The sequence below is a fragment of the Cryptomeria japonica genome, chromosome 6 (genome assembly GCF_030272615.1).
Source record: "Cryptomeria japonica chromosome 6, Sugi_1.0, whole genome shotgun sequence".
NCBI classification, from domain to species: domain Eukaryota; kingdom Viridiplantae; phylum Streptophyta; class Pinopsida; order Cupressales; family Cupressaceae; genus Cryptomeria; species Cryptomeria japonica.
The window spans coordinates 675,616,177-675,688,265 of record NC_081410.1 but is presented as its reverse complement, the minus strand read 5'-3'; the positions used below and the strand labels follow the sequence as shown (position 1 = coordinate 675,688,265).

At 35.2% G+C, this 72,089-nt stretch overlaps 1 long non-coding RNA gene and 1 other non-coding gene across 6 annotated transcripts; one reads left to right on the top strand and one right to left on the bottom strand.

The window, feature by feature from the left end:
* Positions 1–18,120: 18,120 nt before the first annotated feature.
* Positions 18,121–63,521, top strand: LOC131856149 (uncharacterized). 5 transcript variants are annotated; one of them, XR_009358306.1, is made up of 6 exons: positions 18,121–18,233; positions 18,366–18,462; positions 19,042–19,094; positions 28,964–29,013; positions 57,910–58,003; positions 63,256–63,521. It is a non-coding gene; the product is annotated as an uncharacterized LOC131856149 (long non-coding RNA). The 5 variants fall into 5 exon arrangements; XR_009358307.1 differs by lacking the exon at positions 18,121–18,233 and adding an exon at positions 30,550–30,601 and having other exon boundaries at positions 18,306–18,462; XR_009358305.1 differs by lacking the exons at positions 18,121–18,233; positions 63,256–63,521 and adding exons at positions 58,565–58,650; positions 58,772–58,848 and having other exon boundaries at positions 18,306–18,462.
* Positions 31,892–31,963, bottom strand: TRNAV-UAC (transfer RNA valine (anticodon UAC)). The gene has a single exon. It is a non-coding gene; the product is annotated as a tRNA-Val (tRNA).
* Positions 63,522–72,089: the final 8,568 nt, after the last annotated feature.

Below are 72,089 nucleotides of genomic sequence, written 5' to 3'. Positions count from 1 at the left end.
AGTAAAAAACGGGCGTATTATCAAAGAAGTGGGAGAATGATATTCATTTATCCGAATGGCAGCGTGAAATTGGTCCAAGCTATCGAGAAGACAGCCAAATAAACAGTCGAAAAAGTCAGATACATTTGTAGTCACTGCATTTTAATTGGAAGTACTGTAAGCATCACTCGCTCACAATGACCTCACTCGAAACCCCCGATGAAGACTGGGGTGGTTGAGAGGGAGGCCCTTTTGTGAGGCGATTGTCGTGCGATTGTCGAGATTCACGGAGTCAAAATTTTTAAGGTGGCTTTCATTTAGACATCAAAATGTATATTTGATCATATTTATTAACTGGTATTTGTACTGAAAAGAAGTGCAATGGTTAATCAATAGAAAATTATAAGCTAATATGTTAGTTACCAATTTTGTATGTAAATTAATAAATAAGAAATTATTAGTTCCTGCCAAGCAATATTATTGCATTCATGGAGTTCTATTTTTCAATTAATTGAACCGATCGACATTCAGAATTAAATTTTTTGAACAAAAAACCTATAGTCCATATGTACACACACATATATTCACGAAAGAAAAAACAAATAAAAAAGTGCAAGACCAAAGACACCAATAAAAATGAGCAATAAATTAAAAACAACAAATACATGAATAAGGAAAACCTAAATAAATAATAAAAACACACACACACACACATACACATACACATACACACACACACACACATACACGTACACATACACACACACACACACACACACACACATATATATATATTCACGAAAGAAAAAACAAATAAAAAGTGCAAGACGAGAGACACCAATAAAACGAGCAATAAATTAAAAACAACAAATAAATAAATAAGGAAAGCATAAATAAATAATAAACAAGAGAATAATGAATACAAATAACACAAAATAAAACATGAGAGAAAATATAAAAATGCAACCACACACTCATATGTGTGTGTGTACGCGCACACACGCACATATATACACACCCACACATATATATACACATACACACATGTATATATGTATATATGTATATATGTGTCACAATATATATGTATGTATATGTGTATATATATGTATGTATATGTGTATATGTGTATATGTATGTATGTATGTATATATATATATATAAAACTAAATAAATATTCAAAAAGATAGAAAACAAGAATGAAAAAGGAATAACACAAGCCACATGTCCAAGAAAATAAAAATAAAAATAAAATGAGCGCTACATAGGGGCGAACAAGAGGAGGGAAAATGCAAGGACACCGAAATGTCAACCTACTCACAGCTGGGAAGAAACAAGCACCAACACACGATAGACATAGGGGAGCTAAAACCAACAAGGGATGATCCCTTAAGTGAAGGAAAGGACCAAGATTGGAAGGAGAACCAAAGGAGGGAGAACAAGGCAAATAAAGCAAAACTCATCTAGGGGTCTAGACTGCAGGAAGACCAGAAGGAAAGGAGGACAAGAAGCGTGCAAAGAGCTAAGAGCTAAGAAGGTTGATGGCAATTCTTAAGGATAGATAACAAGGGAGACCAATAACTGCTCAAGCTCCACCTATCATCTCGATTGAGGTTAAAGGGGTGATTATTGGTCTCGATAGCTTTTTTAATTTTTCTCTTAAAGAGGCTGTATTTCTTGAATAGGATTTGGGTGTTTTTTAAACAAATGTGATGCTTAATGGAAGAGGAGTGTTCGACAAGAGCTGACTGAAACACCTGCTCATGCTTGATGTTAGCATAATTTTGTTTGATTCTAGTACTGAAAAAGTGACCCGTTTCACCTATATAAGGCATGCCGCAACATAAACAAACAACTTTATAAACACCAGCTTCTTAAAAAAGGTCCTTGGCGTCTTTGAACGAGGGTATACGTTGATTTAACGTGGATAGGGGCTTGATGCAACTTTATGACTGCTAAAGTTTCAGCAAGTGGCAACTTCCAATGAGGAGTGAACATCCTGGAGGTAGTTTGGGGACAAAATTATCTCAACACCGCTTGGGCTGATAGCAACACGCCTAGCACCCAGAACTGCCGCCCAACAATTTATTACTCGAGCCACAAAAATAAAATCGAATATACCAGCGATCAATGAAAACCGCCGTAACCAGAGATAAGCAATGCCAATAATCGGGAGCCTCTATCCATTCAATGTAGTTGATCCGTCCGAACCCTCTCCACACGGTGAAAAGAAGGATCGAGCATTAATAATAACGTACATTAAACAAGTCAGAAAATATCAGTCAATTCAGAATGTCAAAATTTAGTATATGTGATTTAAACCGTCCGCTGATGAAATGCCTCAAAGATAATCACACACGAAGGGTTTGTATGCCAATCACATCAGAGACTATGAACACGACGATGAACACCCGCCAGCTATGATCTGATTCGCCACTAGAGATCAACCGCGGGTCTATAAAACCAGAGTCCAATACAATCTCCCACCATGCAAAGAGATATGCCGATCAATCCACCAAATAGACACCACAGATGGAAGATCGGGTCTATCTCATTTACTGGCTTTCCAAATAAAGTGAAGGCCGATGAATGGACAAATCGCCAGAAAAAACTCGGGTAAACAATTGGCCCGATCAGCACAGGAGGACCACCGGCCAATTCTGTAGAATGTGAATGCAACAAGAATGCCCAGCAAACTTAAAATACGCAGGTCTGCAAGGAAATGGGTGACGAATAGTAGTTGACCTATTCAGAAGCCAACGATAATAGGAATGTTGCGACCATAGTGGCTGGATAGAGTGATAGAGTGCCGATTACTAAGTACATGAAAATGATTCACCAAATCATACTTTATAACTCATCAAATCATACTTTATGACTCATCAACATTTCAAATCATATTTTATATATAGGAATAATTTTCTTTTCTCTAGTTTACTATTTTGATGATGAATCATAAAGTATGATTCAAAACATTGATAAAAAACATATATAGTTGAATCTAAAAGTTCTCAAATTCAATAAAATGGATCATAAAAATCTAATATCTTTAACTTTTATGAATAATTTTTTAATCCATGATTATGGAAAGACTAGAAAGTTAGATGGATCTCATTTGTTGGAGTTTTAGTTTTTCTAACTTCAAAATTTCAGGCTATTCCTATTTACTTCTCCCTTCTTCTAGCTCCTGAAATAGTTATAGATCAAATCAACTATATAGTGAGGGATTTTCTATTCTTTTAAAGGAAGCCTAAGTGTGGAATAATGCTTCCAAATACTAAATCTAATAGGAGAGGTGATGCATAAATTTATTACAAACTTGTAAACAATTGCAAATTAGATAAACACATATAAAATCAGATTTCACAAATAAAATCACAACACTAGATTTACGTGGGATAACCCTTTTGGGAAAAAACACACACTCCAAAAGCCAAAATCAATTGTATTATTAACAACAATAATAGTTACAATACAATGCATAGAGCCAATGCTCTTCAGGAGTAGCTACAACAAAGATTTCGAGAATAAATCCAGCAGCATCACAATGCCTTCAACTTGTCTCATACAAAACCACTAAGGCATCAACATATTTATAGAGCTCATCACAAAGTGGTATGTGCCCATGGTTTCCAAAATCAAATTCAAAAACTCATGAGGTAAGTTGTGTCACAAGCAACACCTTGCTAATCTAATGACACGTTGCACATAGCAACTTCTGAATCAACAACACTTATCTCTTTCATAATAGTCATCTTGCCAATTGTAATTTAAGTGCAACATACCAGTTACCATGACCAAATAGGTGCCTTCCTTACCTCACACCACTTGTAAAAAGTGAACTCAAATAATAAATGTAATTTGCCAAAATATAACTCTCCATAACTCTTTCACCAAACTAGAAATTGTCGTAATCATAATAGGAAATTTATCATAATCTCAACATAGCAACTTATGACACTAGTTCCCAAAAAATATTAGGACTTCCAAAGTGGAATGAAAAATAAAACAAATAATTAAATTGGCATGTTTGGACTCTAAGTTGAGATACCTTAATCCTAACATTCCCTTTCATAAGCTAGCATAAAATTTGCAATACTAATGAAGAAGAGGGTTTTAACATTAAATATGTTGGCTTTTACTGAAGCTCCTTTGGCCAATTTTTTGTGGAGATTTATCAAAGAATATTTTGACCTTTCCAATTTAATTTATGAAATTATATTTAATAAAGATGTAGGGAATAAACGTTATTTCAATCTTTCTAATTTGACCAATAATATTTAAATAAAAATAACCCAACAAATGAATAAAGAACACATTTCAAAATGACAACCAAATTTACAATTTTAATATTAGAGTGCTTGTGAATTGGAATTCAATACATTTCAATATTTCTTATTTGAAGAAGTTGGTTGTAGTCTTTCAAGTGTGGAAATGTTTATATGCAATTTTTAACTTAACATTTCTAAAGAGGTTGGGTTCCTCATGCTATAGTAAATGATATCTTTTCCCAACAAGATGTGATAGGAAGGACATGTAGATGGATCAATATAATTCAATAATTCAGCATTGAGATCCAAATCTCCAAGTTGGTAAGAGGATAGGGATTAGCAAAACTTATGGGAGAGTCCAATTTCGAGGCAACAAAGGTAAATATAGTTGACAATGAAGAAATAGTGGTAAGATCATTGAGTTATTCTTAGTTTTGATCAGGTATAGATTCCCCTAGTCTCATGGATGTCATTAAAAATATCATTTCATTCATTCAATCGTTAATAAAAAAAGCCTTCACAAGGAGAAGATAATTATTTCATTAAAAGATGATAATGTATTGACATGATTATAAATGTACAATATCTTTGCTAATATAGGCAAGACCAAGGATGTGAGCACCAATGAGGTGTGAGAGTAGGTAGGGAGTAGGTGTAACCAACAACCCAATACAAATAATAATGCAACCTAGGAAATATTAAATAACAACTAACCTAAGTTTGGGCTTAAGAATAATGAGTAAATAATCATTTACTCCAACAACCAACAACTCGACACAAATAATAAGGTAACTTATGAAATATTAAATAACAACTAACCTAAGTTTGGACTTAAGCATAAAGATTAAATACAAATTTTCTCCAATAATTTCTATGTTCATTAGGCCCTTGGCTTATCCTTCCCTTACCCATGGTCCCAAGGTCATACACATTGTGTTTTCTTTTGTCTAGATCATATTTTAAATGCATTACCATTAAATTTTCTAGTGTAACTTGGCCTTTTCAAGAGCTAAAATTATTTGCATACTAGCACAACACGTAGACACCTAAGTGATGTGTTAACATCAGATGATAAATTTTTATTCAGTGTTTATTTTTTTGTGTTTCACCACCTACTACTTGTCTTAGTTAGTGATAACTACTATGGAATGAATCTAAATAGCTCCTAGCCCTTGGAATCACTCAATTTTTCTGCCATTATCTTATCTTTAACTAATATTTCTCTTTATCATTCATTCTATCAATCTTCAACAATCTCAAGCTCTACTAGTAATTTTTATCTTCTACAAAGTTGTATGAAAACATGAACTTTATATGATCACTCTAACACTATTTTAGCAACTCCTTGAATCTTTCTAAAATATTTTATAGAACTCTTATCTATCTTTCCTTCCACAAGCTCTTGAGGTGATATTATTTTACTTGTATGATCTTATCTTCCTATTTATCTTCTTCATTATTGTTAAATCATTTGTTTTTTGCAATTGGAACCTTGGATCTCGGATCTTCATCACCTTGTTATTATCACCCACACATACATATATTAGTTTATTACTCCTTATTGAACTAGAAGGGGAATCTATAGACTTGTCACTAATTTACCTTCTTAAATATAATTAGGATAAAATTACTACTAGTTTCTATATTTTATTCCACCTATGGAGATCAAAAGACAAAAATAGTGGCTTGAACTTTTATAACAAGCTCTTATGAAACCCCAACAATTCTCTCTTTTTGGTAATAGGTTTTTATTTGGATCTCTTCATAAAATAGGGTTTCTACTTCCTTTTCCTTGTCATGCTTATCATTAATCCCTTAAACATATAAATTAGTTTTCCTTGTCATGCTTATCATTAATCTATTAAACATATAAATTAGAGTACTTTTATTCATATTTTGATATCATCTAGAATCTCATGGTTTATTGCTTAGACTATTATTTATGCTTTCTAAATTATGTAGACATATTTAAAATTTGATGAAGACTTTGATTTTACAACTTATTTTGACTATAACATGTACAAAGGACACAACACATCACATGAAATTATGTGGATTTTGATAACATCTTATGAAATGAACTCCATCCTTTGGTGCCAACTTCTTTATTCTCTAGTATTTCCATTTCTATATCTAATTGATCATTTTATCATTTCTATTTTCTATCATCTTGTTGCCCCCATATTTGGCATACCTAATATTTGAACTTCAAATCGGTCTCAGTGTCGAGTAAAGATCTAATAGGTGTTTATGTGTAAGAAGTGAGCACGTGGTCCAAGGTCGTTGCCAGTCAAAATATGAAAAATAGATGAATTTTGTAAATTACCAAAAATTAAGGGAAATAATTTGATAGACATTCCCTTAGCATCATTCTGTGTCATGTGGCCAATTTTCGCATGAACCCAATTCATAGTTTGTCATATTTTAAACTTTCAAATTTTGGTGTCTATCACCTAGAAATGATTAAAATCTCTCATTTTAGGATTCTTCATAAGGATTAAATGAAGGTGTTGTCTTTTTTCCCTACCATCAACGCGTGTTTCAAATTTTAGGATCTAACTCCCTATCGTTTGGAAGATATGGTCATTTTTCTCAAGCTTGAGCATTAAATTTAAAATATTTAAATTATTTTTCAAATAAATAATTTAATATTTTAGATTATTTTAATATTTTGGTCATTTGAGGGACATGTTTGTCTAAAAATGTCATTTCCATTTCTCCTTTATTCTCCTCCGTGGTCAATGGTTTTTGGAGGTCAAGGTCATAGTCTTTGAAAGAAATGGTTAAAGATGCTCCATTTTTGAGCATTTTTAACCCATAATCCTAACCTTTGAGAAAAAAATGGTTAGGAATGCTCCATTTTCGAGCATTCTTAACCCATATTTATAACCTCTCTCAAAAAAGTTAGGACTGCTCCAAAATGGAGCATCTCTAACCTTATTTCCTAACCTTGTGGGCTCGCTTTGTCAAAAAGGTTAGAAATGCTCCATTTTGGAGCATTCTTAACCTCATCCATAAGAGATAAAAAATTGCTTCAAACAGCAGTATGGACATTCATCAAGACAGCACTGGAAAACATAATTGCAGATGATGGAAGCATAGACATGTCATGAGTTGTGGATATGAATGCAAAAATGTGGAGTCGTGGACATCGCAATCGAATTGCTCAACAAAAGACCTTGAAAAGATGTATCTCATGTAATGTAATCAGCAGGTGTAAGGCCGAATTCTACAAACTATGCAAGAATCCTTTCAGCCTGTACAAAATGGAAGCATCGACATTGCACGTGAATGGTTTGACATAACGTACATGATGAGTGTTTGACAGAGTGCAAGTGCAGTTGACAGATGTAAAGCTGAATTCCAAAACCTTTAAATGGAGATTTATTAAAGAATTAAGGATAGAGGAATCGCATCAGATGTTGTAGTTGCAGCTGCTCTGGTAAACATGCATGCATCGTGGAACATAAAAAAAAAAAGTGAAATGCTTGACAAAATGCCTTAAAGAAATGTGGTCTCATTTAATGCAATGATCGCAGGATATGCACAAAACCAATCATGACATTTATCAAAGCATTAAAGATAGAGGAATTTCATTTGGTGTTATCGTTGCAACTGCATACACACATGATAAAGCCATTAATTTCTTTGTAACAGTGCAATTGCTATGGTGACATGACTGCAAATTGCGAGAGCATAGATAATACACATGCCATGTTTGCAGAATGAAGATTGTGGAAGCATCTCTAATACATATGCATGTGAACTGTTTGTAGAAATGCAGAATATGGAATTATAGACAATGCCCATGAAGTGTTTGACAAAATACGGTGCTGCAGAATGCAGAAGCATGGACAAGGCACGCTAACAATATGACAGAATGCGTCCAAGAGATGTCATCTCAATGAGTTGAATACAATGATTATGGGAGCACAAAATGATTTTTTGAAGTGGCTTTAGATGCTTTCAAACCAATGCAAGGAGCAGTTTAAACTATCATTTCCCTAGAAAGCCAAAATAAGCATGAGTATTCATCAAAGCACAAAGAATAGAGGAAATTTGTTGACTTTCACAGTTGCAATAGCCATAAGAGACATGTACACAAAATATGAGAGAATAACTAAGGCATATGACCAGCTTACATGCTAGTTCAAAGACCTGTGTCATCTTAGCAAATGCAATATTTGCAGAGAATATGCACAAAAATAGATTTAATGGCATCGTTGCCATTTTCATTGCACATGCAAAACGTGGAAGTAGTAATAAGGTTTCAGAAAAATTGACAAAAATGTCTCAAAGAAGTGTCCTCTCAAAGAATGAAATGAAAGGATTGAAGAACGTGCACATAATGGATTGCACAAGGAAACTCTCAAAATTTATTGGTGAATACATATCTCTTTGTCAAGATGGTGGGAATGCATACGAGATGGTTAAGCGTGTAGATCTTCCGAGTAATTAAAGTTTGACTTCATCTAGTTGAATTGAAAATCACTTTGTATTTATTCTAGAAGGCTTAGCAAGTTTGATGGACCACTACTCACTATTTAAGGGTGTGAGTGTGAGAAAATTTGGTTATGTCCAAAATCTTTTATGATGGTTAAAGATTATCCTTATAGATGAGTCATATCATGATGCAAATTTCAATGTACTAGCATTCCAACTTGTAAATTATGGCGCTTTCAAGAAAAGAATGAGAAGGACAAGCTCAAAGTCTCTAGAAACTACAATGTAAGTGGAAGTTGTGACACCTAATGAATATTCAAGAGATTGTGTTGGTGAGATTAATTTGAAGCATGATTAGATCCAAAACTTTAGTGAGAATCCAATATGAGTGAACTTCATTAATGCATTGGTTCCAAAGGCATAGATGTTTCAGTATGCAGCTACCCTCCGCAGTGTAAGAAAAGAGTTGATGATGAAAAAGTTACAAAGATAAAGATGCAGATGAAGACATGGAGGTCACCTCGGCAAAATTGACAACGAGTTATTTCTTTAATGTAATGGGTTTGAGATTCTTTTTTTTTTGGTAAAAAGTGACTTATGTCACTTATTGTAACCAAAGGTTAGAAAGTTGACTTCTTCTATGCATAAAAGTGTAAGTTACCAACTCATTGAAATTTACACAGAAAAGAGTTAGTTATTAACCCACGATTGAAGTTGGTTATAAGGTAGTTATGCTACAAGCCTATAAGTAGAAGGATATTTGTAATGTAAAGGGGGGACTTTTATGACAAGGGGAAAACTCTGCAGAATTTTGTAGAGGAAATAAATGAGAACTTTTAATGTCCATACCTTTGTACTAAGGGGTTTTTGAACTTGTATATTTTCAAAAATAATAATGAAGAATGCATTGAGTTCGTGTGTCTTGAATGTATTCATGATTTATTGTTACTAATTTCTCGTATGTTGAATTAGTAATCCCTTTATGTATTGGTGAAACTTGTTGATGGAACACATCAAATTTCATGGTATCTTGACTTGCATGTGCTAGTGCAACCTATCTCTTTGTGTGTTGAGGTTTATTGTACAACTTTCATCATTGTTGTATGACTAACCTATTTGGTGGTAACCCCTTTTGTAATTGTTATCATTTATGGAATCCTACTTGGTATTTGTATGTCTTCTAGTAGGGTTTTTATTATTAATCTTGTTTAAGTTCTATGTTTTCTCCTTTATGTACTTTCAGGTTAAAAGTACACAAAAATCCTAAATACTCCTATCATACGAGGGAGCTTCCCCTCTCAAACGTAGAGGAAGATTGTGGTTTTACCATAATCTCTCCAACTATTGGAAAGTTCGTCACTGCTCATTGGGCAAACAGGGTCAGTTTCAAATAAATGACTGTAGTGACAAATCTGTTTACCAACACATCTATAAATCCTTTCTACTTCTCTCACTCATTTAAGTGAATATAATATACATTTAAAAAGTGTCACTTTTTTATATTAAAAATACGAATACTAAGAATAAAATAATGAATATTCTAAATTTTTTAATATTTTGTGCAAAATAAAATTTCTATGATACCATGGCATTTGTGGGAGGAGGCAAAGGCAGTGAAGGGAGGGTTTATGGAGAGGGAAATGTTGTAGTAAGTGACAAAGATGATGATGGAGATGATCTGGTTGCGGCTAAGGTTGTTGCTTGAGCCCTTTTGTCTCTGACAGTTGGTGTTTCTTCCACTGCTATAGTGGATGGAGTCTCTTTTTCAGGTATGTCTGTCATAGTCTAGACTATGGCTCATTTTTTCTTCTCCACTCTCTATTTTGTTGATCGTTACCTGTGCTCGCTTGGAGCGATGCGAAGTGGGAGAGTGGGTACGTTTGGAGCTAGGGTTTCTAGTTCAACAATCTTTGACGTCGATACTATTGTAGCAGGGTCTATTATCAGCCTATTCATTCCCTTTGGTGGTGTGAAGGGTTTCTTTTCTATCGGGTGGAGAGGGAGATGTTGGTGTGGGCTTCAGGCATTTGTGGCTTGCTTGAATTCTTGTTCTATTTTTGGAGCTTCTATTACTTCAGTGAGGGTTTTGGTCTCTGCTACATTTATTGTGTTCTCAGTCCCCAATTAATGGTTCCAACCTTGGTGGCCTTCATTGCCCTTTGTTGATTATGGTGATTGACTTTGTGTTTGTGTTGGGTTCTGCTTTTGGGCTTGGGGTTTCTTCTTATGCCTTGGTGGTTGTAGTTGGACGGATGTTGCTTCCTATTGTGTTCGGTGGGGAAGGGTTTGAGTTTTCTAGCGTTGGTAATAGGTGCTTTGATGAAATTGTTTTCTTTCCTTTCTTAGCTCCCAGCTTCAGTTCTTTTGTCTTGGCTATGGCTCTTCTTGGCTTTTGTGTGTTTGGTGTTGTTGTTATTCTATGGTAGTTGTTGGTTTCTCCTCTTTGACCAACATGAGTTGGTGGCAAGATGAGAATTGTTGGAGTAGGAGGCTATTTTCTATGGCTTGTTTGGTTTGGCAATTTATTTTTGGAGGTTTTTTTTGGTGTGGGTGTTTCTATTGTGGTGTATGATTTTGAGTTTTTGGCGGGCCTTGCTTTTGTTGGAATATGATGAAGTGGTGAAAATGTGTGTTGTCATTGATGTCAATAAGTTGTCAAGCAGGTGAACCGGTATGCACCGATATGAAGACTGAAAGTGGTTATGGTCAACCAGGATGGAGTGGATCGGTGTCGAGGTTCACTAAGTGTGACTACAGGTTGGTAGTCTCTGTTCAACTCTAGGGTTTCCGGTTTGGCTTGTGTAGTGCAACCGATGATGTTTTGTGATGAGTTAGTTAAGAACAAGGATAAGGATCTAGATGCCACGTTAGCTATGTGCACGTGAAGGATTTCTTTGAGGATATTGCGGGTGAAGATCGAATGCATTGAATGTCTACCTCAGGAATATGCGTTTTTCTTATAGGCATGCGAAAAACACGTGATGGGTTACTGTTTTCCAAAGGTGGTGAAGATTGGACGATGCAAAATGACTTGAGATTTGTTTTAGATCGTTTTATTCTCTGTAATGTATTTGGTGATCAGGATTGGACCACTTGTAATTGTAAACCTAAAATGTTTAGGGTTTAGGGTTTATGCTACCAACCTAATTGTTGTCTATAAGGTCAATGAGTTCTGTTATTGGATTTGTTGGCAAAAGTTGTGTTTGTGTCCGCATGTTGGAGATTTGATACTTGCCAAACTAGAGTGAGGAATCTACAGAGTGTGATTGCAAAAGTGAGGAACTGAAAAGGATCTGCCTGAGCAAGAAGTGTTGTTATCAGATCAAAGTTTTACTTGTTTTCTTCTAACCATTTCAACAGAAAGTATATCCCTTGACTTGGTAGCTTTAACAGGCTTTGTTGTAAATCCTCTAACCAGGTGGCTCAAGTTCATTGAGTTATTTAAATCCTCTAGTGAGGTAACCTTTAATAGGGTATATAGCCATCCCTTAACCAGGTGATCCCTAACAAGATCGATTCCTAAAAGAACCTTTATTGTAAAGCCTTTAACCAAACTAGGCTCCTAACAGAGCAGACTTCAAAAGAGTTCACAAACAAGATTGCGGGTATTCATCCTCACTGTGGTTTTTCCCATTTGGGTTTCCATGTGAAAAATCTATGTGTTATGGGTTGTGAGTTTTTTATGTGATGATTGTGTGATTATGATTAAGTTAGATATGCATGCAGTGTTAAATGGTTGTGGTATTATTGATACAACTCATGCATGATTATATTAGTGAAGTAGTCATCAAGATTTGAGATCTGTTGAATGTTGTCTGAAGTATTTTTGTTCAACCGGTATTGTTGTTTGAAGGATCTGTGTTTAACTGGTATTGCTATGGTTAAGTTCAGTGGTGAAGACAACCAGTTAGCTACATTTTGATATGACAAAGTGTTGAAGCATTTTTTGTGTGTACTGATTCACCCCCCCTTCTTAGTACTAGTTAGGACCTTAGGAGTTCATCATTATTCATCATCTTTTTGGGTTAGGTTTGTTTCTCTCACCATGGTTCTTGTAGTTGGATGGATGCCAATATTTTTGGTGTTGGGTGGGGAAGGGTTCAAGTTTTTTGGAAATGGTTAAAGAACTTGCTCCATTTCCTTTCTTGGAACCTAGCATGTGTTCTTTTGTCCTTACTATGGCTTTCTTTAGCGTTTCCTTATTTTGTGATTCTTCTGTCTCTTTGGTAGTTGTTGGTTTCTCCACTCCAATATGTGTGAGAAGGTTTGTTCTGGCTATCTTCGGTGGTGAGGTTCTTTTGGTGGTTTCTTGTGTTAATATTATATATTCTATGAGATCTATTTTTGGTGTTTTGGAGCTTCATTTGTTTTTGGTTAAGGGTTTATTATTTTTCTAAAGAAATACGACCTTGCGGGTGTTGAAAGGGATTTGTATTCTCAAGTTTTTTTATTTTTAGTTTAGACCCTATGATTTTTTTTACCTTGGCCTCTCTTCTTGCTTCTCTTATTAAGGTGGAGAGCTCTCTTATGTGTTGGGGTCTAATCCCAACTAACAACATTGGATATGTGGTGATTGTTTTCACCTGGCTACAAAAATATATATAAACAAAGAGAATGGCTTTCTTACATTTAAAGATTACAAATCACATAAGAAGATTATACACTACTCGCATTTGGTAGTGACAACCAACGTAAAACTAGATAGAAAATGAGGAAGACCTGCCAATAAAAAGTTATGGACACTCTCTATGAAAGAACACAAGATAATCATAGACACTTTGAAAAAGAGATAGGATGCAGATGGTACAAAGGAATGAAGAAATACAAGTATTTTTTTTCTTCATATTTAATTTCTAATAAATATATAGTTAAAATTAATTTGTTGTAATTGCGTACTCTTAAGCCATCTCCCTTTAAGTCGTGACAAATAGGTTATGTTGCACGTTAATTCATCTCCTAATTATAAGAGCTAATCTAATCATTTTTATTTCAAGTCTCCCATAACTAGATGGCATTAGTGAATACTACAATTTGTGGATTCAACTAGTGAAAATATTAATATATTATTTCCCTAAGATGGTATGATCCAATTATCTAACTTTGTTTAAATTATAATTTTCTTGCAAGATCTAGAGTTATGATAATTTACTTACATTCATTATTTTTTGTAGGTCCCTTACAAGAGCTAAAATCATATTTCAAATACATTAACATTAAATTTTCTAGTGTGTGGCCTTTTCAAGAGATAAATCATTTGCATACTAGCACAATATGTAGACACTTACGTGATGTGTTAACATCCTATGACAAATTTCTATTCAAAAGTTATTTGTTAGTGTTCTACTTCTTGTCTTCATTAGTAGTAACGACTATGAATGAATCTAGATAGCTCTCTAGCCCTTGGAATCACTCAATGTTCCTCCCATTATTTTATCTTGAACTAATATCTCTCATTCTCATTCACTATATCAATCTTCAACAATCTCAACATCTACTGGTAATTTTTATCTTGTGTAAAATTGTATGAAATCATAAGCTTTATATGATCACTCTAACATTGTTTTAGTAGTCTCCTTGAAGCTTTCAACAATTATATTTTATAAAACTCTTAGATCTCTCTTTCCTTCAACAAGCTCTTGAGGAAATATTATTTTATTTATTATGCTCGTATCTTCCTATTGATCTTCTTTACTATTGTTAGATCCTTCATTTCTTGCACTTGGAACCTTGGAATCTCTATCTCCTTGTTACTATCACTCACCCATAAACACAATAGTTTATCACTCCTTATTGAACTAAAAGTGGAATTTTTAAATTTGTCACTAATTTTAACTTTCAAAACATAATTAGGATAAAATTACCACTATTTTCTATATGTTTGTCCACCTATGGAGATAGAAAGACTAAAATAAGGACTTGAACTATTCTAACAAACTCATATGAAACCCCAACAATTATCTCTTCTTAGTTATAGGTTTTAATTTGGATCTCTTCATAAAATGGGGGCTATACTTCCTTTTCCTTTTCTTGTTTATCATTTTTTAATTCATTAAACATATAAATCAAAGTACTTATCTTCATATTTTGACATCATCTAGAATCCCATAATTTATTGCTCCTATTATTTATGCTTGCTATTATGCATACATGTTTTAAATTTGATAAATACTTTGGTTTACAACTTCTTTAGATGACAACATGTACAAAGGATTGCACATCACATGAAGTTATGTGGGTTTTGATACCATTCTAGGGAATAAGCTCCATCCTTTGGTACTGCGTTCTGCATTGTTTACTATTTCCATTTCTACATATCTTTTGTCATTTTAGCATTTCTATTTTCTTTTATCTATCTTCAACAATCTCAACCTCTAGTGGTAATTTATATCTTGTGTAAAATTGTATGAAATCATAAGCTTTATATGATCACTCTAACATTGTTTTAGTAGTCTCCTTGAAGCTTTCAACAATTATATTTTATAAAACTCTTACATCCTCTTCCTTCTACAAGCTCTTGAGGCAATATCATTTTATTTATTATGCTCTTATCTTCCTATTGATCTTCTTTACTAGTATTAGATCCTTCATTTCTTGTACTTGGAACCTTGGAATCTCTATCTCCTTGTTACTATCACTCACCCATAAACACAACAGTTTATCACTCCTTATTGAACTAAAAGTGGAATTTTTAAATTTGTCACTGATTTTAACTTTTAAAACATAATTAGGATAAAATTACCACTATTTTCTATATTTTGTCCACCTATGGAGATAGAAAGACTAAAATAAGGGCTTGAACTTTTATAACAAACTCATATGAAACCCCATTAATTATCTCTTCTTAGTTATAGGTTTTCATTTGGATCTCTTCATAAAATGGGGGCTATACTTCCTTTTCCTTTTCTTGTTTATCATTTTTTAATTCATTAAACATATAAATCAAAGTACTTATCTTCATATTTTGATATCATCTAGAATCCCAAAGTTTATTGCTCCTATTATTTATGCTTTCTATTATGCATACATGTTTTAAATTTGATAAATACTTTGGTTTACAACTTCTTTAGATGACAACATGTACAAAGGATTTCACATCACATGAAGTTATGTGGGTTTTGATACCATTCTAGGGAATGAGCTCAATCCTTTTGTACTACGTTCTGCATTGTCTACTATTTCCATTTCTACATCTCTTTTGTCATTTTAGCATTTCTATTTTCTTTTATTTATCTTCAACAATCTCAACCTCTACTGGTACTTTATATCTTGTGTAAAATTGCATGAAATCATAAGCTTTATATGATCACTCTAACATTGTTTTAGTAGTCTCCTTCAAGCTTTCAACAATTATATTTTATAAAACTCTTAGATCTCTCTTTCCTTCAACAAGCTCTTGATGCAATATTATTTTATTTATTATGCTCTTATATTCCTATTGATCTTCTTTACTATTGTTAGATCCTTCATTTCTTCCACTTGGAACCTTGGAATCTCTATCTCCTTGTTACTATCACTCACCCATAAACACAATATTTTATCACTCCTTATTGAACTAAAAGTGGATTTTTAAAATTTGTCACTAATTTTAACTTTTAAAACATAATTAGGATAAAATTACCACTATTTTATATATTTTTGTCCACCTATGGAGATAGAAAGACTAAAATAAGGGCTTGAACTTTTATAACAAGCTCATATGAAACCCCAACAATTATCTCTTCTTAGTTATAGGTTTTAATTTGGATCTCTTCATAAAATGGGGGCTATACTTCCTTTTCATTTTCTTGTTTATCATTTTTTAATTCATTAAACATATAAATCAAAGTACTTATCTTCATATTTTGACATCATCTAGAATCCCATATCATTTTTTAATTCATTAAACATATAAATCAAAGTACTTATCTTCATATTTTGACATCATCTAGAATCCCATAGTTTATTGCTCCTATTATTTATGCTTGCTATTATGCATACGCGTTTTAAATTTGATAAATACTTTGGTTTACAACTTATTTAGATGACAACATGTACAAAGGATTGCACATCACATGAAGTTATTTGGGTTTTGATACCATTCTAGGGAATGAGCTCCATCCTTTGGTACTGCGTTTTGCATTGTCTACTATTTCCATTTCTACATCTCTTTTGTCATTTTAGCATTTCTATTTTATTTTATCTATAAATCCTTTCTAGTTTTCTCACTCATTTAATTGAATATAATGTATGTTAGTATCACATTTTATATTAAAAAAAAGAGTAATAAGAATAAAAGCTAATGAATATTCTAAATTTTATTAGATTTTGTTAAAAGAAAATGAATTAAGTAATATGATAACATATTTTAAGATAAGGCCCAAACTAAATATAGAATAAGTTAGAAAAATAAAAAATTTATACAATTTTCTCTTCTATAATATGATTACACTATAAATCTTCAACACTATAAATCTTCAAAAATATTCTTCATACTTTTAAGCTAAATCGTCACCCTTCTTTAAGAGGTTGCATTGTTATGAACATATCCAGCCTTTATCAATAAATGACCCGCTGAACTCATTTATTTTGAGAGGAAAGGTTCATGTGTTCTTAAACAAGTTTGTTGGGAAATTATAGGTTATGGAAGGAAGGAAGAATAATCTTGACAAAGTAGGCTTAAGCTTAAGTTTGTTGGGAAATTATAGGTTATGGAAGGAAGGAAGAATAATCTTGACAAAGTAGGCTTAAGCTTAAGTTTGTTGGGAAATTATAGGTTATGGAAGGAAGGAAGAATAATCTTGACAAAGTAGGCTTAAGCTTAAGTTTGTTGGGAAATTATAGGTTATGGAAGGAAGGAAGAATAATCTTGACAAAGTAGGCTTAAGCTTTTGGAGGATTAGAATAATATTGAGGTCTAGAATATTTATAAGGGCAATTGATTATGATGAAAATAATAACAATGAATGAGTACAAGATTATTTTCTATAGAACATCATAGATATTAAAAAATTGTGATCAAATATCATTAAAGAATTGTGATCAAATCAAATAATGATATTGCATGATTTTATATCTTTCTAGTCATACTAATGTAATAAATACAATTTTTCATATTTCATGTATGAAAAAAAATACATTTCTCTGCACAACTTTTTCCATTTCCCATTTCATATTTTCTTAATAATTAAACATAAGATCAATTAAAAAATCAAATGCTCTTTGAAAATAAATAAAGATAAAACTCAACAACTTAGAACTATCATACGATATCAATTTATTTTTAACCATTAAGATATTATATTTTATAGAAATAACCTTTTAAATATTAGAGTAATTATTGTTAAGAATTATAACGAATATTAATGATAACTACTTATTAGTCCCCGCCTTAAGCAGGGAAGGGATGTTCATATATTAATTTTGTCTATCAAATGAAGTAAAAAACTCACAGAATTTTGCTGGGGTTTAAAAAAAATTTCAATGAAAAAAAATAAAAAATAAAAAATTAACTGTCTTAGTTGGCAACTGTCCTCATGGCAAGTGCAAGGGAGGACAAATGAAGTAAATGAATTCATACCAATATTATTCAATATTTAATTACTTATTAAATGTTCTGTACAGATTTCATTAATATTTAGGTTTAAAGGAAAACAATATTTTCATTACGGTGCATTCTTTGTTCTCACTGCGCAGAAAACTTGATTGAAAGCATTAGTCGATACAGAGGTCTGATTGAAATCATTAGTCGATACAGAGGTCAGAGTATTAGCCAAGGCATTTCTCTTTCCAGGTGAGTTTGCACAAAATTTGGTGCAAGTTTAAGATTTAGTTCAAGTCTAAAATCTTGAGATTTATTATAATTTTTGCAGCTAGATTTTGGGCCTAGGTTTTGCGAACTCCAATTTTAGGTTGTTGTTAGAAATTGAAGCCATTTTAAGAGAATTTGGGCTACTGATTAAAGGGCTTAGTCAATGTCGTTTTTTGGGAGAATAGTTTCTGTATTTCTGCTACTAATTTGGGCTACTGATTAAAGGGCTTAGTCAATGTCATTTTTTGGGAGAATAGTTTCTGTATTTCTGCTACTAAAAGAAAACTCTACAATTTCAGTAATTTGGTGGTTCTCACCTAAATTTCTCCTGCCAAATTTAGAGTCTTCTCTGTTGGCGAGTTTTGAAACTACTGGTATTTTAATTTTATCTTGTGCAGTATATCTTGTTTTAATGTTGTTAATAGGTGAATATTTGTAAACCAAAACATGGTTGTAGTTATACAGATTCTGCATAATTAAATTTAGGGTTTTCTCTTTCCGGTTCGTACATAACCCAACACAGAAAGAGCTCTAATTTCGACATTCTTTTGGTGCTATTAGTGATGCAGTGGTGGGCCTAAGAGCAGGAACTGTGAAGGGTTTTTTAGGAAGAGGTAAGATTTTAATAAATCCTTGCTTAGACAAGATTCTTTGACTCGAAGCACCCCCCATATAAACTATCAAATTGCTGCCATTATGGAATATTGGGAAGAGTGATTTGCTTTCGGCTAGTATGCACAGACATATTTTAAAAACTAATCATATACCATGTTCTCAAAAGTGCTGCCATTATAAAATATTAGAAAGAGTCATTTGTTTTCGACTGGTATGCACAAACATGTTTGAACATCTAATTCAGATATCATATTTTTCCTTAAAAAAAAAAAAAAATGTGCAAGTTTTTTTTGGAAGAAAGAGAATATGGAGTTTTATTTTTTTCATTGCAGTGCTACAAAGGAAGAGTCATACTTGATAATGACCAGGAAGTTGAAATAACCGGTAAAGGGAAAACAAAGGACTTTCTACGATGCAACAGAAAAATAGAAAACCTCATTTCCAGAAGTTAAAATTTAAAGATAGAATGTATATAGGTATATGTATATGCAAGTCTACCACTCTTAAAGAGAGATAAAAATGATTAGTCTATCTCAAAACTCGAAAACCTTCTGCCACTAATCAGCAATTCTCAGTGGAATTAATTAACCTCCAAAGCCGGATATTTCTCCAACGAGTTTCCAAGGCAGGTGAAGATTTGGGTAGAGCGTGCACCCCAAACTTTAATAAATAGACGCCAGGACTTGCATCAGGAAACACTGGCTCCTCCTGCCAATTCGCAGACAAAGCCCTTTTCCATTTCGTTTGCATTGTGGGTAACATTCAGGGAAATCCACTGATTCTAAATGTGGTTCGGCAGCACTAGGTCATTGTGATGTGTTAGATGTCTATCTTTAATCTGCAGCATAAATGCTATGTCCCTTTGCACACCCCCATAAATTTGCATCACGGATACTCCCGTTATGTTTGGCCCAGCATACATCTCTGCCTCAAACCTCCACACCCCACCTATGTAGTCATATCCCTGCATACATACCCCTAAATTCAACAAATATATATTGTACCATCTTAACTAAATTTCAAATTCAGAGAAAGATGATGGTTTAAAAATACAGGAAACAGATTCATTTTACCTAAATTTTAGAAAAAGAAGATGGATTAAAATTACAAAAAAAACCCAGATGAAGAATGTTGTCCTAAAAATACAAAACGAATCGATGGAAATCCTTTTTTCCAAGCTGTTTTGTCATTTATATTATTTGGATTGAAAATAGAATGTTTTGTAGTCTATTGTCAATATCTTCTGAAACTCCTCTGCTGCTAAATGTGACTGCAAGTTCGCAGATTGCTAGTTAGTCAATATGTGTACCCTCTTTGTTTTAGCATTATTTAGCATAAGCTTTGAAATGAAAGAAAATCATGTATACTGAAACTCAAAGTAAAGGCCTAGGGATTTGAACACCGATTTTGGTTATTGGAAGAATGAATTATTTTAGAAAGAAATACAAAAGGTACATTTAGTCCACAAGGTGAGTATTCTATTTTGATTCTCTACTTGCAAACAATGATTGCCATCTTTGGGCTTGTTGTCATCCCTTGGTTCACAATGGTATTTAGCCACTATATAATAATAGGAGATTAGCAATCATTATCATAAACTCCACTTACCAAGTCACACTTCTTGATCCTTGGGTAGGAATATGTTAAGCTCTGTGCCAAAAAAAAAGAATATGAATCAAATTCATACAGAGATGGGTTTACAATGTGCCATAAGCCAAGGCAGCTATAACTCCTAAGGATTGATGATTATAAGAGCATTTATGAGAGAAACGCCTCTAGGAAATCAATACAATGCATAACAAGAACCACTCGCCTTTAAATCTCTGTGAAGAACGTAGTTTGAGAGCAGATAATCAACAGCCAATTAACAATTGCATAAACCTGAACCATTTCAATAGTTTTTTGAAGAAATTGAAGCAGAATAGGTCAGTAGAATATTGGCAAGCTGTAGAAATTTCCAATAATGTCCACTTTGAATAAGCCTACCTCTTTAGAAAAAGTTGTTCCATTAGATTTCTTAATCATCTATGCTCTGCAATTGCAAGTTGGTAAAAGTAAACACCAGGCATATATGGATACAGAACACCGGAAATCTGCTGTGGTGAGGAAAGCTTTGTGGCAGAATTAAATGCCATAACACGTTGAAGCTTGCATACACTTTTCACTCGCCATGTATGCACGTGGGGTTGAATTTGGAGTGCCACGATTATATATCATCTTGGAAATTTCCCAGTAGCTAATATTAATTAAAATAAGAAAGAAATTAAAGAAAAATTGATTTGGTTAAAGAGAAATTTAAAAATATAAACATTTTTAATTTCTTTCCCGTGCATGTCTATCGCAAAGTTAATTTTCTCATGTTCTATAAAAGTTTTTTTAAATTTTTTTTATTGTGTTCAAATCTTATAAGAAATAAAATATATATAAATGTAATATTTACAAATTATTTTATTAAATTAATAATATAAAAAAAAACGAAATTAAAGAAAATCTAAGGTAGTTGAAGAAAAATTAATTGAAGCTTCCAATATATTTGCATTATTGTAGTCATCATGAATCGATCAAAGGTAATAAACGAAGAGAGAAAGGACTCTTCGAACATATGCAATACTGGAAGTCTAATGTATTGCACTTTGGGTTTTTAATAATTATATGAAAAAATGTAATAAATAATGTCATTTATTAAAACAATAATAACATTATAATGATAATATAAGTAACAATATTAAAATATTTTAAAATTATTTATCATTTTTCAAATTAATAATATATATATATTTTTTTTTTGATAAAAATGGATGATACCACTAAAATTATATTAATTATATTTATTTTTACATGGTGACTAGTTCAAAGAGCACTGAGGGGAAAGAACCAGTAAGAAAACCCCTCAGTTTTGCTCAAAAACATAAGCCTACCTACCCAATACAATAACCCATATACAACCCATAAAACCCTGATTACAATTTCCATTACATTAGATATAAAGGAAGCTTTTACAGCAAGCTTGTATTAGTAATTCTGAAGAGAGGATATCATCTTCAAAAAATGCAGCCAAGATCAGTAGCATCCCCAAACAATAATCCCTTTATGCACCACATGAGTCTAGATATCTGGAGAGAACAAAAAATACAACAAAGAGGGATCCAAGGAGAAGTAATCCTGTAAAACTATCAAGGATATATAACAGAGCGGGGGTTGTCATGATATGATTATCAGAATATCATACGAAGAGAATATCCAGCCAAATAGCACCTCTGAATGATGGAAAATGCTTGACAAATAGCAAACTCAATTAATAAAACTCACCAACCTTATACCTCTAAAGCATACTGATTAATTAACCAAGCCAATGCGTAGAACGTGAGACCCAAAAATCATGACACAAACGGTCACCACTGTGCTTAAGAAAACATGATTGTCATAGCAGATATAATACTTAAGCTGAACCGCAACATCTAATGATTATCCCAAAAAGCAATATAACCCAGTTTCCAAACATCGGAGAGAGACATGTCACCAATTATCATGATGAAAGAGCTAATTAACATGGCTTCAACCGCCAAAGGGAAAAAAGGAAATCAAAACCAAGCAACCCACAACACCCAAGGTACAAGAAAAAACTATTAGATCACTGTCGACTGGTCCCAGAGACTATCACCCTCCATCCTTAAAACCAACTCCACTTCTAGGGGTGACTATATCAAAGGTGTTGTCATAAGGCAAGGCAGCACCCCTATTATAGACACTCAAAGAAGTAGATACCCCATAAGGCAAGGAGAACTATCAAGATTACCACCAAAAAAATTCCCTTCAATAATGGGGAGAATCTCCCAATAAATGACAATAACAATGGTATTATTCCAAAACACCCTTATTATAGGCACTTACGAAAGAACAGCCACATCAAGAAGGCATTTTTAAGATAGAATTTTCATACATGAGATAGGAAAATCTGAGGATGTAAGTTCTATGCGGTCTACACTGTCACTAATAACCTTACTTGCAAGAAAATCCGCAAACACATTAATTTCTCTAAAACAGTGAGAGATCGAGAAAGTGGAGAAGCCATTCAGTTGAAGAAGAATATGTTCCAGAAGGTATTGCATACGCCAAGGGACGCATTTTTTGGCAGCAACCGCCTAACAGACAAGCATTGAATCCCCTTCAATAACAATATCCTTGATATTTAGAGAACGGGCCAGATCAAGTCCAAAAGATAGAGCCTGAAATTCAGCCATGTTGTTAGTGCCATAACCAATGTATTTGCCAACAGCCATGATGATATTTGAAGAATGGTCAAAGATGATTACCCCGATCCTAGACTTTCCCGGATTGCCCTTAGAGGCCCCATCAAATTGGAGTTTGAAGGATGGACAAGGGGGAGTGCTCCATTTAGCCATCTTTCGCTTAAGATGCGAAGAAAAAGCATCCGAAATAGCCCCATGAGAGGGCAACAATTGCAGAGAGGGCCATTTCCAAGTAACCCAATTATCCCAATGAGAAAAGGTTGTTAGTCGCCCTAAATTTTTATAAATGAAAGAGAGCACCACTTCACAAATGGAGGCTTGGATTTTCCCTATAACGTCTGGTAAAGATGTCGATTTATGATTAAAAATTCTTGAATTCCTTTCCAGCCATAGATTCCAAATCACCAGAGATGGAGCAACTATCCACAGAGATGAATAGAACAAAGTGGGAAACAACAAGGGCCAAGATTGAAATCGTGAAAGAAGAGTTGCGCAAAGAGCAAAAGACCACCCTAACATACCAAACAACCAATACCAACACTCAGAGGCAAAGGGACAAAGCAGGAAGAGGTGGTCCACTGATTCCATGCAATAACCACAGAAAACACATGGGAAAACTGCCGTAATCCCAAGCCTATCTAACCGCATTCCAGTGAGGATCCTATCTTGAATGGCTAGCCAGGCAAAAGCCCTTGCTTTTGGAAGACATGCAGAATGCCAACATAACTTAGTAGGCCAGCAGGCAAAAACAGGGGTCTGAATCAAAGAATTGTACCCCTCTTTCACCGAATAGGAGCCAGCCGCACTTTTAGTCCAAACCAATGAGTCCTCTTTATATTGAAAAACTAGAGGTCTCTTATGAAGTTCTTTGATAAAATCAAAAACAATATTTATGTTAATCGCCAAGGGAGGGATTTCCTTCCATTTGACAATTATACAAGGTCTAGAAGTGTCAATGATAAAATAATCCGCAACAAAAGGACCCCAAAGAGATGAAAGGATTTCTAGCAAAGGGGACCAATCCCGGATAGATGAGAGAGCTGGGTGCCCATTCCAAACTTCATCCCAAAAACGAGCTTTTCTCCCATTATGGACAACCTAGGATAAATGAGGCAAGATCACCTCTCTACATGAAATCAGAAAATTCTAGAACGCAGAGCCCTTTGGAAGGGAAGTTGCAGTAAAAATCCTTTCTCTTGGTAGACCCCTTAAATATTTAGCAAGCACAACAGAGGCCCATTTACAACTAGGATTTGTGTATAATTTCCAAATCAACTTAGCCCCCAAAGCCTTATTTTGAATAGCTAAATCCTGAATACCCGCCCCCCCTAACTCCTTGGGACGACAAACTTTATCCCATGCTAAAAGGGGGATCTTATTCTTTCCTCCTATATTATCATTCCAAAGGAAGGACCTAAGGGATACCTTTAAACGCTTAACAACTTGAGAGGGAGCCTGTAAAATAGACATTAGATATGTAGGAATAGCACTCAGGACTGATTTAATTAGAAGAATTTTGTTTGCCAATGTTAACCATTTATGATTCCAGGAGGAAATTCTAGAGGAGATAGAATGAACAATTTTGTCCCAAAAAGAGTTCTTATCTGCCCCAAGAAAGAAGGGAATACCTAAATACATGCAAGGGAAAGACCCAACTTGAAAGTTCCAAAAGCGGATAAAATTATTCCTAACTAAAGTGGGGACATTAACGAAAAAGATTTTGGACTTTCCCTTATTCACCTTTTGGCCAGAAAAGGTTGAATAGTTAGAGATAACTTTCTGAATAGCTCGAGCTTCTGTTATAGTGGCCTTCCCAAACAATAACGTATCATCAGCAAATAAGCAATGAGATTGTGAGGAAGGGAGGCCATCTATTCTGATACTTGACCACCGAACCACAGTTGTAGCTTTAGAAATAGCCCTACTTAATGCTTCTGCTAGAATAACAAACAAAAAAGGGGACAAGGGATCTCCTTGCCTAATACCCTGGGAAGAAGCAAAAAAACCCGAGGGAGTCCCATTAATCACTATTGAGAAGTGGGCGGAGGATATGCATGAATAAACCCACTTAACCCAACTCCTTGAAAAACCAAACTGGTTCAAAACAGCAATCAATGACTGCCAATTGACACGATCATATGCTTTAAGCATGTCTAATTTGAGGATCATTGCTAACACCTTTTGCTGGGAAATAGAGTGCAGAATTTCATGAGCAACAATGGCTCCTTCAGGGGTCTCCCGACCAGGCACAAAACCACCCTGCTCAACCGAAATAATCCGAGGAAGGAGTTTTGATAATCTAACCGAAATTGCCTTAGTAAAAATTTTGTATAGTGTGGTACACAAGGCAATTGGGCGAAAATCTGAAAAAGATGTAGGATTATCTACCTTGGGGATAATTGCAATAAGAGTAGTATTTAATTCTCTTAGAATCGCCCTATTTCTTCTAGACTCCTCCAAAGCTAACAACACATCTTTCCCTATAAAGTCCCAACTTTTCTGGAAAAATAATGCCGTAAGTCCATCCGGTCTCGGTGCCTTTTCCGAGTGCATGGAGAAGACTACTCTTTTAATTCAGCCAAGGAAAAAGGTGCCATTAACATCTTATTATCTTCTTGGGAGACAAGGGGAGGGATTGAATTTACAAATCCCTCATCAACCACCATTGGCTCTGCTGAGAGAGGGGATTTAAAAAACCTAACAGCTTCAGAAGCTATTTCATCTTCATCTAGCAGAGTATTCCCATTGGAATCAACAATACAAGAGATTCGACTACGAAGCCTCTTGAGCTTGGAGGAGGAATGGAAGAATTTGGTATTTCGATTGCCTTCAGAGAGCCAGAGATCCCTAGATTTCTGTCTCCAATAAGATTCTTCCCTGGCAAGAATCTCACTCAGCTGAGCGTTCAGTGATTTAAGATCGTCATACATTGCAGCAGACATACCAAAAGCAACAACTTTATTGTTAAGTTGTTCAATCTCCTCCTGAATCCTAGCCTTTTCCTTAAAGACATTCTTAAAATGCTGAACATTCCAATCCTTTATTTTTGTCTTCAAGAAGCCCAATTTTTTAACTAACTGAAACATTCTTGACCTAGGGAAATAAGGGGCTGAAGTCCACCAAGATTTTAAGGATGGCAAGAACGATTGATCCCTAAATCACATTGGCTCAAACTTGAAAGGTAACTTTTTAGGAGCCCTATCCTCAAAAATATCAAACTAGATTGGAAAATGATCAGAACCAGTGAAGGGAAGAATTGAGGATTCAAAATCCTGTCCCGAACTAAACCAATTATCTGAAACCAAGTAACGATCCAACCTTTCCGAAATTTGAGAGAAATCCCTACATCTATTAGTCCAAGTAAATGAACCATTAAGAGGCATACAATCAACGAGACTCAAGGACTGAATGAAGTTGGAAAAATTTGAAATGACACGTTTATTAGGAATATTTCCGCCAACCTTCTCATTCAAATTCGCAATTGCATTAAAATCACCCCCAAAAATCAGAAAAACATTCTGCAGAGGAGTAGCGATAGTAAACAAGGAGTTCCAAAGCATTCTTTTCTCAATAATCCCAGAAGGGCCATAAACATTAAAAAGCCAAAACTTTAAGTTTGACGTTCGACTCTTAACTATTCCAAGCATCCAATTAGATGATAACGCAACTAATGAGAAGTGAACAGCAGAATCTTTCCAAATAATAGCCAGCCCACCCAACGCCCCTAAAGAGGGAGATGAGCAAAAATTCCAAACTTTCCAAGAGGAGAATAATCTATCTGCCGATTCCAAATTAAGTTTAGTTTCTTGTAACATCACCAAATCACACTTCATTAAGTCTAATTGTGACTTAATCAAGCGTCGTTTGTTAGGGGCATAATGCCCCTAACATTCCAGGATATTAACCTCATATTTCCCAAGGGGAGGCCTCAGCTCCCCTCGAAGCATTCAACAAAATTGGAGACAGCACCCCGGCAGAAAAAACCTTATGAAGACTATGTTTAGTAGCTAGAGCTCTTGTAATAGGGGGACTAAAATGATTTCATTCTATTATTTAAGTTATATTCTAAAATTATATTTTTTGAAATTCATTTGGTATGTTAGTAAATCTTATGTAAAATGTCATTGTCATATATATTCTTGGTAAATTTATTACAAGATTTTGACATATTATCTATCAAAGGTATACACACATTAATATATTTGATTATATTTTACAACATAAAAACTAAGTATAGTCATATCACTATCAATATTAAGCCCTAATCACTTGGATTCATATTTCAAAAGACTTCAATTATGTTTATTTGCTGTTTAAATATTTTTAGTTTAGATTTAACTTAAATGATAGAATTATATTCTAAAATTAACTTAAAGTATATTTTACTACCAACTTAACCATTGTACCTCATTTTGGTGTAACTGCCAGTTTTAAATCTTTCTTTAAAATGTCAGCCCTACTAGTATGGTCTTTTGATATTATCTTTACATGTTTAGGGCAATAACTTTCGTTTGTTGTTTGGGAACTGATAGACCAAAAAATCCCTAATTCTCCTTCCTCACCTCTTTGGCGTACCTATTGCACACCAATCTGCAATTGCTAGTTTGAGGCTAATGTCAAATTACTCTATCAATTGTCTTCTTTCACTTTCACTGCTCAAACATTTATATATTTCTTACAACATCAAAACAAAAATGGTGGCAAACAAAAAGACGGCTCTTTATGTGACTCCAAAACCATCAATCAGATGTTAAAATCACTACACGTATAGCAACTGCAGATCTACCACAAATAGTTTTGCCTCTAAACAACAAAACTATTTTAATCTAGAATGATCTTCACAGAATTTAATATTGAGCATATCTCCTGACTGAAAAATGGTTCTACATTCTAAGCATTCTTCTTACTTCTTCGCTTAGGTTTTGGCAGCTTTAGCGCCCATGCATTGAAGGTGGTAGTAAGATTTTCCTTCATTTAATTCCAGAGAATAGAAATATAATATCATTAATTTCAGTATGCCACAATGCATATTGGTCCTAATACTCTCTAAATTGTTAGCAATTTGAAGCATGTTAGATTGTTCTTGATGGGACTCTCCTGTGCACAACAACCCCACTTTTATTATTTGAATTGCTCGGTCAAATATCGCATTCTCCTTACCTTGATGTCCTCTGTGTAGACTTATGTCAACTATTTCTCTTACTCTATGCTGGAGATTTACAACTGCCCATTTTTGCAAGGTTAATGCATCCTTCAAAACGGCATTGCTGACTAGAGTCGGTCCAAAAGAAAGCACAGTAAGCCATTGTTTCATGTTTTGGGAGTTTGCATGTTCCAAATTGGAGGAAAAATCAAACTCATTTATCAAAACATGAATTAAACAATCCTCATATGTTGAATCTTAAATGAAATCAGAATATAAAGCTTTTAACCCTCATGACATTTTTCATTTGGCAAAAGAAAATTCATTGCACTGCATTCTTGCATTGTCCACAGTTCTGTATTACATTTAATATTTTCAAAGGATACATTTCATATACTATTAGAAGAACACATTTCTATAATTATTTTCAAAATTATGTAAAATTACAACTAACTATTTTTCTAATGTTGGACAGGTAGCACCAGTACTACAATACATAATTTCCGTTCACGTCGCATATATCGAGTAAGAGAAACATCTTATTGCCTTTTATATTTTCCCAAAACTAGAAAATAATTTATTGTTTGAAAACATACATCTATGTTTGTCAATAGCAAAAAACCATTTTCTAGTTATTGACAGAAAAATCAGCCTTACCTTGTTTAGTTTGCAACACTAACATCATTTGATTTAGTTATTTGTCATTTAGGTAGAAACCTAATCTTAATATCTATATTATGAAAAACTAAATAGAAATATATTCATAACTCCCATAGAACATTTTTACCCTATGTTCCACATTCTTCTATCCACATCATAACAACATTAGGCAAAAACCTAATCTTAATATCTATATTACGAAAAACTAAATACAAATATACTCATAACTCCCATAGAACATTTTTAGCTTATGTTTCACATACTTCTACATCATAGCAACAGAAACCCATTTTTTCCCATTTTCTTTTACTCTATTTCTAGAAAATGTTACTCTATTTTTTATTAAAAATGATTAAAAATAACTAGATTTTATCAAATAGGCTACTTGTGTTCAACTAACAGATGGTATGTATATATTCTTGCTAAACAAAATAACAAGGAGGCATTTCATTAGTCTTGAATTTGCCCACGAATTGTTAATTTTAAAAAAGTAGTGAATCTTAGTAATAACTATGATAGCTCCAAGAACCCTAACCTGTGCTTCAAAATATTTAAAAATCATTACAAGGATTGAACCGATATTAAGGAACTTGATATACATTAGGTAAGCATTCATATCACAACAAAGACCATCTAGGGATAAAATTTCCACCACACAAAAAAAGTGCTCATGTATTACCACATGTTTCACATATGTATTAAGTAATTGATATAGCTAAACTTTTCCATCCTCCACGCTAAATAGTTTCTTCCTCAATACAACATTAGCTGTAAAAGTATGCTGTCATCATAAATCCATATAATAATAATTATCTATCATTGTTTGTTTAAGAGACAATGGTGTGCAGAGAACCAAATAGCCTTTGTTAAAATGTATCCGTGATTGCACTTTGCCGACTATTTAGGATTCTATATTTTTTGGTTGATCTATGATTCAGATTATGCTTTATTGAATAATCCCAATGATGCATACTACTTAACATTGTATATTTTTTGGTGTGGTCTTCGATTCAGATTATGATATTAAAAAAAATTAAAAAATGCAATAGCAACCTAGGAAAGCAATTTTCTCCTTTATTGAATTGATTGCATATTGAAGATATAAATGCTTGCATTAATATCAGTAAATAGAGAAATGAACACCTAAAAAATTGCACTGGACAAATCTAACTTCATTGAAATGGGTATAGTATAGTCATTTCCAAAATAACAGAACAATGTAATAGACATGATATAATACATAGGATGACACTACCTTGATATCAGCCACAATGAAAAAATACTTTCATAATTCTGTTTAGACTAGAATGCTAATCACAAAAGTTGTAAGATTTTATCATTTTAGCACATGTGAACAGGGTCATATGCATTTACAATGCAATTCTGCCCTTTTTTCTTCAGGGTCCCGATTGCATAACAGATTTAAGGAATCCTCATATGCCTGTTGTTCAAGGTCAGCAATTAATTGTTATTATTCACTCTGAAAATGGTTTCAAACCATATCTACTATCTTATGTGTCTAGGTTTGACATTTGCTTATTGCTAATTAAAGTCAGTTTCTCTTTGGCATTTTTCCTATTTACATTTTCATATTTCTCAATTACCTCATACTTAATCCATTTGCATTACAAAATCTCTTAGAGGCATAAAATAATTCAGCAATATGCTTACAACCACTACCACCAAGAAACAAAATATGCCAGAAAGCCCGATCATAGTAGAAACATACAAATCAAATGACCAAGTACAAATGGTATCAATTGACGAAGCTTTGGACAATGCACATTGTTTTCGAATTGATTCGCTCAACTACAAAGTTGGCGATTGCTTATTTGATGCAATCCATGTATTGCTTCATTGTTGATATATACCTAATGAACTACGCAATGGTCTTGTGGATTATTTATTGCACTGCCTTGACAATGGTTGTAGTGTAGCTATAGGTTCTTTCGAACATGAATTATATCCAACAATGCTTTATGATTTGCATAGAATACATGACAAAAACACATATTTGCGTAGAATGAGGCTTTCAGCAGCACAAGTCAATGTCAATGGTGAAGTTGGACTTTGGGGTGACACATTCTGTGTACGATGGTTGGCACGTTGGTTGAATATACCCATATTCATTTGGTCTCTAACATGCAAGAAATCATACTTGCATTTCAATAAAGATGCATGCCACCCTACAATATCAATTCTTTTCCATGATGCAAATCCAATAGCTGGTCATTATGAGCCTATATTTTCAAGGATAAGCACATACAATTGCCTTCAAAACATACAGTCACAATTGTCAATTGAATATTGCAATTTGGATTATGCTTGGAGCACAATTGCAAATGCATTTGATACAATTGGACTCTGTCGATTTGCTATCACTACTACATAGAGGGGTGTTTTAAGACAATTTTTAAGACAATTTTTGAGGAAATTGTCTCAACTTGAGACAAAAAAAAGTTTGGTATTGTCTTAAAAAATGTCTTTAACCAAGTGTCTTAAATTATCGTCTTTAAAATTGTCTCTATAGAGACGATATAAAACATAATTTCTTTTGTCTTTATAGAGACAATAGTTGGGATTAAAATCATATTGTTTATCGAGAGACGATATGTCTTTAGAGAGAATACCACTTTTGTCTCTCTAGAGATGATATAAAACAATGAATTTTAAAAAATAGCTCACTATTCAGATAAATCAATATTGTTAAATATATATTACAATATCATTGATTAATTCATGTTAGGGCACGATGGAATTGAACCACCATCCTCCTGCTTGTAAAGCAGGCACTCTTCCATTGAGCTAGCATCCTTTAAAGGATATGTGATCATTGCCAGCGATTTTTTGTTTTGTATTGAATAACTTTTTGTTTCCTTGAAAATAAAACAACTGTGTGTTTCTTATAAAAAACCTTACAATATCTATCTTGCTCTATACAACATAGAGAATGTACAGAAATTTTGAATGATACATTTATGTTTGTAAATTGGCACGTACATGGTCTGATTCCAATCCTCAGTGTCAACCTGTTCAATGCAAAATAGGCCTGATTCCGGATCCGATCTTCCTATTTTGATGCCCTCTGACAAGGACAAGTTTTTAATGCCGGACAACGTTGCTTCGAAAATAGTGGCGATTTCCTCGTGCAGGTCTCATACCGTCTCCTCTTCTTGTTCGGAAGATTCCGATTGGGTGCTTTGTGATTCGGTTCTGGAGTCTTCTTCACTTGACGTCGAGTGTGGGGCCTGGTCGGCGAGATCTTCCTCCACTACGTCTGGAAGTGGCCAGTTCCTAGCGACCTCGGCCAACTCCTTCCACGTACACGGTTTTTGCCTCTCCCGACTACGACTCCGACTTCTGTTGTGTTCCCTCATTTACTCCTTCGGTAGCAGTGGTACGTCTGTCTTTGTTCGGCCGTAGGGGCATCAAGTGCCAGAGGTACGACGCTGACTGGCCTCCCTCTCCTCTTCCTTCCTACGACTCCGTTCCTCGTACCCTCGGAGGACTTGTTGTCGCCGAAGTTCCTTTGCTGTTTCTTCTCTTTGGCTTTGTCGTGCAATCAAGTTTCTGGCAAGTAACCTTGGAATGCTCCCGAGGAGGTCAAAGACGGGGGTGCTGACAGCGAGTTCACCACGTACTGTGCCTTCCGAGACGGCTCTCTCTTGAGCCTCTTGCTGCACGTATTGCATGACCGACACGTCCCACAACTCGAGCAAGTCTGCCGTCAACTGATCCTCTCGTTTCTCTTCCGCAGTATTCTCCTCGTACGTGTCACTGTCCACGACAATTAATTGCTGGTCGAACGGTTGGCCCATTAATTGCTTCCGCCTGCCACCATAGTTATCTCCAGGTTCGTTCAGCCAACGGCGCCAAAATGTTTAGTCCTAAATGTATAGTCGGTGAATAATCAGATAACACAGTATCCCCTGCACATACCAAGCATTCATGGAACAGAACAATGTACGTTACAACATTTGATGCCAATGATAATAGATAGACCAGAAAGTATATCTTTATTCCAATGTCCAGAATTGTTCATACATCATCTCCCCCTGCTGAGGTTCCAACCAAACAATATATAGACCCGACGGTTGGCCACGATGCCAACCGTCACCAACTCCCAACTACCCGACGGGAACCTCTCGGCAACAACAAAACATAAACACACATAACACACCTATAATTATTATTCGTACTAACATACGTTTTTACCCCTAACAGATACATTCAGAATGGTCAAGGTGTGTCTCTCTCCTAAGGTAGACAATGAAAAAAAAGGAAGAGGACATGATGTATCTGAAAATATAAGTTCTCTAGAAATATACCAACACTCAGACAAGAATATGACAACAAATAAAGCAACTTGGACAAAATCAAAGGAGCAAAATTTTTCCTTCTGCATATGCATTGCTTGATCACAAAGATAATGATGATGAATGTGAAGATGATTCTGATTTTGCAGCCTTTGATTACCCTTAGAACCTGATAAAGAAGTTCAACCCGTGACAACAAATGGGATGGATAAATTCTTCCAACAACAAAGAACCCAAAGTTAGCCTAAAACACTGCACGTGCTTGTCAAATAACCGGTTTCTATGAGCACAAGATTTGTATCAGGTTGTTTGACTTCTCCTACAATAAAGATGTCCCACCCATCCTATTTAATATTAGTGTCTACAGCTTCGTTGAAACAATTGTTTATCACTTTCTTTAAGTTCACATATCCTGGAAGTTGGAGCTGGCTGGAACCTTGTGCTTGACCAACATGCTTCTGCCTTGTTATCATCTCTAACACAACAATTCAAACATGATCATTTATAAGAGGGTTTGTCTTTCTGGCAAAGATTTGGTCCCAAGAGAACTGCTATGTATGTCCTTTAATCTTGAATACACAATGATAAAAAATAATTGAAGTCAAATCCTCTTTGGATAAAAGACCTCCAAGAGAGGAAAGAAACAAATCCTCTTAGGACATATAAACTACAACATCCTCCCAAACTCATGAAAGGGTTCAAATCAGAAAACCAAAATAGTCATAGTGATGGTGGATATCAATGAATAATGATGCTTCTTGGTGTTTTAAAGACAGTGTAAAGTGTTAGTTTTCGTGATCAGATTAACAAAATGAACAGAAAAGTAATGATGCACAAAACAAGAAACACAACACACAAATGGAGGATCACACAACACAAGATTACCCTGAGAAAACCTCCCTCTCAGAGGAAAAACCCAGCAAGAAAGATCCTCGGATCTGATTGTGAATTAATCAATAACTTTAGAAGTACAAGGAAGACTTATCTCAGGTCAACTGAATGTATATGCAAGGGCAGATTAGTTCCAAACGATTTGCACTATTGACAACACTCACATCTGCACTTAATTTTGTATTCAGGTTGCACATTCAAATCGCAGCAATCTGCACCTTTAGATTGTATCATTCTCCATCTTTAGTTACACCAATCTGCACCTTGATCGCACCAATCTAGGCTGAACCAATCTGCACTTAAGTGTGCGCACCAATCTGCACAGTGTGAACCAAGCTGCGCTTTATGTCTGCACCAACCACCTAGGCTGCACCACTGTCCACCAAATGTGCTTTAGGGTCTGCACCAGCTGTGCACACCAACCTGCACCAACCTGCACTAAAGAGTGCTCACCTAGGCTGCACCACTGCGCACCAGATGCGCACCAGGGTCTGCACCAGCTGTGCACACCAACCTGCACCAAGAGTGCACGCCTAGGCCACACCACTGCACACCAAGTGCGCTCCAAAAGGCAGAGTCATGGGCCGCACCATTCGTACTTCCTCAGGAGGAGATGATTCGCCTTAGGTCTTGTGTGACTAAAAATGAATATCTTGCTTGGCAAATGAGTCTTCTTTTATATGCAAGGAGATGACCTATTTGAGTCGGCCTATGTCTAGAACTTGGCACCAACTTTCCTTTAAATATCCCCAAGCTATAACACGTTACATGAAGTGATATAGGGTCGGCCCTATAATATGATGAACATGTTTCATGTTGCTTGGCGTGTGGGAGATAAAGGGCCCAGCCCTATTCGAGTTTGTGCACATAGAGATAGGGCCCAGCCCTATTTACACGCCTCCTTAATGAAGCAGGGCCCAGCCCCTTTTTGGGATTCGGACAACATTGGAATAGGGCCCAGCCCTATTTGTTTTACATATTAGATTGAGATAGGGCCCAACCCTATTTAATCCTAATGGATTCGAATGTTGCCTTTGGCAATTCGAATCCACTATAAATATTTTCCAAACTAGTTACAAAACAACATAAAGATGCACAAAACAGTGAGCATCAATCACAGATGTATAAGTCTGAGACAGAGCAGTCAATTAAGTTCTCACAGCTTCAAACACAGTAAATACATGTATGAAGGCATAAGTATTGTATTGTAATAACAGAGAGGTCTCAGATCCAAAAGGGGGATATAAGCTATAGTAAGCATGAATACGGCCCTTCAAAGTTCACTAACCAGAGAGAATGCAGTCCAAAAGGGGTAGATACAGTGAATTGACAATAATGAAGCAATGATGTAGCAGCCATTCACAATGACCAAGGGAAACAGCTTCATCTAAAAGTGTTGCAAGATCATTAGCAGTAGTTGCAACCAAGATAGAGATGAGTTCAAAAACAATAGAAGAGGGATGAGTGTAGCAAAGAGATCATTGTCATCCAAGTGGCAGTCTAGAAGCCAATTGTTTGTTATTGAAGTCAAATACAGTTCCGTGACTGTAGAAAGGTACAACCACTTAATGACCAGAGCATTCATGTGCAGGGCCTTTATGGACAATCATTGGGAGATCCTCATGAACAGTGAGTTTATCAAGGTCAAAGGATCAAACCTTCAAAGACAATAAGACAATCCAATGGAGGTCTTATTTAGTGACTGCTTTAAGTCACAAAGCACAGATAAAGGAGCAGATATTGATCAAAGAATCAGAGGTCATAAACAACACCATTACCAAATATTGTGATAGCAAAAAGTCAATAGTGAAGTCCTCATGGAGTTGAGAATAGGCTAATGCACATAAGTAGTCTCATGAAGAGGATACAACCATGAATAATGAAGAAAGATAGTCTTATATAAAGACAGTCTTGCTAATGTATGTCAAAATCTAAGGTCCTGTCATAAGGAGACAAGGAGGTTTGTTTAATGAGAAGGAAACAAGTTACAAGGAACCCTAGGATGGTAGGTTTTTAGAAGTCACAGAGAGCCTTATAGAGCAGTAGGTGCAGTGTTTAAAGGAAGTCTTTTAGGAAATGCAAGAATGCATTGAAAATATAGTCTAAGGGCAGTCAAAAGACAAAGCTACAGTGTATGGATACAAAAGGAAAACCTCAGTCCTTAAACAGAGATCAAAACACAGTCATAATCTGAACATAATCAGCGTAGAAAGCATGATGATAGTCCAAAAGGGCAGTCCAAGATAGCCAAAGATAAAAGGATTGAAAGGTAGCCTATTGTACAAGACAAAGATCACACCCTTTGTGGAAGACATCCATGTAATAGCAATCTAGCTTTAGAAAGACCCCATTCGTTACAAAGATGACAGTTATATAACAGTATAATGGTTTGTAGGTTAGTGAGCACCACTAAAAGCACGAAGAATCTATGAAGGAAAGGGGTTCAGAGATTAAGAAAGAGACATTCACAGTAACTAAGAGGAGAGCTGATGGTTTAATAATAATATTTTGTAGAGAATGTTTCATTCTTCTGTGTAAAGAGAACAAATGTGCAATAGATGCCTCTATTATGACAAGCAACAATATAAGACAAGTTTTTGTCTCAGACATAACAGTGGCAATAGAGGTTTTCTACAGTCCAGTAGAAGGATTATGGATAGTATATGACAGTCATATATTCACAGTATTCATCAAAATCAAGAAAAGCACAATGAATCAGAGCAGTCTTATCAAGAGATATAAGCATATTGCAGTCATAAAGGACCTGTAGCAGCAAGTCATTGTTAGAGAAGCAATATTCAAGAACAAGCATGACTATTACAAAGACCTGGACAATAGTTTTAAGTGGGTAAAGGTACAAGGATTCAACTTTTAACATTGAGCTTTATCACAAGAACAATGTTTCAAAGATCACAAGGTAGAATGAAAACATAGGGAGATCATAAGACTGTCATAATACACAGTCAAAGAACTCCAATGAAGAAATAGAATCAAGGAAATACAAGAGTTAAAGATCATCAAAACAAACAAGATGCAAGGATAGTGAATAAAAAAGGACAGTCTCAGTCAGCCAATAAAGAAGTCAATCACAGTGGTGAAAAGAAGAGTTTGAGGTCTCAATAAGAAGTCAGAATCATACCAAGAGCATCAAGCTTGAAATAACAATGAAATAACATTGTTGCAGTCAAAAGTGGTTATGACAATGTGTAGATAAAGCTTATATCATGTACTTGCCCTGGAAGGTACAATCTACAAAAGTAAAATAAAGTGCTTATCAAAATCAGAGGCTGCAGTGCAGTCAAAGGCCAACATACCTCAAACTTGTCATAGATATGCCAGGATAGATTGCCATTAGCAATCTAAGGAATAACATAGTGAGTGGGCATTCATGTAAAGGCAGCATGAACTGCACTATACAGATGCAAACACAGTTACTGTCATTATACAGTCAAGGGACCTATAAATGATCAAACTCCTATCACCAGTCACATGAATCAGTGGGTATATTGTAGAGAAATCAAAAATCCATTCAATCCACAGGGATCAATCAGTCCAAAGCATGATCAACAATAGTGGAATGGTAGCACACAAGCACATGCAAACACATAAAAGGCATTCGAGCAAAATATAAAGATTCATTATCATTTAGAGCAGTCAAAAGGATAGTAAAAGGTTCATAGTGAGTATAGAAGATGAAGAAATAGACAGATTCAAGTCAACATTGATATTGCAAATGGAGGCTAAGCACAGTGAATAGAGTGCATATACAAATCCATATCAGGCATCCAAGCATGATATGAGCAGATTTATTGAGAGGATACAATGGATAAGATAGTTCAGAAGTAGGCCCTAAGGACAACACAATCTTCAATACTTGAGTATCCTTATGAAGTCACAAAAAGCCTTGTCTCAGATCAAAACAGAGAACATATGACAGTGGGCAAAGATCACAATTAGAGCATAAGATAGAGCACAGAGATCAAAGCACAAATATAGTCCTTGACAGTGAACAACATCAACCTTTACAGGTAGTACACAATCAGACTTTCAGGGAATAGTGATAAGCAAAAAACAAACAGTCGATAAGCAGTGCTGGCAAAGGCAGAACAGTCTCATGAAATGAAGCAATAATCAACACATGAATAGCAGTCAAGGGCCCTGCCACAGTCCTCTACATAGGAGATTGTAATCATGAACTGTCCAAAACATGGGCAAGGACAATGAATGTACAAACACAATGAGAAGATAGCAGTGAGCTGAAGATACAAAGAGAACTATCTTTATTTGCAATAAATAGGGATAATGTTTCGGACACAGTCAAATGATGAATAGTGAGTTGGTTACACACATCAAGTGAACCTTGATAGGATAGAGATCAAACACCATGTCAAATGGGTGAGTCAGGGGCATCAAATGCGAACCACAATAGAACAAGTAGCACTACTAAAGGCATATTTTCATGTTGGCAAGGACTATTTGATGAATGTTGAATCCTCATTTTAGCCTTGCAACAAATAATACAAAGATCAAATTCAAGGTTATATATGATATGAATAAAATAAAGGTACAGTGCTTCAGAGATTTTACAGGTATAAGAATGAATTTGTTACTGCATGAAGGCACACAGAAAAGAAACAATAACCATTACAACATTCTCAAAATAATGAGATCGTGAGCACAATGGTTCATAGCAGCACTAACAATAAAGAAAGTCATCAAACCTGTGTGTTCCACAGCCATAAGGTTAACGGGCAGTCATCTTGGAGGTGAAAGAGTGATAGTCTATAAGGCAGTCGTCTTGGTTTATTACACACAAAGGAGCTGATATTAGAAGCAGAACAAAATAAAGTGTCATTTATACCATATTAGTACATTGAAGAAGAAAAAACAAATAACCTCAAATTACATTCACACATCATATAGTTAGCAATTAGAAAATTGTGCAAGCAAAGCAACACGAAAGTTGAATAGTTGAGTTTCAAACCAATCTTTTGACCATCTCCATAAATGTCAAAAATAAAAAAAATACCTAAATAAAATGTAAGTATTACGAAATGAAAATAAGATAGACACCTTAAGTTTGATAGCTCTAGGCAATTCACAGGAATTTGTATTTGAGATGTATAAGCTAATGTCATTACCTTGGTAGTAACCTCAAGGTGACGCCATAACTCTTTATCATGTCTCTTCAGGAGTGTGGTTAAATTTGCAATTGTAGAATGTATGCCCATGGTACTGTTATCCAATTGTTGACAAAAGTGATCCCGAAAGTCACTTAGCAACTCAACAAAGCAGAAAAATGTGTTAGCCTCTGCATTTACCTGCATAGAAATAAGCCAAAGGGTAATAATTAATGATTTAATTATAACTTCAACCAAATTCCCCATGTTTTGAAGTAAATGTCGAGTTTTCCTTACATGCTTCTTTGCAAGTTGCATTGATTTTGAATTTGTCAGATTAACACAAACATAAACTTGCAAAAAGACCTCATCAATTAAACTTGAAAATGTTAATCACATTTCAGTCTTATCTGACTAACAATCCTAAAATGCTTGACCAGTTAGCCAAAGATTTTCTGACTGAATTAACTAGAAACAATGTTCTTCTCTACAAACCTAGATTCAAAATTCCATTTGATTGAAAAGGGTCGATTAGCATTAGTGAAAAACACAAATGCAGAGCCTCAAGAGCTGGGCAACTGTTAGAAGAACAAAATCACCAAAGTACAAAGAATGAAGTTGTAGTAAGAGCACCAATTTTTGGCAAAACCCGGGTGATCAATATGTCTGATATTATATAAGCCTTAGCAATCATAGCCCAATAAAGATTGCATTAGGACAATTTTATGAATCTAAATAAAATGTATGAATACAAAACTAATAGCATGAAAAAATACACACCACTTCAAGATGTTCAAATGAAAAAGCAACCATCAAAAGAATTTGAATAAAATGTATGAATCCAAAATTAATAGCATGGAAAAATTCACACACTTTTAAGGCACTTAAAACCCTCAAAATGTGACTAGAGAGTCAAAATAAAAGTATCCAACTCAGACAGATGTAATCGTAAGAACTCAACCAAGGAGCAGTCTACCAAAATCACTCATTAGAAAAATATCAAAGCAAAGTGATAAACCAAATCAATAAGATGGAAAAATACACAATCTTAAAGGCACTTCAACTCCCTAATTGAATTTAAAGATCATAATGAAAATATCCAACTCAGACAAATACAATGGGAAGAACTCAACCATTGAGCAGTCAACCACAATGAAACAGAAGATGGGGGGGAAGAAACTCTTAAGACACCGCAGCCCAGTGAAACCATAGATTACGACCAGGATTCTCCTAATGCAACATAATCCACTAATTCTTGTCAATCAAGAATGCCATAAAATTCATTAACAATACCAAATAAGGGATCAATGTCAAACACAACTAATTACTACCCTTTTTCAGGAATGATGTAAACTTCCTTTCCCTTGAAGAATATAAGATGCATTTCACCCAGAAAACAAATATGCTACTCCTTCCTACATCTTGCAGTTGATCAGTATCAAAATGACCGGATAAACAAACAAGTCCAAAAACACAATCCAAACATAGAAAGTACAAAAAAGCATGCCTCCTAACCCTGCTCATGTAATAAGTACTAGAATGCATACTAATAAATTTTCAAATGCATAACAAAACACGCAAATAAATCAGTATCCTAAACATGCAAACACTCCTGTCCTTGCATCGTTCTCATGCCTTTTACTTGGACCTTCCGAGGAGAATTGAGTTGAAAATAAATTTGTCACTGATGGTATCAATATCTTGCTCTACACAGTTTAAGAGACAAGTTCCTATGAATGCGAAAGTTTAAAATTATATCAAAATAAAATAACATTTCACACAAAAGGATGAACTATTCAGATCAGTACCTAGTGAATATCCTTAATTTAGAAATTACGGCACAGCCCAAAATTGTGAAATATTTTGGTGTACTTTAAGTTCCATTAGTTTGTTATACATAATGACAGAACTCATCTTAGAGAATCTTATTGAGTGGGAATGATCTCCACATAGTCCAAAGCAAGGCAACCCTTATCATCCTTTGAGTTGGGTGTAGACTCACAACTTGAGATATTATCATGAGAACTTTGGACTTTTCTCCTGGCACTTGGATAAGGAGTTAGATTCATCATAGGGTCACCTATAATTAGACTTCTTGTGGATCTAGTATTGGAAAAATTGGGATAATTATTCACCTATAAACAAATATGGTTGGAATCAAGAACCAGTAACGAAAATTATTCTTATCTTTCAAAGAAGAGATGTACACAGGTGCCCCCTAACGGATAAAATGACCTTTCGTGAGTTTGAAAGGCCACTTATTCCAGCTCTTATTGTCTCAGCTCAGCCATGTGATGAGTACAGTCTTTTTTATTGTCGTTGAAGCTACAAAGCTTGCCACCACCTCTCTCAAATCTAAGAAAAATGAATGAAAAATAAACAATCATAACAGGTATCATAATATATGATTGAAAATAAGTTTGTGTTTGATTCATTCTTGGTTTATATTGTCTGATACACTGGCTAATGGTTGCCATTGTTTTTCATTCTACTATGCATACTTATTCTGTTTGAAAAATCAGAAGCAATGGATGAAAAGGATACAGAAGGCGAGAAACTTTTTGAAATGAAAATTTGGGTTTAAAAAGCCTCTTCTTAGAAAACGAGGAGCTGGTATTGGATTGATTCCAAATTCTAGCTCACAGATGACCTTTGTGTGCTCTCAAGATTCTCCACTGTAGAGTCTAGATTATGAGTAGGGATTAAGATACCACGATCGTCTAAATCCTTTCTACCCAATTGCTTTGTAGATGTCATTAAACATGTTTACTTGTTCAAAGGATTGTTTTTAGGATTGGCTGGTTAGATTTTAAATTTAGTCTTAGGCTCTCTTTCATTCAATTGGTTGAAGATCTTCAAAAATCACAAAGACAGAAAAGATCTTATAACATGTGGCATTGCTGCAGGTGTGGCTGCAGCCTTCCATGCACCCATTGGTGGTGTACTCTTTACACTTGAATAAATTGCACCCCGGTGTGTAAGAATTCCATTTCAGATTAATTTTGTGCATTATCTGTAACTGAGTGTAATGTCAAACTTTAGTTCCTTTATATTTTATCAAGAAGGGCAGTCCAATGGGCAATACAATAAATTGTAGAATTAATCATGATCTAGATCCAAGGATCAATTGAGAGGAAAGTACAGTATATTGTGGAATTCAATAGGGTCTAGGTCTTAGGAGCAATCCGAGGCAATATACTAACTTGTGGAGTTCGATATGTTTGGAGTCTAAGACAAGTTACTTACACCTGGTCATATATTCAATATGTTATGAACTTATGCCAGGTTATATATGTTCCTCATTTGCAGAACTCAAATGTGTTATGAGCATATGTTTACATACAAACTTCTTAAATAAATTTTTCATTTATGGTACCATTGGATCCATCCAATCCAATAGAATATGCATATGTGACTGATCTTTTGCTCATGATACATTGAATCCAGCAATTGTTGTTTCCAGATTGTTCTGGGAATTTGAAATCATAGGCATCTCTGAGGTGTCAGTATAGAACCTAATTTGATAGTTGTCAAGAAGTTTTCTAACTGTGAGTACAAGTATTTTTTAAAAAGAAAAGGAATGATGCCTGAAAAAAAATTCTGCATTTCTTTGCCGGTAGCAAAGTGCTCTTTTTTGGGGGACCTTTTTCACAACTGCAGTAGTTGTTGTAGTTCTACATGTTGGTGTTGGAAATAAGCCACACCCGGACCGACGATGGACTGGTCCAAGAGGGGCCAGTAGCTCAGTGGTAGAGCACTCCAGCAGCGTATGGAAGGTCCTAGGTTCGAGTCCTAGCTGGTCCATGTCTCAACATGGTATCAGAGCCAGGTCCAGGCTAGGAGCCCCAAGCACACGAGAGGTGTGGCTTAAGGGGGGGTGTTGGTGTTGGAAATAAGCCACACCCGGACCGATGATGGACTGGTCCAAGAGGGGCCAGTAGCTCAGTGGTAGAGCACTCCAGCAGCGTATGGAAGGTCCTAGGTTCGAGTCCTAGCTGGTCCATGTCTCAACACTATGAGCATTCATTGATTATTATGGAAGTGGAAACTGTGGGAGTTTTTGGATGTGGAGGACTGGTAATGTTTGATGTGAGTTCAGTGACTATAAAATATAGACCTATTGAACTACTTTCAGTATTGATGTTGGGGGTCGTTGTAAAACAATGCGAGACATGCAATGGATTTCAAAGAATTGATTCATTATCAGAATGAGCAAGACGCTCATAAATAATACAAGGATATTTACAAGAATAGCAAGTTTCTAATAAGAAACTGTTGAGAAGATCGAAGACGATCTAACCAAAATAGAATATACACTATTGAGCATTAATACTAAAATTAACATTATTTTAATATTCTATTACCCTCCCTTAATGCTCAATCTATTAACTACACCTATAGACCCCCTGAATTTTACAAATTTATCAGGACCAAGGGGCTTGGTGAAGATGTCTGCTGGCTGCTCCGAGGTAGGAACATACAGCAACTGGATGGATTCGTCTTCAATCGGTTGTCGAATATAGTGACAATGAGTTTCCACATGCTTGGTTCTTTCATGGAAGATTGGATTCTTGGCGAGTTTGAGCACTCCCTGATTATCACTGAACAAGGGAGTAGGACCTGCCTGAGATACATGCATATCCGCAAGCATTCGTCGAAGCCAAACCGCCTCACAAGATGCCTTAACTGCTCCCGGATACTCTGCTTCTATCGAGGAGAAAGCCACTGCTTGCTGCTTCTTACTAGTCCATGTGATAGCACTAGATCCCAAACTAAACACATACCCTGCTGTAGACTTACGGTCATCAACCGAACCTGCCCAGTCAGAATCTGTGTAACCACTGAGTATAGGATTAGAACTCCGAGTGTACAGAAGTCCATAATCAGGAGTGCCACTCACATAACGCAGCACACGCTTCGCTGCTATCCAATGATCAGCCTTGGGAGCTGTCATGAAGCGTGAAATGTAGCTTACTGAAAAACTGATGTCAGGTCTAGTGGTAGTAAGATAGATGAGGCTGCCCACTAGTTGCCTGAATAGAGATTCATCCACAACTGGTGAAGATGACTGAGCTGAAAGTTTGAGCCCGGGTTCCATAGGAGTAGAGGCAGGTTTGCAATCCTGCATTCTGAATCTGCCCACAAGACTTCTGGCATACTTGGACTGAGAGAGAAAGATACTGTTCTCAGTCTGCCAGACTTCAACTCCTAAGCAGTAATGTAGAAGTCCCAAATCTGTCATATCAAAGGTGCGGCACAAATCCTGTTTGATCCCAGTGATCAAATGTGCTGAACTACCAGTAATGATTAAGTCATCCACATAGACAACCACAAACAGAATATCATTACTAGAATGCTTGATATACAAATTTGCATCAGATGGACTCTGCTGAAAGTTATGATCTGTCAGGTACTTATCAATTTTCATGTACCAAGCCCGAGGACCTTGTTTCAGACCATAGAGTGCTTTGACTAATCTACAGACCTTCTGTTCTTGACCAGCAACCTTGAATCTTGGGGGTTGCGTCATGTAGACTTCTTCTTGTAAGTCACCATTCAAAAAAGCACTCTTGACGTCCATCTGATGGACTTTCCAACTGAACTGGGCTGCCAAGGCAAGAACGAGCCGTATGGTACTCATTTTCGTTGTAGGAGCAAAAGTCTCCTCATAGTCAATGCCTTCTTTCTGTGAGAACCCACGAGCAACAAGACGAGCCTTATACTTGTCTAGGGTTCCATCAGCTTTGTATTTTACTTTGTACACCCATTTGCAGCTAATGGGCTTCTTCCCTGAAGGAAGGTCAGAAAGGGCCCAAGTTTGATTCTTCTGAAGACTCTGGAACTCAACTTCCATAGCCTGTTCCCACTCAGGTATACGTTTAGCCTCTGAGTATGTTTGAGGCTCAAAAACAGTGTGTATGTTAGCCATGAGAGCAAAATTGACTGTATGCGGCTGTTTGCTCTTATTACGGGAGGTTCTACCCTCAATGAGCTCAGTGTCCCTGAGATCAGCAATGGTCTTGGCCCACCATTTAGGTCGGAGAGTAGAAGTGCGAACATCTGGAGGAGCTGGAAGAGGCGCAGGATCAGGAACGGGAGCAACAGGAGGAGGATTATTCTCTGGAGGGAACTCAGGTAGTGCATCATCGAAAATAGATTCGGCATCATCCCTCCCATCAAGCGAACCTAATGGAATAAGAACACGGTAAGGCTGATCCTCAGAACTCTGCTCAGAAGAAGGGGACTAAAAGAATCCTTTGTCTTCATCAAATACAACATCACGACTGAAGATAAGACGGTCGATGTCTATATCTATCAGTCTGTAGGCCTTATGGTGATCACTGTATCCTGTCATCATGAGTTTCTGACTTTTGGAATCCAACTTGGAGCGCTTAGCATCTGGAATCCAAACATAGGCAACAGAGCCAAAAACCTTCAGGTGGCTGATCTGAGGCTTCCGACCAGACCAAACCTCTTCTGGAGTCTTCCCCTTAACAGCCTGAGTAGGAGAACGGTTAAGAAGGTAGACAGCAGTAAACACTGCTTCAGCCCAATACTTATTTGGAACACTCCTGTGTTGTAACATAGAGCGAGCCATCTCAACAACCGTACGATTGCGACGCTCGACAACACTGTTTTGCTGAGGAGTGTAGGGTGTAGTCAACTGGCATTTGATGCCATGGGTATCACAGAAGTTGGAGAATGCAGAAGAACAAAATTCCCCCCCGTTATCTGTCCTAAGAGTAATGATACTATGTCCAGACTCTTTTTCAACAAAGGACTTAAACTTCTGAAAAATACTAAATACATCTGATTTATGTTTAAGAAAGTACACCCACATCTTTCTACTAAAATCATCTACAATAAGCAAAAAATATTTGCAACCAGTAACATAAGATGTATTCATAGGACCACAAATATCAACATGAAGTAATTGAAGTACCTTAGAAGCGTGCCAAGACTTTCCATGTGTGAATGAAGTTCAATGCTGTTTGCCAGTTTGACAGGTGCCACATACTCCAAGATGCTGAGTCTGAATATTAGGTAACCCTGAAACAAGTCCCTCCCGAGATAGCTAAGAGAGATACTGAATGTTGAGCTGTCCATATCTCTGATGCCACAAAGTGCTGAGAGGAGAAACATGAGCTGCCAGAGCCACTTCACGAGAATCACCAGTGTCAAGAAGCCTATATAGGCCATGATCCTCTAGACCAACAACAACAGTAAGACGAGTCTCCTGATCAAAGATGGAACACTTGTGAGCACTGAACACCACATCTAGTTGAGGAGAATTCCTCATAATCTGGCTGACAGAGAGAAGATTAAGTTCCATTCCAGGAACATAGTACACATTCAGAAAAAGGAGAGTCCTGCCACCAGACTGTATCTGAACAGTGCCTTTGCCAACAACTATATACTCCTCACCTCCGCCAAATACAACAGAATCATTGAAAGGTGAGAAGTCTGTAAACCAGTCATGCCGATGAGAAAAGTGACGTGATGCACCAGAGTCGATGTACCAAGCAGAAGACTTGGCATGATCTGAAGACCTCTTAGCCATAAAGGCATAAAAGGCAGACTCCTTTTGCTCGGAATGTTCATCAACATGCGCCTTCTGGTGTGACCCTCCCTGCTTCTTTTGTTCAGAAGCGAGCCTCTGACGACAATCTTTCTTCATATGGCCGTACTTGTGATAGTAATTGCACTGCACATTCTTCTTCTTAGCTCCATCCTGTGTCTGAGAAGAGCCTTTCTGCTGAGAAGGCTGAGAGGACTGAAATTTGCCTTTATCCTTCTGAAAGGATTGAGCTGCGAAGGCATTTTCCGAGGAGGCTGATGTAGTACCACTACCAAACTGTTGTTTCCAGCGATCCTGCTGTAGAAGTTTGGTGCACAATTCTGAAAACTTCAGATCAACATTGGTGGAAGTAATATTGAGGGTCTCAATGAAGTGTTCATACGATTTCGGAAGACTTTTCAGAGTGATTACTACCATGTCTTCTTCCTCCATAGTCCGACCAATAGCTTCGAGTTGATCTCGAATGTCCTTAATCCTCGTGAGGTGCTCCTATAAGGACATACGTTCGTCCATCATAATGGAGAACAGCTGATTCTTTAGAAAGAATGCTTGGCTCTTGTTGGATGTCTCATGCAATTCCTTCATATGCTTCCAGATGTCAGAAGCTGTCTTGCCGGAAGGAATCTGCGGTAACTGATCATTAGTCACTGAGAGTTTGAGAAGCATAACTGCCTCTCGATTGCGTTCATCAAACTTATCTTGATCTGCACCAGGTGTACCAGGACTGAGCTCTTTGCCCAAAACAAGCTGGTCAAGATGCCTATATTAAAAAATGGTCAACATACGCTGTTTCCAGATGTTGTAATTGTGACCATTAAAGCGTTGACTGCCTTCTAACATCAGATTGGTGAGAGAAGCCATTTGCACGTTTCCCAAAAAAAATTCCCGGCTGACCCAGAAAAATCCAAAGACAACCTGAAATGCGTGCGAAAAACCCAGAAGGAATCTGCTGTCAGAATCTGGATCCGCGGGTTCGAAAATTGAGGCACGAAAAATCGGGCAACTACCCAGATTAGATTTCGAACAACCCAACAAGATTCTGCAAGAAAAATTTATTTTCGATGAAAAACAGAAGGTAAACACCTTAATTGAAAAAATGCAGATTATGTAGAAAAAAACGCAGTCTGTGAAGCTCGCGCGTCAGAAACCGCGCGCTGTGAAGTTCGCGCGTGGGCCATGGAGGGAGGCACGAGTAGAAGGGGTGATCGCGCGGACCAGCAACAGGAGGTTTGGTGGGCCGAAACAAATCCCGCGTGAGCCAACAACAGGACACGGGTGGATCTTACGTCGCGTGCGGACAAAGACAGACAGACCGCCAAAAAAAATCACGATCACTAATGAACCCACACCCACAGGCACAGCAGACGAAGTTGCACGACCAGGAAGAGAATCGCGATAAACTCACTTCAAATGCAAGCACCGCGCAACCGAAAATCTGAACAAGAAGGAAAAAAATCCTTCGATTTTTTTTTCAAAACAATAAAACTAAAAAAATTCACACTGAATTTTTTTTGCTTTAAAAAAATTCGAATTTTTAAACCAGGCTCTGATACCATAAAACAATGCGAGACACGCAATGGATTTCAAAGAATTGATTCATTATCAGAATGAGCAAGACGCTCATAAATAATACAAGGATATTTACAAGAATAGCAAGTTTCTAATAAGAAACTGCTGAGAAGATCGAAGACGATCTAACCAAAATAGAATATACACTATTGAGCATTAATACTAAAATTAACATTATTTTAATATTCTATTATGTTGGAGTGGCGGGAGCAGTATATAACTACCTTCTTGAGCATACTCTATAAAATATATGCCTTAATCAATCAACAAGTTCTCTTTGGGGCAAATTCATACCTTGTATTAGATTGGAATAAATGCAATAAAAATTTGTATGTTCCACTGTTCTTCGTTATTTTCTATGACATATTTTTCCTTGGATCAGGATTGGGTCTGCCTCTGCTCTAGTCTCCTCAAGGAAACAAATGATTTCCCATGTTTGAGAGTATGCCTTTGAGGGATTCTTCACTCTTTTAGGAGAATAATTGGAAGTGCAAGCTTCATCATTTTGTTCAGCATCAACCAAAGAGAGCTAAATGGAGATACTGATGACTGATACTGCTATCATTTTCCAAAACCTTTTGCTTGCCCCCATGAGATGATTTTACACCTCTAATGGTTCTGGACTCATCTTGCACAAATACTTGAATCCTATGTGAGGCATTTCAATATCCAAAAACTTCAAACCTTCACCCTGAGGGCTCTTTCTCCTCGACAAAAACTGAATCAGGTCCTGGGAGCCACTTTCACCATCTTGGTTGCTTTGTAGGATAAGTTCATGTGCTTTCACAAATGACTTCCTATTAGCTACCCACATTCTCTCTGAAGTCCAAAGAGGGTCTGACAATGATAGCTCTGGAGAATAAGCACGAACAACTATCCATGATCTCAATGCCTCATCTTCAACTCTCCGCCAAGAATAACCCTGCACCTCCTCTGACAGGCCACGATCTGAATGAGAAGAATGTTTCCCTAAAAGAATTAGGGGATTTTTTTTGAGCCATGATACTCGCATTCCTCTACTGCCCACATAAGCACCGCCCAGAAGAAGAATAAGTGATATAAGGAAGATGGATGTTAGAGAAGTGGAAGCAAAGTATACACTAGTCCTGAAATCCATCCATGCAAGTTCCCATGTCCCAAGGTAGGAAGGTGAAGTAGATTTAGACTTGGAGAGGGAATGAATATGAACCCCAAAGCACAATTCAGAGGTCATATGGAGGAAGATAGCTATCATCAATACAAACAATTTGGTCCAAAAATTTTCTGACCCACAATGGGCCATACCTGGCAGCAAATATCTCACCAGTACACAACATTATTCGACTGCCATGTATCATCCACAAGTCTAATTTTTCTGAATCCAACTTATCAAACAACTGTTTTAGTAAAGCACTTCAGTGGTTACAAAGCATTCTAAATAGTATGATTGTAAGAGCGCTGAGTACAAGATTGTCACCTGTAATCCAATGAGCTTTGGTCTTCAATGCTTTCACAATGTCTACATTAATGAAGATGATGAATGCAATTGCTACTGTGAATGATATCACTATGTTAAACATAAGATTGGTTACTGCTATCATTAATGTCAATGCTTCAAATGCAAAAATCTGAAAATCAAAATTTATTAGGAGTCTCAACATAAGGTTCGATCAAAGATTTCTAAATCTATCAAATACGTCGCTATGCAAGAAGCGATCATTGTGAGCTTGTGGAAAGGGTTGTTGGTATTACCGTGTGAAGAGATCGTGGGTTTCAGAGGAATCCATGAAAAGAATTGACAAAGATTGCAGATTAGAGAAAAACTAAAATCGTGGGTTATTTTGTAGAAAGAAACCCCAAACTTACATGTAAATTCCATTGACAGGTGTTCTCCCTGAGATGTGTATGTCCATCTCCCAACATTGACAGGGCTTTTGAGATGTCTATGCCCGCGCCCCAGCATTGACAGGTCTCGTGAACGGTTTACAGAATACATGCAAAATGTGGAAGCATAAGAAAGACGTGTGGTCCACCATGCACATTGTGGAGGCATTGCTCTCACTTTGTAGCCCCCTGTTTGTCCACCATCAATGTGATACTTCCAATGCAAAATGATGGGGGAATCTTTGATCTACCATTAAAATTTGAAACCCTAAAGCCAATATGGAAAACAAACGGAAAGTAAAGCAACCTAATGGTTTTTTTGAGGTTTTCAATTTATTTGTACTCCTTAAGCAGTCACGAGATCTAAAGACTCCCAAAAAGCAGTGCTGCTGAATACAAAGAGAACATGTCATGCCAAAGATTGATGTCAGACAAAGCTGGTTAATGTCATCACTGTGAATGCGTTGTTCACTACCAATATCTCTCCCAATTAACCCAAACTTGCTTGCTAATGTGTGTTAACCAAACCCTACGGAAGAAAAAAAATTAAAATGAAATGAACCGATTAAAAAACACAAATAGGATAAGAAGTACGGAAGATGTCAAAGCATTCATAAGGCACACATTTATCCCTCTCTCTATACCAGAAAAATGAACTGCAGAGAAACAAATCCCACAGTTAACTCTCAAACAGCATAATGATTCAAGAGGGCAGACTGTAAATACCTGTTGGTGCATGAGTTATAAATTGCACAGGATCGCTCTTTGAAGGAACTCGACAATCACATTGCCCTGTAAAAAGATGAACAATTAATAAGACATGCAAAAGATTTCATTTCCCGCCATTGCTCTACCCCTTCTTATTTGAAAATATATATATTCATTTTGTCTTAATTTTTAATTTAAGACAATTAAAATAGTTTCAATTTTTTATTTAAGATAATTAAAATAATAGCTTAAATATTTAAGACGAAATATTAAAATTGTCTTAAAGAAATGTCTTAAACTGGCCTCTTATGTAGTAGTGTATGTTTTCTGCTCCATTTGGTGAAAGCATGTTTGCCGCTGTCTCTTTCCTAATTGATCAACGCTTTGATGAAATTGTTTTACGATTATTTGTTGCCCAGACGTTAGCCAATGCATTGAGAGTGCAAAACAAATTTTCATTGGAATGTTTTGACATGTTGAAGCAAAACACTATAACAAACAACAATTGTTTGTTGCAATTGCAATCACTCATTTCTAAAATTGGATTACCATATGCAGAATGCAAACTTGAAGGTTATGAATTTTGCTTATTATGGCTTTCACACATATTTCATACAACTATATGTGTATGGCAGGCAATTTCAGAACCCAAAGCTAAAGTGTATTGCAATAGAAGAGAACCAAGAAAATCATTAGCTTAATTTGCTTTGATCACATCTCAGGCCATTGTCACTATGAACCACTCCAAGAAACAGAACAATTAACAAATAATATGCATACAAAGCAACCTGTTTTAGCACAGGATAATGCAAGTGCATCTAAGTTTGCATCACCCCCTACACTTCAACAAAATCCAAAATTGTTGCCAATTGTGTCCACTGTTCAATCAAATAGTTGTTGTGAGCCAGATTTGATTTGTTCACGAAATATTGCAGCAAAGAATACAATTAGTTTCCCTATCACAAGTTCACACCCTCAAAAAAATACAACTTTTCTTAGCACAAATTTGAAAGTTTCTCACTCATTGCAATGTTTAGAAGCTGCAATATGTGATGAAGCTAAAAGACAAAGAGACATAGCAAATGAATAGATGATTGAAACAATGAACATTGCAAATGAGACAAGCACAAAGCTTCAAATAATTACAACTTTTCCTAGCACAAATTTCAAAACCCCTTACTCGTTGCGATGCCTTAAAGCTACAATTCATGGTAGAGATAAACAACAAAAAAACATGGCTAATGAAAAATACCTAGACTCATGGCCATTTCAAATCAGACAACCATAGGTTCACAAACTAACACAACTAGAACTAGCACAGAACAACAAACTCTAACTATCTGAAATCCTAAATCTACTCTTGGAAAGCATCTCCTATTTCACAATACAAGACCTAGATAACAAGCAACAAAGCATACACATGAACCTGTAGAAAATAATGCAGTCCAAAAATCTCTAAATAAATACTTGAAAACCATCAATGATACACCGATTCCATCATGTACCCTTTGTGAGATGATGCATTTTCATAAAAACATTCGTAGAGCTGACAATGCATTTGTCAATGCTTTCTCTTTGCTTCCCATTGTAACCAAAGAAAAACCAATAGTGATAGGGCAGCCCATTTGCAAACAGTGTATAAAAGCAACTTCATTGGGAAAAGTTCCTTGCTTTGCTGCACCATGGAACATAAGACGCAATGCAAGAATATATTTTGTCCATATATTGACTTCTCTAGAAGAAAGACTTGCCTCTTTGCATATTGCTTTTGCACAAATAAGATAATGAGGATATAAAAGAGCACAATAGGGTTTAAATGGCACAATCATCAATGTTCCAGTGGATTTTGATAAAGTGCAACAAGCATTGCCTAGACAAATAGATGAAACTAGAACAATAGCAGTTAAATTAAAATGAAAGCTACAATACGAAAATGCATATGCACAAGGCAATGTTAGGCCTGCTTGTGTAATGAATGCTTTAACAAGTTTATCGAAAACGCCATTGTATACAAAAGAAGATATCATCATAAATAAAGATTGGGAAGCAGTCATTGCAAGCAGAAGAGAACAGATGCACACAGATATTGAAGCAGAAACAGATATACATGATGACATGTTTGAACATGATGAAGAGCCCATAACTGAATCACTTATTCATTGGTTTAATGAGCCACATTCAATCAAGGATCTCGATACAACTATTATTGAAATTGCACCATTGGAAGGCTTTAAGCCACTTGGTATTTTCCAAGACACCTACTCAGAAGAAATGAACTTCCCAACTCTGTTCTATGGGTCTGCCCGTCCAATTGACATTATAAAAAGACATTCCTTCCAAATAATAACAAAATGGGAGCTCATGCATAAAGACAATGACTTTGCAATGCACATAACAAATATTTTCTTCAAAGCCATTGAAATTATCATCCAACAAATATGTTCGCTAGCATGGGTATGCATAAGAAAAACTGAATTAAAAGGCAAAAAACTGGTTGCAAAAGACGTGCGTGGTCCTACAAATTTGGAAAAAGTATTGAGATCTCCATTGGGCTTTAGATCATTAAAAAGTATTCGCACATCCCCAGACTATTTAGAAAATACAAGGAAAAATATGTTTGCACAATTAGGACCTCCAACATTCTTTGTAACATTAACAAGTGTTGAGCACTTCTGGGAACCATTATGCAAAGCATTGCAAGATATATCTATTAAGCAAGAGACTAAGCACAATGAAACTATAGAAGATAGGGATTTAGATTTTGAAATAAAAAAAAATCCAGTTCTTTGTAGCTGCTACTTCAACCATAGGGTCAATGCATTTCGGAAAATGATGCTAAATAACCATAAAATATTTGGCAAAGTATTGGACTATTTTTTTGTCACAGAGTTCCAAAACCGAGGAAACGAACATGTACATTTCATGGTATGGGTGAAAGAAAAAACACTGAAATAGAAAACTTTGTTGACAAGTATATTTCATGTGATACTTCATTGCTTGATGCACACCTTATCAAAATGCAAACACATCATCATACAAAGACCTGTAAAAAATACAAAACCTCCAATTGTCGATTTAGTTTTCCCTTGCCACCAATGAGAAAAACAACAATATTAGAGCCCTTGCCAATTGCTAGTACTCAAATGAAAGATAGAGCAAGAATATTCTTCAAGCAATTGGAAAATAAACACTATACAAAAGAAATTACATTTGATAGTTTCTTGCAAGAAATCCAAATGGATGAAGAAGATTACATTGCAATGTTACAATCAACATTGTCACGAAAAATTGTGATGCTAAAATGACATCTAGCCGATATTTGGATAAATGCATTTGCAAAGCAAATACCAGCTCTATGGTATGCCAATACAGATGCACAATTCATATTAGATGCATATGCTGCTGCATCTTATTGTAGTTCATATATGACAAAGCAAGATAGAACCTTGTCCCTTGCATTTCGCCAACTCCAACAACAATGCACTTATGCTTATAATGAAAAGACACGTTTCATACGAAAACTAGGCAATGCATTACTTAACTATCAACAAATGTCTAGTCGCCAAGTTGTCCACATTTGTTTTATCATCGCCATTGCATAAATGTTCAAGAAAAACTATTTTCATCAATACTGCACCATTAGAGAATAGAGTTTTCATGTTAAAGAGCCCTCAACTGTTAGCAAAAGAACAAGATGATTCTGAAAATATAATGTATGCGTCTCCAATAGAAAAATATGCACAACGACCAAAAGCTCTTGACAAACTATCACTAGCTGAATATACAACTTTCTACTCCAGTAATCCAACAAAGATAAAAAAACAGAAAAACCACAAATTATATGCTATGTAAAATACAATCCACATACAGATCATGAAAACTATTGTAGAGAAAAACTTATGTTATATGTACCTTTCAGAATTAATGAACAAACATTATTACATGGTCATAAAACATGGAGTGCTGCATTCAATGCAAACAAAGAACAAATTGCAAACATCGAAAAAATGTTCACTGCACAAACTGATTATAGATGGGGTGACATCGAAGAAGTTGCTGCACAAGATGACAATGATAGCTGTCCAACAATAGACCTTGAAAGCGAAACTGAATAAAATAGAGAGAAAAATGAAATAGAGAAATATGACATCATAGCTGACCTAAAGCACACAAGAAATACAAAATCCATAAATGCTACTTGCAACTCATTATTCTCAGAAATAGCTCATCCATTTTTACTTAATAATCATGAATATTTTAGTCTACGAAGACAATTGAACAAAGAACAACAATCAATTGTCAAAGATGTACTAATGAAAAAGAGACTTTCACCCAAAAAACCATTATACCTGTTCTTGACAAGTGGAGCTGGCACAGGCAAAACCTTTACAGCTAAAGTGCTCTTTGAAGCAATGATTCGATTCTATGATAAGCAACTAGATAGTGACCCACTAAAGCCTAAAGGCATTATTGTTGCTTCCACAAGAAAAGCTGCATTTAATGTAGGTGGCAATACTGCACATTCTGTCTGACATCTACTATGCAATTCTTCAAAAATGCTACCATTAGACTCAAACACGCTTAATTCCATGAGCAAAAAACTTGATCAATTACAAATTTTACTTATTGACAAAGTCTCACTCATTGGTGCTCCAATGATATACAATATAGACACTAGACTTCGTCAAATCAAACACACACCAACAAAACCCTTTGGCAATGTCCATGTCATATTTTGTGGTGATTTTTACCAAGCACAACCTGTGTGTGATGCTTGGATATTAGAAGAACCAACAATAAATAGTCAGAAATTGCCATACACATTTTGGATTGACACAGTCACATGCTTTGAACTGCACACTGTAGTTAGACAAAAGAATGAACATTTCATTTCCATACTCAATCTTGCTAGAACTTCTGAACAAACAGACCAAGACATCTCCTACTTGAACACAATATGCTATAGGCCTCCTCCCAATGATCCAATAATTCCATATTTGTTTCAAAGAAATTCAATTGTTGATGAACACAACAAGAAAATGTTAGACTACCTGCCTACTAAGCTCTATGTATTAGAGGCCGTGGATAAAAGAGACACACCCATTGACAACATCCACTACCAAACTGAAAAATCATCACTACCTAGCACAATCTTTGTTGAGCTGGTCGGTGGCAATCTTGATACACAAGATGGTCTAGTCAATGGTGCTGATGGCATTTTCCAATTGCACACAACTGAGCAAGAAGACATTGTCTGGATTCAATTCAATGACCCCACAATTGGAAGATTGTGTCGGCAAAGAATGCAAAGAGTATACACAAATTGTATTTTACCTTCTTGGACACCAATAATGAGAATTTCATGAAAGTCAAAACAGCTATGACAATAGTCACTCGAACACAATTCCCTTTACAACTAGCGTGTGCAAGAACCATCCACAGAGCACAAGGATTGACAATGGATGTGCTTGCTTTTGACCCCTATAAATTCTATCAACATGGTCTTGTTTACACTGCTTTGTCATGTGTAAGGAACATTGAATCATTGTACTTAATGCACAAATTGTAACACCAGAATTTTAAAGTATCAACAAAAGTGGACAAGAAGATGCAACGCCTTCGAACATTAGCGCAATGGAAACTACAATACAACCTTTCCTCTGTATGATCGAACCATTTCAGTATATGCTCTTTGAATACACACAGTTTTGCATTGCATGCACAAGAAATAGCTCATGACCATGATTTGCTTGCAGGAAACAAGAGACAACACACTTGAACATCTTAAGTTGTTCAATGCAAAATTCATTTGCTATTCTTCATTAGCTATCCATGGCCTCTTAACATGCTACATGAAAACAAGCAAATTGCAAAAATTTGAAAAGTTGGCAACAAATCATTTAGAATCAATAACAATTGACTTATTGTATCTTGGCACTCTCTACGCATCACTAATTTGTATTTAAAACCATCTGCACCAATTTTTAACCTGCTAAATCTAATAACACACATCATCAACTCAGAGCCACCTAATTGCAAATTGATTATCGTTGGAGACTTCAACATTGACATGCTACATGCCACAAAAACAAAAACAATGCTACTTGAATTTATGCAACAACACAACTTGTCATTTGTTGTCAACAAGCCAACAACACATGCAGGTAGTTTATTGGATCATTTTTGGATACACAATATTGATATTTCTCTTGTTAAGTTCATTGTACTATATACATATTGGACACAACACTTTGCAATTTCTCTACAGATGCAGCTATAGTTCACAAAAATTGCAATTTTCCACTCCATTCTACACTATGTCTTTAGCAACTAGTCTATTACAAAAAATCAACCCCTGTTTCTTGTCAAATAAAAAAACATAGCAAATAACCATGCTTCCATCTCCGCTTGTCAACAACTATGGTGTGTTCTAACTTCCAAGACAGGTAGTGTAACATGTATTTTATTTATAATTTGATCTTTCATTATGTTATTTTCCATTTCTGCAATCACACCTTGGGCATTAAATATTCTAGAAGACATTTTGTGCCTAGCAAATTGCTCATAGATATCTTATTTGGCATGTATTTACTCCTCCCTCCTTTCATTCATGATTAAAACATATATACTTACATACATGATAGTAGTTACTTATATAATGTTTAGATTCACTCAAGAAAGTCATCATTGCTTATGTATTGTTCAATGTTTGCAGGCACATAATAATTGACCACTGTTCAGCAAATTCACAATCACACTGTTTCAAGCAATTTCATGAAGACATTGTCCACCTATCCAATTGCCCACAGGTACCACCTTTGACATGTATTAAATTAGTTAGTATCCACTGACTATAGACTTCCCATACCTTTGCACTCTTCCATTTGTAGTCAAATGTGCATTAACACTTAGACAATTGATAATTTTCGCAACTTGAATATCAATGCAACTAATTTTCAATTGCGTTTTTTGTCATCAAATTATTTATTGACTTCATATATGACTATTTCAGAATTTAATTTTGTAACTATTTTTATTATACCTCAAAAAACACATGAATATGATAGAACCTCATGTTTTCCATCTTGTTGTCTCCAAAATATTTTTAACAATGATAAATTGATTTGGGTGATTTATAATTCTATATAATAACAACCATAACTATAGAAGTGTACTTAATTTGGATATTGAATAGATTATGGCTTTAAAAAGTATTGAATAGAAAAAAACCTATACATATATTTTATTATCTTTTTTTAAAATCCTATTGTCTTGTTGCATTATATTACTTTATATGCAACTCTTTACAGTGAAATTACATTCCCATATTTTACTTGTATTTGAAAATCTGTTTCAACATTCTGTTCCAGCCCATAGTTACCGCACAAGCCAAAATGCAAGACACAATGTCTCAGCAAATCTCGCCATCCAAAAACCGAACACATGATGAAAAAAAGTACAGACATTAGATACTTCTTTTACTTTATCTTTCTCTTTGTTTATAGAAAATTATGGTTTTGTCTTCTATACTACATTGATAATTTTAATACTAGATAATAACATCGATTTCTCTGCAGCTCACAATTAGAATCTCCTAATAAAGACAACCTTCCAACAATGCAACTTGTTTAGACAACGATCAAGAGAAATAAAGGCAAATGTTTTCCCAAGTTTTTGAACTACATTCCTTACATTTTTTTTTTAATATAACAATTGCTCTTACTTTTATTTCTTTATTGTTACAATTCTTAATATATTTGCATTCAAATTTTATTGTGACATACTTTCTCAATACCCTACATACTAACAATTTTCTTGATTATAGATCAAAGTTGGAAACACCCCATGCATCAAGTATAATTGAAATTTGTACAACACAATCTGCCATTGCTTTCGAGGGTGATGTGCTAGTGACATATGACCTTGCTTGCAGTAAAAACCCAACAAGTGAACCAAAAGCACCATTCGCACATGTTGATCTTATTGACAGGCACGGGCAAATGACCATAACAGCATATATCAACAATAAATTAATTGATACATTTCTGCCCCAACTATTGCCCGGTGCAAGTGTTCGTTTAACAAAATTCAATGTAAAGAAAAAAACACAATATGAAAGAGGAGATGCTGATTATTGTCTCCAGCTAATTCCTAAAACAACAACTGAAAATATGAGGATGAAAAAGTTGACTGCAACTTGCACACTAAACTCTTGGAAGAAAAATTCCCTGAGCTTATGAAAATATCATTTGAAAATTATAAGAAAGACATGGCTGCAGTTATCTTTCTCATCCGGAAGTTTGAAATACAAGGAACATTCACACTAGCCATGAACAACTCCATCATTGATGTTGCCAAAGAAGACAACAATGTAATATTCTGAAACCCACTCTTTTGCATTTCAACAATTTAAAAAACATTATTATTTTACAACAATACTGACTTCAAATTCATTGGTTTTTGTTAATTGTAGAATTATTAAAAGCAAATTGTCATTCGTAAGAAGATTTTGCTTCAACACATGCATTTCATCAAGGTAACCAGAATTTTCCAAACACACTTCTATTGTTGTTTCCATTAAACATTTCATGAACACATGTAAAACCATTTCTAATTTTTTTTATAAAACTTATAAACTTTACTCAATTCTTTGTCTTCCTCTATTACAATAATTCGTGTCCAGTTGGCTTTACTATTCTTACTTTCACTACTCTCCAAGTTAAAGCACACCTACAGGCCAAAAGTATAACAATGCAAGATGTACACTTGTTCCACAGTTTTTATAATTTTTCAATACAAATGTGCATGCTACCATGATAGATCATTGAAGTTGTTCCAAAACCCCCATTCTAGTCCCATTTTTAGTTTAGAAAATTAGAATAGCAATTAGAATTATACGAAACAATTTAAACAAAATGCTATTTTAAATTTCCATTCAAAACTGGTCTCTGAGATGAAAAAGACCACTATGATTAGCATCAATACAAAAAAAACTCTTAAAGCATAAGAATCACTTTCCAACTTCATTTCATTTGATAAAGCCTTTTAATTGATACTACAAAACATGCCACTTCACTTAGGTTTTCTTTTTAAGTTACATTCCCAGTATACCTTTCATACATGCATATTTTCCACTATTCTCCAATTCAAATAGAATCCAATTCCTCTTTAATCAATTAAAACCATCTACTTGGACAACTAATCCCAAACCTTACTCTTTTAACTTTATGCAAAAATTCCTTCCAATAAAAATTAATATTTTCCTCGAATGTGTTATCTGCAACCAAAATGATTGACTTTTCCATCATGCATGAAGGTAAATACAGAATGCTTAAATATTCAAAAGAAGAACATGTCTTATCACTGCACTCTTCGAGTAATTCTTCGACATTCCCTATTATTTTGCAGTCTTATATCTGTTTTTTAAACTCTTATTCACTACCATTAGAAATGCACATAATATCATACCATCATGGATAAGGCCGTCCCTCTCGCACTGCTTGCTATGACAAAAGAAGAAGCAACTAGCCCATAGAAAAACAGTTTTCATACCCTCACTGAATTCCATTACTCTACCTACGTCTTCTCTTGGTAGAAGGCCAATTGTAATTGGCAGAATGCTGAGCAAAAAAAGCTTAGGTTAAAGCTTTTTTATGCTAGTTAGACAATCTCAAAAGCTTATTTCCAATTGATATTAGAGGAGGCAGATACTTCAAAATGTTATAACAAAGATAAGTTTTTTTTAGCATTACAAGTAACATTTGAAAACTATAAAGTTAGGCATTTGTTTACAAAAGAATTCAAATTTGTTTATGCAATCAACTATGCCCATAACAAGAATATAACAAAGGGTTAAGTAAAGGTTATATAATGACACCAGACATCTCATATAGTTAAAAAACTTAGCTTACATGGAATGGTTCGGGTAACTATTTTTATATTGAGGGTTTCATACAATTAAAAAACTTGTAAAGTCTATAAGAAAAAAGAAAACCCCTAACTGGAGGCTCCAAGCATTATTGGAAACAATCCTAGAAAATTTGAACAACCTTGAATTTTTTGAGGCAAAACATATCTACAGGGAAGCGAATGAAGTGGCAGATGCCTTATCAAAATCAGCATCTCAAGGCAATTTCACTCATTGGTGGTCACAGGGCATTCAACTTACTGGTAATGCAGATCAGACAAGCTAATTAGATTTGTTCACTCGGGTTTTGGGGTCGCTCTTTGCCAGCAGGTTGGTGGATCACAGAATTTAAATTTGAACACCTATGACCCGCTCTTTTTTGGCGGTTGATCTCAACGGCTATATCCTTTCTTCAAATTAAAGTGTTCATTTAAGCCTAGGGTTTATGGTGGGCCCGGGTTGGCCTTGCTGATAAATTGCTAAATCAAACTTTTCCTCCACAAAAATGGGAATCTCGAAGCTCCAGCTGGAGAGTGCCGTCACTCAGTCCTTTGCATGAGTTGTCCGCAGGTTAATCCTTTTATCTGCACTTGAGTAGATTTGGCTCGATCAGGGCATTTACTCACCGCCACATTCACTCAAGCCTTTATTGCATCTCTAATCTTCATTATTACTTGTTGAGTCGTGCACCCGAATTTCCTGCCGAAGCGTCCTCCTCTCGCTTCTTTCTTTCCTTTCTGCATCTTCTGGTTTTTCTCTCTGGTTTCCCTTCTCGCCTGTCCCTTCATTCGGCCACCATGTCTTCTGAGCCTCCGTTTGGTTTTATCATGAGTGTTTACTCGAGGCCTACCTCTTGCTTCGGCGCAGACACTCCTATCTCACTCGGTGCCTCCACTCACCAGGTTTCTTTCAGAAGGATAACGGATTTGAGACTTAAGCGTCTCCTTATCCATGCGGATCCTTCGGCTTTACTTGCAATCAAATTGGTTTTGGGTAGTGCCCACTTGAGCAGGGACGAATACCTGCGAGACAAGACCAGCATATCATCTAGGTTTGTGGTTTCTTTGTTGGACTAGAAGCTACCCAAGCAGTCGGTTTGGGATCTCACCAGGGAGCTTTTCCCAGTGGAAATCCTCCAAGAATTTCAAGAAATTTTGAATAAGGCCCTTCATGACTCTGATGCACCCCGGCCAAGCGACCGGATTCTTTTCAATGCCCATGGAGAGCTCATTAAATACTATCCATTCCTACTTGACTTGAAGGGTAAAGAACTGGATAGACACAAAGTCTTTGCTAGTGTAGGTTTGAGCTATCTCAAGTGGAGATTCTTAGGAGATGACCCAGAGGCTCAAGGAAAAGAAGAGGATCTCTTCCAGTTTGCAAGGTTAAACGGAATTCTGCCTATGATAGCTGCAAAAGAAGAAATAAAAAATGAGCAGAATTGTAGAGGTGGCTCGAGCAGAGGTTGTAGGAGCGTGGGTCATGGCCGGGGTCTTTCAGCAGGCAGACATCGTGGTCGAGCAAGATTGGAGACGTCGTAACCCGACCTCCCCACTGCAAGCTAGGCACTCTTCTGTTGACACTTCAATTTCCATACCTGATATTATAAATTTGTATATATTTTATTTTGGCTACATACTTTCATGTTTAAATACTCGGGCTCTAGGCAGTTAGAAATCTGCCATTATCGTTTACAGTCTTTTTTATCCAGACTATTAAATTTTTTGTTGGCCCTGATAAAATGGCTAAAGCATAAGCCCAAAGGTTTCCAACCCTTTCAAGGAACTATGATATGCTGGGTTCTCTGAGAACAGGTGTTTTTTTTAATGTTATGAAACTCAACGAATAATCTATGTATTTAACCTAAATTAATATAAATTTTGGCTCTGCCTTTATCGATAAAAAAATAAAATAAATTGTAAAGCAACTGGTTTTTTGTCAAATAAGTAATGTATTCTTCAACTTCTTTTACATGGTCTTTCAATTGGGATTTTCTACTTTCATATTTGTCAATATTTTTCATGATATTTATCACTTATACTTCTGTTATTTTACCAAGACAAACCTTCTGCAAATGATATATTTTCATTCTTTAGCAATAAATCCATTATTTCTTACTGATGAACTCATACTTCTCATTGTTTAATTTTGCAGGAATTTGAATATAAAAGCTGACAACAACCAACAGTTCAATGTTGCAACTATTGAATGGCTTACAATGTTTTTTGCATACTTATAGTGTTTTAGTTTTTGTAAATATAAAACTTTTCCAGCTGAACCACTACATTCGAAAATTTGTTTTGAATACAAAAATATTTCACACAGTAATTTTGATACCTCTTTCATGGTTGTTGCATATTAAAACTATACATGTTTAATAATGTTTTTTAATATCATCAGATTGATTTTTGTTAGTCTTATATACCCAGCTTCACTAAATATTACTTTGATTTGACATTTTTAAAAAAAGCCAATATTGCTGCACATGTTATATCTATTTATAACTAAAATTCTAAAAACAATCCAGCAAAGTTCTATTTCTCTACTCTATTATGTGTGTTGTCACATGCACATGTGTTACTTATATCAATTCATAGCTAAAATTCCCAAAAAAATTTGAAAAAGAGCCCTATTTCTTTGCTCTACTATGTGTTTTGTCACATGCCTTTTGCATTCTGATCATTTGAACTTACTTTAAATTATTGGCACAATGCTTCTTTATAAGCAACTGAGTTTAGAATTCAATTCGTACACTTAGAAAACCTACATAAACACAAAGGAAAATATAACAAAGGCTGCAATATTTTTGAGCAAATAAGAGTATGATTTTACCTATTGGTCTTGTCTAATTAATCCCATTATCTGCATTTTACATGTTGTGTTTATTTGTTCAACATTTTATTGTTGGAAGTGAATTGACTCTTGGGGGGTGGGTGAATTAGAGTCTAAGAACTTAACTAATACAAGAAGTTTTGACAAAGAACCTTGTTGAATATAAACCAAACATAACAAAATAGTTTCTCTTAAGTATACATACTGATATGATCAAACTAATGAACTGAAAAGAATGCCTTTCAATCAACAAAGTTGAAATTTCAGAAATGAAGTAAATAACATTTAATTTTATAAATGACACAGTAACATGGAACTACAATTGTATGAATTAGCACAATGCAAAATAAATGAAATAATCCAACATATCAAAGCATGAAACTAATGGAAAACTTTTGACATACGACACAAAGATTTCATGAGTGGAAAACCCTCTTGGGGTAGAAAAACCATTCGTAAAGATCCTTTTTATTATAACAATGAACACCAACTCTGTACACCGTCTTCAAGTAGCACCAACCACATCATAATTGCAGAAATATACTTGTGTAACTTTGAGATTATAAGAGTACAACTGAAACAATTTCCTTTTACAAATATACTGCTATAAAGTGCAGATAAATCACACTCTGTATACTCTGTTATTTGTATGAAATACAATAAATTTTTTGGCCCTTGATTTCCAAAATCAAATTCACACTGAACTTCTGAAAACAGAGTTTTCACAATATGCAATGAAAAACCCTTTCAATTTTTTTCACTAATCGCAACAAGTAAACACACAATTTTCCCTACCTTTTTTTTTTCTCTTCACACACACTTTTTAAAATGTCACAGCCATGATATGTATAAATGCCCAAAGATGTAGAATCAGTTCAAAAACTGAAATGAATTGTTTTTTTTAAATAAAAAACTGTTCGAAAAACAACCTTCCAAATATACCTTCGAAAATAGGGTAACTATATTAGTTAGGGTTTCTAAATAGAAACACGATTTTCGTATAACATTTAAAAAATAGTTATAAATTTGTTTCAGAAAACAAAAATCCGTATGAACAACGAATCTCTTGTTTATAGCATATAAAACACTTGTAAAACTTTTGTTATTTTAAAAAAAATAGTTACATGACCGTAAAAAAAAAAGAACCATCAAACTCTTTATTCCTGCTCATCTATTTATACAAAAGAGAAAAACATTTTGCAATTTTTTACTGCTCTGTAAAAATTTGAAATAGAAAAATCATTGTTACAACCTCCAAATTACCCATGGCGGCACCTTCTAGGGTTTGTGCAACAAAATAAAACATTGTTGTTTATTCTTTTTCTTTTACCACTTAAGAAACCAAAATATAAAATGGGATTTCAAAACATTTGAAGTCCACAATAGAGTCTCGTGCAAGAATGCCAGGTAAGTTGATGCCAAGTCATTACGTCGCTGTACACATCATAAATTTCATTGAACATTATGGAGATGAGGCACGATAGCATTATTAATAAAAATATGCCAATGGGTTATCAACATGCCTTTCATGATCTCACCCTTTTTTTTTGTCGTCAAGGGCAATCAAGAGTCAACAAACTCCCCCTTTGTCCTTGATGGCAAAAAAAAAAAAACATGCCATCATTGACTTGAATCTCATAACCAGCATACTCACTGTACCATAAATATCATTGTGTATCATGTATAAAGAAATCTAAAAGAAATTCAAATATATCTATCAATGATGTTTGTTTCTCCCCCTTTTTGTTTCAAGGACAAAGGGCAAAGCAACAGATGACTGCTAGAGGAGCAAAGCTCCCCCTCAATTTGTGCACAAAGTGAGAATATTAGATTGAGAGATAACACCCAACCTTTCCCGAAACCTTTCAAATGTTTCTTTGGATAAACCTTTGGTAAAAATATCAACCATTTGTGCCTGAGAAGGCACATACAAAAGTTGAAACTCATTAGCCAACACTTGGTCTCGCAGAAAATGTAATTTGATAGCAACATGTTTAGTGCGAGAATGTATAACAGGATTTTTGGAAAGACTAATAGGACTTGTATTGTCACAAAAAATTGAAACAGGCTTAGCAACAGAAATACCCATATCAGCAATTTGGTGGGACATCCATATCACTTGTGTACAACATGCAGTGGCAGCAATATATCCAGATTCTGTAGTGGACAAAGTAACACAGTCTTGCTTTTTGCTGTGCCAGGCAACAAGACAGTCACCTAGAAAGAAGGCAGCACCACTGGTGCTCTTACGATCATCTATACAACCAGCCCAATCAGAATCAGTGAAACCAACAAGACTGAAATCATTATTTCGAGGATACCATAAACCATAATCTAAAGTACCTTGAATATACTTGAAAATTCGTTTCACAACATTCAAATGAGATTGTTTTGATGCAGATTGAAAACGTGAAACCAAACATACTGCAAACATCAAATCTGGTCTAGATGCAGTCAAATATAACAAACTGCCTATCATTGATCTATACTCTGATTGATTTACCTCAGGTGAGTCATCAGACTTAGATAATTTACAACCAGTTTCCATTGGAGTGCTAATTGGTTTGCAGTCTGTCATGTTAAACTTCTTATGCATTTCTTTGGCATATTTAGTTTGTGACATAAAAATGCCTTGTTTAAGCTACATTACTTGAAGACCAAGGAAGAAGGTTAATTCACCCAACATGGACATTTCAAATTCAGATTCCATGATTTTAGAAAACGTTTTAGACAAGGAATCATTATTGCAACAAAAAATAATGTCATCCACATATACTTCAACAACTAGAATGTCATTACTTGCAACCTTAACATACAAATTGTTGTCCACTCCTCCTTTAGTAAATTCATTTCCTGTAAGATGAGCATCCAATCTGGAGTACCAAGCTCTTGGAGCTTGTTTAAGGCCATAGAGTGCCTTTTTTAATTTGTACACATAATCAGGTTTATCTGCAGATTCAAAACCTTCTAGTTGTTCCATATAAACTTCTTCATCAAGATAGCCATTGAGAAAAACAGTTTTGACATCCATCTGGTAAACTTCAAAATTTTTATAGCAAGAGTATGCAAGAAATATTTTGATTGATTCTAATCTAGTTACAGGTGCAAATGTTTCACCAAAGTCTATCCCTTCCTGTTGTGCATAACCCTTACAAACAAAACGTTCTTTATTTCTAACAACCTGTCCAGATTCATCAAGCTTATTTCTAAACACCCATTTGCCTCCTATCACATTATATCATCTGGCCTAAGCACTAACACCCATGGTTGATTCTTTTCTATTTGATTAATTTCATCTTTCATAGCATTTAACCAGCATTGATCAGATAAAGCATCAGAAACATTTTTAGGTTCAAAATCAGTTACCAAACAATAGTGCTTAGCGATTTGAGCTTGTTCAATAGTTTTTGCTCTTCTTTTGGTCAAAATCTCTGCATCCATGTTACCAATAACCTGATTTTGAGGATGTCTCTTTGTAATAATCCTTGAATGAGTATACTGAGGAATTCTTGTTTCTGCATTTGAATCCTCTTCATTAGAGCTTGATTTGCTCATTTCATTTTTCTTTTCTGTTTCCGTAGATTTAGGAACTTGATCAAGCTTTATTGGAGCATCTTCTTCAACATCTTGCAAATCATTACTTAACAAAAACTACTCATCAAATCTCACATTTATTGTTTCAACAATTTTCTTCAACCTATTATTGAAACATCTATAAGCTTTGCTCTGAGTAGAGTATCCAAGAAAGATACCCTCATCAGTCTTAGTATCAAAACTTCCTAGATTTTCTTCATCCCTCTTAATATAACATTTGCAACCAAATATTTTGAAATATTTAATGGAAGCTGCTTTACCATACCAGAGTTCATGAGGAGTAAAAATAGATTTTACTCTGATTTGCACACGATTCAAAATATAGGCTGCTGTATGAACAACCTCTTTCCAATGTTTATCTGGCAAATTAGCTTCATTTAGCATTGTACGAGCCATCTCCTTCACAGTCCTATTCTTACGCTCAACTACTCCTTTTTGTTGAGGTGTTTGTGCAGCTGCATATTGCCTTTTGATTCCATGTTTTTCGTAGTAATCCACAAATTCCTGTGATGTAAACTCACCACCTTTGTCAGATCTTAAACATCTTGATTTCAAATCTGATTCACGTTCTACCATTTTCCTAAAAACTTTAAATCTATCAAATGCTTCAGATTTGTGTTTCAGAAAAGTAACCCAGACCATTCTAGTATAATCATCAACAAAGAGCATAAAATATTTATCTCTATTGATTGATTGAGTCCTTGTAGGACCACATAAATCTGTATGTACAAGTTGTAATGGCCTAGTAGAAGAATGCTCTTTTGATTTAAAAGATACCCTTGTCTGTTTGCCCTTAAGGCATTCTTTACATACCGCATTTGTTGGTTTGCTTAAAATAGGTAGACCTCTGACATTTTGATTCTTACTAATTCTCACAAGATTGTCAAAATTCACATGACTCAAACGTTTATGCCAAAGCCAATTTTTTTCAATCCGACTCACAAGACACATACTTTTATGATTTTCATAATCAGTGTAATCAAGTAGATTATAAATATTACCAGAGGTTCTCAATCCAGTAGCAACAACCCTTCCAGAACATTTTGTGATAGTGCAACCTTGAGAACTAAAAGATACATTATACCCACTATCACATATTTGACTAACACTGAGAAGGTTGTGTTTTAAACCCTCAACATAATATACATCATTAATGGGAGTGTCATCATTTAAGAATAATGTTTCTTTACCTTTGATGTGAATACCTGAATTGTCCCCAAATTTAACAAGTCCACCATCATAATCTTCCAAATGAAGAAATTTATCCTTATCACCTATCATATGGTGAGAACATCCACTGTCCAACACTCACATGGTTCTCTTATTGGAAAGAAGTGCAGTTTGTAACAACATTGATTGCTCGGTACTAAACACAAACTTAGGTTTCCATTGTTTTTCATTACTTTGTTTTGATTTACATTGTCTAGTAGTATGCCCAAAATTGTTGCATTTAAAACATTTTACCGTATTTGAAAATCCATAATTTTGTTTGTGTCCAAACATAAGAGTTCTGTGCTTTATAAATCTGCAAGTACTGACCTTGTGACCAAATTTATTGCAATAAAAACAATATCTATTGAAGAAACCAAATCTAAAAATCTGTTAAGAGAATATGTTGGATTTCTGTTTGCTGTCTTAAAATTCTGATTTTTTGTTTTGTCCTTACAAAAACCAACACTAGTCAAATCTTTGTGATGTTTTTGTTTATCAAGAATATCATTCAGATGCATAGTTCTCTCATATTGACCAACCTATTTTTGTAGAGAAGAAACTTGTTGTTCTAAGACTTTGATTTTCTTATCTCTATCTTCAAGAAGAAATTTCAGATTTTCATTTGCTAAATTTGAGTCATTCAATTCAACTCGTAGAATCTGATTTGAACTTTCATGTGAGCCTACTAATTTTTTTAATATTTTTATTTCTTTGAGAGCACAGACTAACTCTCCCTCAAGATCAATTTCACCTTGGTCTAGAACAGATTGATTTTCAGATTTGCTAGTTGAAGAAGATTCTATTTCTGCCATAAATAGTGTCTTATCTCCTTCACAAGGTGAATCATCCGATTCTCCTTCAAAATCTTCTTTTGTGAAAAGACTCTTATTTTTCTTAAAGGTATTGAATTTCTTTTTAAGATTCCACATTTTCTTTTTGTAGAATTTTTCTGGTTTTTCTTCTTCGCTATTTAGATCACTTAGAGGACATTGAGCAGCAAAGCGTCTAGTTTTCCAACAATTAAAACATTTGAAGGGTAATTTACCCTTATATTTATTTTTCAACTTTCTAGCAAGTAGAGCTTCAATAGCATCTGAAAGTTCAGATTCACTATCAGGTTCTTCTTTCTTTTCTACTCTAAAAGCTGTTTCTTTTGAAGTAGAGGAATTGTTGCCAATTCTCATTTCATAGGTAGTAAGAATACCTTGCAGGTTATCAAGAGTCATTATAGAAAAACTTTTCTTTTCTTCTAAGGTTGAAACCTTAGTTTTAAATTTTGGCAATAAGGTTCTAATGACTTTTCTAACAACATCTTGTTCATCCACTGTTTCACCAAGACCTCTTCTAGAGTTTACTATCTCATCAATTCTTAGAAAATAACTTGCAATAGTTTCATCATCTTTCATTCTAAATGCCTCAAATTGATTTTTGAGTGTGAGAATCTTTGATTCTTTTACTTTTTTATCTCCTTGATAAATTGTTTCTAGTTTATCCCAAATCTCATGGGCAGACTTACAATGCATGACCTTTACAAATACATCCTTTGTAAGACCACATAGGAGTGCATGTTTGGCCCTAGCATTTAATTCATATTTTGTTTTATCATTAGGGTCTATAGGAATAATATCAGGAACTTTATACTTAGTTGTAACAATATTCCACATATTAAGATCAATAGAGATCAAATATGTTTCCATTTGAATTCTCTAGAACACATAAATGAAATAATCCAACATATCATAGCATGAAACTAATGGAAAACTTTTGACACACGACACAAAAATTTCATGAGTGGAAAACCCTCTTGGGGTAGAAAAACCACTCGTAAATATCCTTTTTATTATAACAATGAGCACCAACTCTGTACACTATCTTCAAGCAGCACCAACCACATCATAATTGCAAAAATATACTTGTGCGACTTTGAGATTATAAGAGTACAACTGAAACAATTTCCTTTTACAAATATACTGCTATAAAGTGCAGAGAAATCACATATTCAGTTATTTGTATGAAATACAATAATCCTTTCTACCCTTGATTTCCAAAATCAAATTCACATTGAACTTCGGAAAACAGAGTTTTCACAATATGCAATGAAAAACCCTTTCAATCTTTTTCACTGATCAGAGCAAGTAATGCACAGTTTTCCCTGCCTTTTTTTTCTCTCTTCACACACACACTTTTTAAAATGTCACAACAATAATATGTATAAATGCCCAAAGATGTAGAATCAGTTAAAAAACTGAAATGAACTATTTTTTTTTTTTAATCAAAAACTATTCGAAAAACAACCTTCCAAATATACCTTCGAAAATAAGGTAACTGTATTAGTTAGGGTTTCTAAACAGAAACACGATTTTTGTATAACATTTAAAAAATAGTTATAAATCTGCTCTAGAAAACTGAAATCCGTATGAACAACAAATCTCTTGTTTATAGCATATAAAACACTTGTAAAAATTTTGTTATCTTAAAAAAAATAGTTACATGACCGTTAAAAAAAAGAACCATCAAACTCTTTATTCCTGCTCATCTCTTTTTACAAAAGAGAAAAACATTTTGCAATTTTTTACTGCTCTGTAAAAATCTGAAATAGAAAAATCAATGTTACAGCCTCCAAATTACCCATGGCGGCACCTTCTAGGGTTTGTGCAACAAAATAAAACACTGTTGTTTATTCTTTTTCTTTTACCACTTAAGAAACCAAAATATAAAATGGGATTTCAAAACATTTGAAGTCCACAATAGAGTCTCGTGCAAGAATGCCAAGTAAGTTGATGCCAAGTCATTACGTGGCTGTACACATCATAAATTTCACTAAACATTATGGAGATGAGGCACGATAGCATTATGAATAAAAAATATGCCAATAGTTTATCAACATGCCTTTCATGATGTCACCCTTTTTTTTTGTCGTCAAGGGCAATCAAGAGTCAACATTTATATGTTGTGTTTATTTCTTCAACACTTCACTACTATTGAAATCCTTTTCGCTTTATTGTAATTTTAGATATTCACAATATTTCTCCAAATTATTGCGACAAAAAGAAATATAGAAAGTTAAATCATCTGCTTGTGCCCCTACATCTCTACAACAAATGATTCTAACAAGCTATACTGGCCAAAAAAAAACTATAATTTTCAAGTCTTTAGCAAATGACAGGGACTCATGCTGCCTCACAGCTCTTGTTATACTTGTTTTTACAATAGCTAGTTCCTTGAAAACATTAGTAATTGGATAACACACTCCATACGTGCCGCATATACCATACACGCCACATCTTGATTGGGGTTGATACCAAACCACGTTCCAGCCATTATTATTAATCCAACAATAGACTGATAGC